Source organism: Pelophylax lessonae (genome assembly GCF_965119305.1).
Source record: "Pelophylax lessonae genome assembly, chromosome: 11".
Taxonomy (NCBI): domain Eukaryota; kingdom Metazoa; phylum Chordata; class Amphibia; order Anura; family Ranidae; genus Pelophylax; species Pelophylax lessonae.
The window spans coordinates 120,891,396-120,963,484 of record NC_138778.1 but is presented as its reverse complement, the minus strand read 5'-3'; the positions used below and the strand labels follow the sequence as shown (position 1 = coordinate 120,963,484).

General features: G+C 44.2%; 1 protein-coding gene across 2 annotated transcripts; it reads left to right on the top strand.

Moving 5' to 3' along the window:
* Positions 1–24,563: 24,563 nt before the first annotated feature.
* Positions 24,564–67,101, top strand: CNP (2'',3''-cyclic nucleotide 3'' phosphodiesterase). 2 transcript variants are annotated; one of them, XM_082272612.1, is made up of 4 exons: positions 24,564–24,679; positions 33,606–34,281; positions 54,302–54,432; positions 66,334–67,101. In XM_082272612.1, exons 1-4 carry the CDS (start codon positions 24,575–24,577, stop codon positions 66,793–66,795), a joined length of 1,374 nt encoding a protein of 457 aa, XP_082128738.1. In that variant the 5' UTR covers positions 24,564–24,574; the 3' UTR covers positions 66,796–67,101. The 2 variants fall into 2 exon arrangements, with proteins under 2 accessions (XP_082128738.1, XP_082128739.1); XM_082272613.1 differs by lacking the exon at positions 24,564–24,679 and adding an exon at positions 33,345–33,445.
* The last annotated feature ends 4,988 nt before the right edge of the window (positions 67,102–72,089 follow it).

Below are 72,089 nucleotides of genomic sequence, written 5' to 3'. Positions count from 1 at the left end.
TAAAAAACGCATCAAAGTGGCGAAGGTTTTTCCATTGCCCAAATGTTTTGGCAATCCAATCGAAGAAGAATGGCGTCTGCCAAAACGCACTTTTTCTATTTCTAAACGCATTAACAGGCGTTATCCGTTTGAGGAAACCCTCATTAAGAAATGGACAGAACCACCTGTGGTGGATTCACCAATTGCTAGATTGAATAAAGCCACGGTTATTCCTCTGGAAGACGCTCCGTCTTTTAAAGATCCAGTGGATCGCAAGATAGAAGCTATGTCTCGCACCATGTTTTCCTTGATTGGATCAGCTTTCAGACCTATAATAGCTATTGGTCTGGTTTCGCAGGCTGTAACTGAATGGACCAAGTGGTTACGCCGGGACTTAGAAGAGGTCCCTCAGGCGGTATCAGATTTGTTGGAACAAATGATACAGGGGTTACAGTTTGTGTGTGATGCGGCGTTAGACGCCACTCCATTATTGGCGCGAGCATCAGTCTCAGCAGTGGTTCTCAGGCGTACACTGTGGCTAAAAGGTTGGTTAGCCGACCAAGGTTCCAAAAAAGCATTGGCTAATATCCCCTTTTTAGGAGAGCGTCTATTTGGAGCCAACTTAGATGAGATCATTAAGGATCTCACGGGTGGAAAGAGCACCTTTTTACCGCAAAATTTTAAAGGTAAAGGAACTCGTCAAAGACGAGGGCCTTCTTTTTCTGCTCACAAGAGGTTTTTTCGTCCCGCGGGTGAAAAAATTAAGTCCTCCAAAGCTCCTGCAGGAGGTGTCAGGGGTCGTTGGTCGGGCAAGCAAAAGCCCGCCCCCTCCAGACCTGAAGATAAACCGTCCAAAGCCTGAAGGTGCGCCCCCACCCATAACTGGGGTGGGGGGACGTCTTCGCCGGTTCCCGGATCCATGGCTTTCCAGAATCCCGGACAAATGGGTTTGCGAAGTCATAAGGTCAGGGTACAAGATCGAGTTTCGATCTCTCCCACCGGCGCGATTCTTCCCTTCCAATATCCGACTATCCCCGGATCGTTTAGAAGATCTGCGGAGAGCAGTCACAGATTTACTACAACAAGGAGTGGTAGTCCACGTTCCTTGGACAGAACGGTTTCAAGGGTTTTATTCAAACCTATTTACAATACCCAGGAAAGAGGGCAAAGTGCGTCCAATTCTGGACTTAAGGGCACTCAATTCTTTTGTCAACATAAGAAGATTCAGAATGGAGTCCATTCGCACAGTAGCAGCCTTCCTGCATCCAGGGGATGTCCTAGCGTCCATAGACATCAAGGACGCATATCTTCACATTCCCATTTTCGCAGGACATCAGCGGTTTCTACGCTTTTCCGTAGAAGAGAACCACTATCAGTTTGTGGCGTTACCTTTCGGTCTCGCCACGGCTCCGCGGGTCTTCACGAAGGTGTTGGCCCCAATGTTGGCACTTCTGCGCCAAAGAGGCATATCGATCCTTGGTTACCTAGACGATCTTCTGCTTCATGCAGAGTCTCCTCAGACCTTGCTACAAAACATAGAAATTACTATGATTTCTTTACAGGAATTCGGGTGGCTGGTGAACCAGCAAAAGTCATTTCTGGTTCCCACCCAGAGGCTCGAATATCTGGGTCTAATTCTAGACACAGTCAGGACAAGAGTTTTTCTTCCGGTAGGGAAACTCCGAAAGATTCAATCAGCAGTCCAGTTGTTACTGTCCAACAGCTGGTCTTCCCTTCGGACTTGCATGAGGGTTCTGGGGTTGATGGTGGCTTCGTTCGAAGCAGTCCCATTTGTCCAGTCCCATACCCGAATTCTTCAGCAAGAGATTCTTCTCAGATGGAATCGGAATCCGGAATCCCTGGACAATCAGATCCGATTGAGCAAACAGACCAGAGAGTCTCTGGTCTGGTGGCTTCGGTCTCCGATGCTCAGCCAGGGAAAGTCATTTCTGCCAATATATTGGACGACAGTGACCACGGATGCCAGTCTATCCGGATGGGGAGGAATTCTCGGTCAGTTATCTGTCCAGGGACTTTGGTCCCCGGAAGAATCCAGGTTACCGATAAATGTATTGGAACTGAGAGCGATCAGACTTTGTCTGATTCACTGGACCGAGCAGCTCCAGGGCAGCCCGGTTCGGATCCAGTCGGACAATGCCACGGCCGTGGCTTATGTCAATCACCAGGGGGGCACCAAGAGTGTCCGAGCGGCCAAAGAAGTGGCTTGCATTCTTCGCTGGGCGGAACGATTTGTTCCAGCAATCTCTGCGGTGTTCATTCCGGGGGTAGAGAATTGGCAGGCAGATTATCTCAGCCGTCAGACTCTGGATCAGGGGGAATGGTCCCTCCATCCAGACGTTTTCCACCAGTTGTGCCTACGGTGGGGCACCCCGGATGTGGATCTGTTGGCATCACGATTCAACAGGAAAGTTCAGAGATTCGTGGCTCGCTCCCGCGATCCTCTAGCAGAAACCGCAGACGCACTGATCGCCCCGTGGGGGCAATACCAGCTAATGTATGCCTTCCCTCCTCTCGCGTTACTGCCAAGACTTCTTCGCAGGATAGAGGAGGAAGGAATTCCAGTAATTCTGGTAGCTCCGGACTGGCCTCGTCGAGCTTGGTACGCCGACGTGGTCAGACTGGTGGCGGACGTCCCGTGGAGACTTCCTCTCAGGGAGGACCTACTGTCTCAGGGACCGATCTTCCATCCTGCTTTACGATCGCTGGCTTTAACGGCCTGGCTATTGAGACCCAGGTGCTGAAGGACAAGGGATTGTCAGCTTCAGTTATTCCTACTCTAGTTGAAGCAAGGAAAGCGACTTCCAGAAAGATTTATCATCGCACATGGAAGTCCTACATTGCATGGTGTGAACCTTTGGGGTTCCGTCCTCGGTCTTATTCGATTAGTCGAATATTAGCTTTTCTGCAACAAGGGGTTGAGCAGAAACTGGCCTTGAGTACTATCAAGGGTCAGGTCTCAGCATTAGCTATCTTCTTTCAGAAGCCTTTGGCTACTCATTCCTTGGTGCGGAATTTCATCCAGGGGGTGCGACATCTGGCTCCGCCAGTGCACACGCCGTTACCCCCCTGGGATCTTAATTTAGTGTTGTCGGTTCTTCAGAAACCTCCCTTTGAAGATATTAGGGAGATTCCTCTACCTACGTTGTCCCAGAAGGTGGCCTTCTTGGTGGCTATTACTTCTGCACGCAGGGTGTCAGAACTGGCCGCATTATCTTGTCGTTCACCATATCTGGTGGTTCATAGAGATAAGGTGGTTCTTCGTCCGAATCCATCCTTCCTACCAAAAGTGGTTTCAGAATTTCATCTGAATGAAGAAATTGTGTTACCTTCCCTGTGTCCTAAGCCCAGTCATCCTCGGGAGTTTGCTTTACACTCCTTGGATGTGGTCCGGGCGATCAGGGTATACTTGAAAACGACAGACTCGTTTCGCAAGACGGATTCACTTTTTGTGATCCCGGATGGACCCAAAAAGGGGTTGCCTGCATCTGCCGCGACCATTTCCAGATGGATCAGACAGACGGTAGTACAGGCTTATTCTATTAAGGGTCGGGAGCCCCCGTTCCCTGTTAAGGCGCACTCCACTCGGGCGCTTAGTGCGTCATGGGCCTTTCGCCATCAGGCGTCAGTGGTCCAGGTGTGCAAGGCGGCTACCTGGTCGTCGGTGCATACCTTTACAAAACATTATAAAGTTGATGTAATGGCATCGTCTGATGCCTCGTTTGGCCGCAAGGTTTTGCAGGCCGCAATTTGAGTAGACCAGTGGTCTACCTCGAGGGTTTTTTCCGTTGGAAATTTTTCTTTTAGTCTCATTCTTTGTTTATAATGAGCCTTTAAAACTTCTAGTTTGGCACCGGTTGGGCCTTCTAGATTGGATTTGATTTTGTCAATCCCACCCCTCATTTGTGGCACTGCTTCTGGATGTCCCAGCTCTTGAGAATCAAGAAGACTACGTCTGTCAATGAGCGATAGAGAAAAATGGATTTTTGTAAGATCTTACCGTAAAATCCTTTTCTCTTAAGCTCATTGACAGACGTAGTACCCGCCCCTCTATCATTGAGTTGGGTTGGGTTAAATTCTCTGTTACTGCTTTAGAACAGAACTGATTCCCTGTAGCAGAGAGAGGGAGGATATACCCTCAGGGACTGCCCCTAAGGTGGAGCCAGAACGTTTTGTCTTTCTGCCTAGTCCTACTCCTGCGGAGACAACATAACCCAGCTCTTGAGAATCAAGAAGACTACGTCTGTCAATGAGCTTAAGAGAAAAGGATTTTACGGTAAGATCTTACAAAAATCCATTTTTTCAAGGGGAAATTACTGAGTAATTGGCGGAGCTTCCTCGCGCCTTGTCTTTTGCAATAGATGCTCTCAAGGATTCCATTTAACAGGTGTCTCGCTTTGCACTTCTCTCAGTAAACATGTGCAGAGTCTTGTGGCTGAAGAATCGGTCGGTGGAATTGCCATGTAAGAAGTTACTGACGGGATTCCCATTCCATGGGGAATGTCTATTTGGTGAGGATCTGGATAAATATATCCAAAAGAATTCAGGAGGAAAGAGTGCGCTGTTGCCTGTTAAAAGAAGGCATAAGCATCCATCTTTTAAGGTCCCTAGTGTTCCTGTGCCTCCTAATACGTCATCTTCCAAACAGTTTTGATGGCCTCGGCCATCGGGGTTTAGGAGACCTCGGTGTCAGAAAAAAACCTTGGGCCCAGAGGCCTGCCAAGGCAGGCTCCAAGTCTGCTTTATGAAGGGGCACCCCCACTCACAAGGGTGGGGGAAAGGCATTTACAATTATCAGAGGTTTAGGAAAAGGTAGTACAGGACAGGCGGGTCTTGTCCACAGTGAGATAGAGTTCTGGGAGTATTATCCCCCTCTCGGTTTCTAGGTTCAAATGTTTCCACAAGTCCAGTGAAAAGGAAATCTTTGTTCCAGGCCCTAGAACGCTTGAGGGTACAGGGCGTGATTGTGGAGATTACGACCAGCGAAATGTTCACAGGTTTTTTACTCAAATCTATTTACGGCGCCAAAACCAAACGGCGAGGTGAGACCCATTCTGGATCTCAAATCTCTGAAGCATTTCTTGATTGTTCGGTCCCTCCGCAGGGAGTCCGTTCGTTCAGTGGTAGCTTCTGAAGGAGGGAGAATTTTTGGCATCCATAGATATCAAAGATGCATACCTGCATGTGGCAATTTTCAGGCCACCATCAAAAGTTTCAGCGTTTCGTAGTGAAGCAGTGTCATTTTCAGTTTGTGGCCTTGCCATTCGGCCTAGCCACAGCTCCCCAGGTGTTTATAAAGGTCTTAGCCCCGGTATTGGCATTCTTAAGGTCTCAAGGGATCTCAATAGTGGGATATCCAGGTGATCTATTACTCAATCGATCAGGCCCAGGGCTAACACGGAATGTGACCCTGATAGTCCAGTTCTTGCATGACCTGGGTTGAATTCTAAACATAGAAAAATCAGCATTGCGGCCAGTTCAGGTTCTAGAATATCTGGGCCTGATTCTGAACACAGTTCAGGCAAGAGTTTTTTGCCTCCAGCAAAAGTCCTGGCCATAAGAGGTCTGGTCTAGTTCATTAGAAGGAAGAAATATCCCTCTATATGGATAGATCAGATTCTTTTTGTATGATTCTTGCGCTGTCGTGGGAAGTTGTTTATTAATATAAATTTAAATATAAATTCTTATCCTTGATGCTGCTTGTATAGTGACTGGTACCTCAGACAGTTTAGTTAATTATTAATGTAGGGAATACTGCACTTCAAGGATAATATGGAAATATGTATTTTAATTCTAATTATAGTATTAAAATATGTGGAAATAAAGGGGGTGAGTAAATAAATTAATAAACAATAAATAATTAATAAACCATTAATTTCCCGTGCTTCTCTGTGCAATATTTAGACCGACAGTATATGCATAAATCATATGAATACAAATAAACATACAAGCTCAATATATCCGCAAAGAAGTGCTTGGTGACTTCAGTGCAATAACAGAAAATAAATATATAAATATAAGGTGCATATATTGTTTAAAGTAGTGGTACTGTGCAATCTTCAATAAACATAAAGTGCATATATTATGATACTGTGTAACAATATCTATCTTACCAAAAATAAACAAATTCAAACGAACATACAGACTCAATGTATCCACAATGAAGTGCTTGGTGACTTTAGTGCAATAACGGATAATTAATATATAACTATAAGGTGCATATATTGTTAAAAGTAGTGGTGCTGTGCAATCTTAAATGAATATAAAGTGCATATATTATGATGCTATGTGCCATTATTAATCTCACCCAAATACTAGTGCTTATAATCACTTAAAGTGCTTAGTGCCAATAAGTAAACAGGGTAAAATCTATTTCAAATGTTTTTTTTCAATACAAGTCCACTAGACAAGGTGCTTCAGTGTCAAAAGACGGGTGCCAGTGTCCCAATCTCAGATCCAATATCCTTAAATACACCTCTTCCAACTCTATAATGTGTAAGTGCTGGTGATCTTCAGTGTCAATCACTTCTAGGTGTGCAAACCGCTCACCTTACTGCTGTATATAATACGCCTTGGTTATTATTGCCAGTATGGGAGCTCCACTCCTATCTCCTTATGGTTATCCTTCCATCTCTTTGCGGGACTGTGGGTACACTTTCCAAACCACTGGGATATTGTGGGGTATTACGTAACGCGTAGGGCGTACTAGGAAGCATACACCGGAAGTGACGCTACAGGATATTCAAACGAGCCCAGATTGGAGTATTTTTAACTGTAAGTTACTACCTTTTTTATAAATAAAGCCTGACAATACTACACTATGATGGCCTAAAATTCTTTCTGAGAACATAGTATAATTGCGAGGCAGATGTGAGGAGAGTGTGATACAAGAGAACCCGTTAATACCCCACAATATCCCAGTGGTTTGGAAAGTGTACCCACAGTCCCGCTCTCATCCGATCCCCTGGACGGATAGAAAATAGGGTTTCCATCTGTCCGGATTTCACGGACAGGGTCGGATGCAGATGGCAGCGGGTGTCAGCGGACATGTCTCCGCTGACATCCGCTGCCCCATAGGGATGCATGAAGGATCCGATCAGATCCGCCTAAAAAACTGACAGGCGAATCTGATTGCATCGTTCGTGTGAAAGGACCCTAAGCATCTATATCATTCAACTGTCTCCCAACCTCCTTTTCATAGTCCTCACTTCTCATGATGACAATATTTCCTCCCTTGTCACTATTTTTGATCACAATACTAGGGATTTTCTGCAGCTGTTCTAGTTCTAAGGCGTGCCGTTCCTCCAGGCTAAGGTTATCATTCCTGTTATCTCACCATTTCAGACTTTGAAGGTCCAATTGTACCAGGTCAAGAAAGACACCAATCTGATTATTATCACTCAAATTTGGCATCCTTCTAGATCGATTTCTTATTCTGCTTACTCTCCTCCAGGGGTCACTGTTGGGAGGCATTTTCTTCAGCAGAATCATCACTATCACTGCCAAGATTTTCATCAAGCAGTTCAACGAGTTCACGAAGAGCCTGTGACTCCCTATCAGTAGGCTTTTGAGAAGTCGCACTGTATTTTTCATAGTCAAGTCTAAGTAGGATTTTCCTCAAGAAGAGGTTAACATCCTTAAACACTTCAAACTCGTCCATGTCAATGCTGGGTGAGAATGATAAACCCTTTTGGAGGAGTCTGACATGATCATCAGTTAGTGGAAAGTCTGATAAGTTGATGACCTTGAGGTCACCATCCCCATCAGATTCCACATTTCGTTCCCTGTTAGTGACATCTAATCCCTTTGGCTCTGAGTACATCTGACTGACTTTCCGGAGGCCTTGTAAAAGTTTTGAGAGTTTGTTGGATTCGGTTGGTTCCCTTTGAGTTTGATTTTGGGAGATGATCTTCCTCTTGTATACAATCCTCCCCTAAAAATCTCACTGACTTTTTGGACATACCATTCTCACTATCAGAGGAAACATTTCCCCAAAGATCTCATCTTTAGTCCTTTCGTCGAGGTCTCGCCTAAATTTCTGCTGTTTAGTCGTAGATTTTCGCGAGTTTTTCTTTTTTCAATAGGTCATTACATTTCATGAAATGCGGATTATCTTTGAAGGGGTCTAATTCCTTGTGGCTCACCTCAGTCAGCTCAGATAGTTCCTCCAGCTGCAATTTTTCTTCCTCCGCAATTAGGCGCATAATCAATAAGATTAATTGGATCAGCTCATGCTGCCTTATCAGAAATATAGCACTTTGAAGAGTGATCCACACCTGCAACATCAGAATCTAACTTTTTGAAATGTGATAAGCTTATTACAGTTGTTCTCAACTCGCGTTTCAAGTTGACTTCAAGTCATGCAATTCTTGTCAACTACTATATTGCAATTGTGATTTTTACAGCATAGTGGGAGTTCTGATATTTGTTTATTTCACAGCTGTGAGTGACATATCCCCTGCATTTAATCACCTGCACTGTCATCGGGATGCTCTTTTAATTATGTTTATGTCATGTCTTGTGATTGTGTTTGCAGATACGTGTGACTGTGTTATTAATCTTCAATTTTTGAATAAAGTTTTTATTTTTTTTACCTTCCACACTGTGTGGATATCACCTTATCTTGTGAATGGTTACTCCCATTCCATTTGGTTTCTGATGGTTCTACCACCATAGGTTCCCCGCACCCCCTCTGGGGTGAGTCGGTGAAGGATTACCCCCACCAACCAGCTTTGTGACTGTGACCTTTTTACATATGGTCACTTCCATGTCATCCAGACCTACTTTCCCAAGGCCCCATATGCCATCCTGCTTTACGGTCGCTGAGTATGACAGTCTGGCTATTGAGACCAGAATCTCGAAGAATCGAGGGATTTCGGGTGCGGCTCTAGCTACATTGATAAACACTAGGAGGCCAGTCTCTAGAAAAATCTACTATAGAGTCTGGAAATCTTCCTTCACTTGGAGTCCAAATGTTGGCATCCTCGCAGGTATGTTCTTGGAAGAATTCTTGCCTTTCTCTAATTAGGAGTGGAATTGAAGCAGGCATTAGGAACTGCCGCCAATATGCCCCTGGGAGCTAAATCTTGTGCTCTCTGTGTTACAGAAGCAACTGTTTGAGCCTATCAGGCATATTCCCTTGATTCTCTTGGTAAGGAAATTGGCTTTTTTGGTCGCCGTAACCTCGGCTAAAAGGGTGTTCGAATTAGCGGCCCTTTCTTGCAAGGAGCCATTTTTGGTCCTGCACCAGGACAGAGTGGTCTTGTGTCCCCATCCAGCCTTTTTGCCCAAAGTAATAAAGAAATGACCAAAAAGCTTTCTTTTGGTGGTATTTGATCACCTCTCTGATTTTTTTTTTTTTTTTTTGCGCTATAAACAAAAAAAGAGCGACAATTCTGAAAAAAAAAACAACAACATTTTTCTATTTCTGCTATATAACATTCCCAATAAAAAAATAAAAATAACATGTTTTCATCCTTTTAGGCTAATTTGTATTCTGCTACATATTTTTAGTACAAAAAAATCCCTATAAGCGTATTTCTATTGGTTTGCGCAAAAGTTATCACTTCTACAAACTAGGGGAAAGATGTAATTTATATTTTTCTACTAGTAATGGCAGCGATCTGTGATTTTTAGCGGGACTGCGACATTGAGGCAGACAGCTCGGACCCCTAACTGACATTTTTGACACTTTTGGGGGGACCAGTGACATTACTACAGTAATCAGTGCTAAAAATATGCACTGTTACTGTACTGACACTGGCAGGGAAGGGGTTAATCCAGGGTTGATCAAAGGGTTAAATATATGCCTAGGGGGTGTTTTCTAACTGTGAGGGAGATGGGCTTGTGGAATGAACACAGAGACCTGTGTTCCTAAATGGAGGAAACACAGGAGCTCTGGGTTGATTGCTGAAAGAATAACGGTCTGCTGTGTTTACAACAGCAAACTGCCGTTCTCTCTCCACAGGTGGCAATCCCGGTGCTGTGCCAGAAATGCAAGTGGAGCTGCACATGCACAGCTCTGCTTACATTTATGGGGGGATTGTGAACAGGTAGGTACGTTTATTTTATTGCAGAAGAGACATTGCATGTCTTTTGTGCAATAAAGAGCTGCCTGTTCCCAGTTTTACATTTTTTTTTTTTAGGTTCATTTTTAACTTTAACCTGCAAAGGCAGCTGGATCGGGATGTACACAAGTGACTGGGTCTGTGCTGCCACCGTGTGCAATGCATGCGGTTGTGGTGAGGTGCTGTACAGGGTTAAAATAGGAGGCAACATATTGCCTCCCAGCCACCTGACAAAAGCCCTCTGAAAACGATCCACCACAAATCACTCTTTAGAGAGCAATGCAGCTTTTAAAGCTGAATTTATACAGAAGAGAACAACCTTGGGTTTTATCGCTCAAACATTAAAGAGCGAGGATCATGTGGAAAGTGTAGTTAAGCATATCAACCACATTTTCCGTTTGCTATTGATCACTGCACTTTGCTGTGTGTTGGTACATTTATATTGGCTGTTAATGTTAATCTCTGTGTCCACTAGAGTGCGCTGTAGACAAAAATAAAAACCAGTCCTCCAATGAATTTGTTCATATTCTCACTCATTGAGGCTGATTTACTAAGGTTGAGAATTTTCACACAATAAATTGTGTGAATATTGAGTTTAATTAGCCAATCGTGTGAAAAGCTAATTTCTGTTTACACGTTTAATTTCATCTGCATATGATTGGATAACTGTAGTGATCGTTAAATAGGTAGTAAACCCCAAACCCAAAAATTTTATAGATTTCAGCTTCAAATCATTGCATGTGGTGACTGAATTAGATTTCTTTTTTTCCTCCCTGTTTTCACCTGGTGATCTGGCCAGTAACACGCCAAAGTGTTAAATTGTCCCCACTCTGGATGAAGGAGCACAGGGGGCACCTTTGGACACCAGCATTGCACAGTTGCCAACATTTTAAAAAGTTTACAGAGACACCTTTTTCTTGCTGGGCGTCCAACAAGCCATTGAAGGAGGAGCATATGCTTTTAATTAGGGGTGGGGTATTCATTTAAAATGTTCTTGATTCTACAAGATGAAAATGGTTAGCCTAGTAATGTATTTGTTCAAGTTTCCATTTTCACAATGCTTTGCATACTATATTTAACAATTTTGTTTTTAAAATCCGGTATATACAGGAAGATTTATCATGTGGACAGAAACCCAGCCAATAAGGTTTTGTTGATTGGTAAAATCATTGATGTATTCATTTATCTATAACAGTACAGTCTTGTTAAAGTGTGGCAACCAAATACAGGAATTATTTCCTGTATCATTGATTTGCTTGAAGAAATATGTACAGAAAATAGGTGCTGTTATTGATTTATTAAATTGCCTGCCAGTCCTATTGAATGACATCCACCTTCTTAACATGTGTTGCAGTGCACCAGAATGCATGGGAATGCACTGCTGTGTGCAGAGAGAAAATGTTGCATGCACGATTTTTCATCTGTAGTGTGAGTGGGTGGTGAAGTTGATGTCTGGGGATGAGATGCTGAGACGGAGGAGATAGCAGACCAGACATGTGGGGGGGTTAGAGCTCACTCCTGTGATGATAAAGGTGAGCAGTGAGGGCTGGGAGTGTCTTAGCAACATCCTAGCAACAAGGCAGGTCAGGATGATGTCATCTCTGGTCTGAAATCTGCATACCTCCCAACAGTCCCGGATTCTGAGGGACAGCCCCGGATTTTCAGCTCAGCTAAGCAGTATCCCGCATCACTCCCACTGCCCTGCTCACTCTTCTCCTGCACATCGGATACAAGGCACTAGAAGTGACAGATGTTTTTTTTCTCTCTATCTTTTACCCCAATTAGGTGTTTTACAATTTTTGCCCCCAATTCTCAATCCCTGCAGCCAATTTCATGCCAATCAGAACAACCCGATCCAGTCATAAAATATTACCCCGCCTCACACATTTGTTCGTCAGTATCTCCTCCCCTCATTCATTTGAAATTTTGGGCAGCAACATCCACTGCCCAATGTGCTGATTCTCTGACATCTGACAGGTGAGTGATCACTCTGCTCCTGCTGCACCTATACACTTTCTCCCTCCCTCCTCTCCGGTCTAAAGCCCCGTACACACGATCAGATTATTGAACGATCTGTTGTCCGTTTTTTGTTGCATGCTAGTCTGATGTGGAAAGTGAAGAGGTTATTTTCATACGAAATTTCCCGTACCACAGAATTCTACTTCAGTAGTGATGTCATGTGTTGGATTGTTTTGTATGCGTTCTTTCATTTCTGAGCATGCCTAGTCTTGCTCTTACGAATTTTTTCGGATGAAAACTAAATAAATGAAAATCGGACTTTGTGTTTACGTACGATAAAAATTTTATAGCCTGCACATCCAGATTTTGTCGTACGAAAATCTGTAATCGGCTGTCGAAAGCATTACACTAACAATCCGAAAATCTGCAGATTGTTTGTTGGACCAAATTTTCCTTCTGATTTTCATATCGTGTGTAGGGGCCTTGCAGGGGAGGGCTGGCAGCCTTAGGCCTAGGGGGCAAGTCCAGTCAAGTGGCCCATTGAACCATCAAATCCGCTCACCATCCAGGCCCACCTGGTTTTATAATGGATATTGATGTTATGAAGCAAGACAAACATGATGCAATATGGTAACATAATTGAATGTTAATAGCAACAAAGGAGGTTTACCAAAAATACAAGACATTACTCCAGGCGGGGTCTAGGAAGCTCCTGTTGGGCGGAGATCACTCTGCCTGACAGGGAAGTGACTGTGCTCTATTATTGTGCCGACCGGGTGCAGGAGCGTACTCTGCGCACTCATACTGCTCCGCTGCAGCTCTGCAAATTTAACATTGTGTATCGGCGACCAGCTGTATACAGTGTCTGGCCCCTATATTAATCCAGCCCTGAGTGCAGCCTTTTTACCCAGCATCAGAGCAGCCCGGGGGGCAATTGCCACCCTGCCCCCCTTCCCAGTCCTCCCCTGGGGCCTTGACTCATCTGCTTTCCTCCTCTTCTTCCCTACCACTGACAGTTCCACTACTCCTCTCCCCACAGCTCTGCTTCCAGCTCTTCTCTCCCAACTGCAGCATCTCCAATCCTGATACACGTCACCTTCCCAGTCATCAGTCACTCCTGTCCTGACACAGCAGACCTCCATTCTTTCTCCACTGGATGCCTGCTCCCTCTGCCCACCTCTTCCATTCCCCAGATACTTCCCCCGTGCACAACCCAACTCCCTCCACTTAAAACAGAGTTCCACCCAAAAGTGGAACTTCCGCTTCAAGATCTCCTGACGTGCCACATTTGGCATGTCATTTTTTTGGGGGGGGGCGGGTACCTAGATTTGACAGGTACCCGCTCCCACTTCAGCTTGGGCCGCCTAGGGGGGCTCGAACTGAAGTTCTCCTCCCCCCCTCCCTGCAATCATCTGGGCACGTCAACAGGTCCCAGAAGTTTGCCCGTCCACTCAGGACGCGCAGCGCGACTTGCAGATGTTCAGTGTGCACCTGGCTGTGAAGACGCAAGTTGTCAAAGCCAGGTGCTCTCACTAGTGATGTTGGCCCCGCAGAGAGAAGAGGGAGAGAACCGAGGCTCCTGCCAGATGCATCACCGGATCGTGGGACAGGTGAGCGTGTTTATTAAAAGTCAGCAGATACACTTTTTTTAGCTGCTGACTTTTAATAAACACCAAAATGGGTGGAACTCCACTTTAACATTGGAATCCAGCCTGCAGTATTCTCTCTTTTAGCTGTCTACATCCTAGGCTTAGGATCCCCTGTCCCAGTCCTTATCTATTTCATTCATATCCCTGGAACACCCCTCCCAACCCCCCCCCCCCCCCCCCCCGTGCCTGATGTAAGGGGGGTTCTAATGTAAAAAAAAAAGACTGACTCCTCATGCTAAGCAGCTTCTGATTTAAAGGGGGACTTGATGTGAAGGGAAGACTCCTGATGTAATGGGGTCTCCAGTTGTAAAAGGGGATTACTAAAGTTAAAGGGGGACTGTGCAGAGACAGACCTGTCGGAGCCCCGCTCTCCTCTATGGGAGATCGGATAAAAATGGACGGCCTTTCTGTTTTCATCCGATCCTCCAGATAAGCCTTTCTCAACCTTTTCAACACAGAGGAACCCTTGAAATAACCTTCTGGTCTCCAGAGAACCCCTGCTAAAAATGACTATATTTAGAACTCATGATACATTAGTGCGATGGTCAGTGGGAAGAATGCTTCTTACACTTGTGGTCATTGGGAAGAATTACCCTCTTACAGATAGCTAAAAAGATCAATGGTGTCAGGGGAACTTATCTGAGAGACAGTATGTGCTCGTTGCTCAAGGAACCCCTAGTAACCTCTGGAGGAACCCTAGTTGAGAAACCCTGATCCAGACGGATAGAAAATAGGGTTTCCATCCGTCTGGATTTCACAGACAGGATCGGATCAGATAGCGGATCAGATAGCGGATCGGATAGCGGATCGGATAGCGGACATGTCACCGCTGACATCCGCCGCTCCATAGAGGTGAATGGAGCATCCGATCAGGTCCGCCTGAAAAACTGACAGGCAGACCTGATCAGAAAGCCCGTGTGAAAAGGGCCTAGGCCACATATGGGGAGTCTAGAGGTACCCAATTTGCTTTATGAACAATAAAGCTTGTTGATTTGAAAGAAGACGAAATGATTCAGCGGTAATGAGGTCTATTTCCATTTTCCTTCGATGTAGTGGCTGTACTTGTTTCCTTTTTCCAAGCTTCTTTTCTTACTTTATTTTTACCTGTTGATTCTTCCAGTAACACACTTCTTGTCCTAGGGCGACGGCATTCATTTACCACACTGTAGAAGGTCAATGAAAACAAAATAGGACTACAGAACCCTGCCCTCTCCTATTTCACATAATATAGAGGGGTGTGCTTTATTAGTCCTTAGAGATACCTTAAGGCCCGTACACACGTACCGATCGTCGGCAGACAAGCGTCGGCCGACGAACGATCTGCCGATTGTACGCTTGTTAGTATGATGCCTCCGACAGCCGTCAGCGCACATTCTGCCGACAAGAATCTGTCATGCAAGCATTAAAATTTTTGTATGCCGACACCAGAGCGGCCGATTGTTTGCCAGTCAGTACAGAATTTGGCCGACAGACCGCAGATTTGCAAGACTGGGCATGCTCAGAAAAGAAAAAACACAGGGAAAGTTAACCATTACATGACATCACTTCTGCAGTCGGCTGTAGTCGGCGGTCAAAATTCTTGTGCAGTCTTTGCACTTTTCAACAGACACCGACAGCCCGGGGACAAAAGACGGCCGATCGTTTGCCGACGATCGGTACGTCTGTACAGGGCTTTAGAGTAGGAATGGGCTCGGGCGTGTTCAGAATCCCACCTGCCAGATCCCGCCAGGAAGGTGACACTGCACACGGCCAATCACAGGCAGCGAGACATTTCCCGGTCCTCAGCTGCTCAGATCAGGAAACTGCCTGTGATTAGCAGTGTTCCGTGTCAGCTTCCTGGCGGGATCAGGCAGGTGGGATCCCGAACACGCCCGGGCCCATCTCTACCTAAGAGCAATGTAATTTGATAATAGCATACCTCCCAACAGTCCTGTGGGAGGGTCCCGGAATTTTAGTAACGGCCTGGTGTTTTGCAGATTGAGGCGGTGTCTTGTGCACAATCGCATCTTTGCACACAACGTGTGTTTGTATGTGTGTGTGTGTGTGTGTGTGTGGGGATTGGGGGGTGCTTGTTACTCAGGCAGTGGCAGGGACACCTAAGGCTCACCATGGGCAGTACCAGAGGCAGCTGTTGAAGGGAGCCACAAGGACCCCTGAGAGAGGGAAAGAAAGCTGAGAGCTCCAAACCCATGGGAGACAACAGAACTCGCTGCTACATTAGCACCTGTGAAGGCTTAGGTAGGTGTGTTTGGGAGCCTATTTTGGGGGGGAAAGTTACAGTCTGTATGTGCGTTAGGCCTCTTTTACACTAGCCATCTCCATTGCCTCTTTTACACTAGCCATCTGCATTGCCTCTTTTACACTAGCCATCTGCATTGCCTCTTTTACACTAGCCATCTGCATTGCCTCTTTTACACTAGCCATCTGCATTGCCTCTTTTACACTAGCCATCTGCATTGCCTCTTTTAACCCCCTAAATGATAGACTACCATGCTAATACTGCGTGCTGTGTGCACAATTGTTGCAGCGCAGCCCTATTCACGCTGAGTGCAACACAATGTAAAATTGTGGTAAGGCTGGTCAGAGTTGATGGGAAGATGGATGGAGCCAGATACAGGGCCATCTTAGAAGAAAACCCGTTAGGGCCCTTTCACACGGGCGCTCCGTATGTCCGCAAATCATCCTATTTTTTTGCGGATGATTTGCGGACATAATGTAAGTGAATGGCATTGCGGATGTCAGCGGAATACCATCCGCTGACATCCGATTTTCTTCCTTTCAGTTCTGTTCTGTTTTTTGGAACGGAACAGAACCCTATTTTTGTTCCGTGTAAAAAACGGAAAGGAAGGAAAATCGTATGTCAGCGGTGTCATCCGCTGACATCCGCAAACCCCCATAGACTTACATTATGTCCGCATATCATCCGCAAACGGATGGGATGATATGCGGACATACGGAGCGGATGACACAAATGTCATCAGCTCCGTGAAAAAAAAAAAGTCCTGCAGCGGACAAGAACAGCGGAGCGGCCGTCTGACAGAGCCCTTAGTCTGCAAGAGACTTTAGACTGGGGTGGAGGTTCACCTTCCAACAGGACAAGGACCTTAACCCTCCTCTTATGTTAGGGTCAGAACCGACCTGTTTTCAGGTTTTGAATGTCTATAAGTATCACATAAATTTATTTATTGCATCAAGATTTTTCTACTTTGTCAGAAACCTCTATTTAAACAATGTAATAGAAAAATAATCCTTTTCACTAAATTATAAAATACTGTGGTGAAAATGAAGACGTTTATGGTGTTAGGGTCAATTCTGACCCAGTTATAATATAGGATTTTAGGACACTAATAAGTTCCAAAACTGAAATCATAAACACTCTCTCTGCTTAGTAACACTGACAGCCAATCACCTCTCAACCCTGTGAGCTGTAGTTAGGGAGGGGCCTATCTCTTTTCCTGCTTGTCTGCTTCTCTAAATAAAGTAAAGAAACATAGGACAAATTCATTTCAGAGTTGCTGACTTTATTTTACCATTTTTTAAATTTGAAAATGAGAGGTATGCTATCAAAAGAAAGGTCTAAGGGGTCACACCAAATATATTAAAACCAATCTTTTCTAGGATAAGGAAGCCTGACAAGGTAACCAAGAGGTAAGAAACAAATTGGATGATAAATAATTGTTCAGAGGGTATTTTATGGCTGATTTAAGACACAGGTCAAAACCGACCCGTTAACATCATGGATAGTAACAGAAAGCTAACATAAGAGGAGGGCTAAACATACAGCCAGAGCTACAATGGAATGGTTTAGATCAGGCATGTCCAACCTGCGGCCCAGGGGCCACATGCGGCCCGGAACTCCAGGCAATGCGGCCCACTGCCCCCTGACAATTTGTTTTTTTGCTGGGGAGGAAGGAAGTCGGGTCGGAGGCATGGCCATAGCGGCTTCCAACTAACGGTAGGCAGAGGCTGCCTCGGAGGGGAGGGGGGGGGAGGCGAACATGTGCAGTGTTTCTGACTCCTACCACCATGACCACTTCTTCAAATCACTGAAGTGGTCATGGTGGTTAGAGTGTTCCTTTAATATCTCTCAGAAGAAGTAAACCTCTGTATACTGATTCCATTTAATTTGATCATCCTCTAGTTGTGTTAAATTAGTGCGGGGGGGTGCGGCGGCGCAGGAAGGGTGCGGCGGCATTTTATTACTTATATACCTTAACTATAGTATACAGTGGGTACAGAAAGTATTCAGACCCCCTTAAATTTTTCATTCTTTGTTATATTGCAGCCATTTGCTAAAATCATTTAAGTTCATTCTTCTTCCTCATGAATGTACACATAGCACCCCATACTGACAGAAAAACACAGAATTGTTGACATTGTTTCAGATTTATTAAAAAAGAAAAACTGAAATATCACATGGTCCTAAGTATTCAGACCCTTTGCTCAGTATTTAGTAGAAGTCCCCTTTTGATCTAATACAGCCAGGAGTCTTTTTGGGGAAAGATGCAACAAGTCTTTCACACCTGGATTTGGGGATCCTCTGCCATTCCTCCTTGCAGATCCTCTCCAGTTCTGTCAGGTTGGATGGTAAACGTTGGTGGACAGCCATTTTTAGGTCTCTCCAGATATGCTCAATTGGGTTTAAGTCAGGGCTCTGGCTGGGCCATTCAAGAACAGTCACGGAGTTGTTGTGAAGCCACTCCTTCATTATTTTAGCTGTGTGCTTAGGGTCATTGTCTTGTTGGAAGGTAAACCTTCGGCCCAGTCTGAGGTCCAGAGCACTCTGGAGAAGGTTTTTGTCCAGGATATCCCTGTACTTGGCCGCATTCATCTTTCCCTCGATTGCAACCAGTCGTCCTGTCCCTGCAGCTGAAAAACACCCCCACAGCATGATGCTGCCACCACCATGCTTCACTGTTGGGACTGTATTGGACAGGTGATGAGCAGTGCCTGGTTTTCTCCACACATACCGCTTAGAATTAAGGCCAAAAAGTTCTATTTTGGTATCATCAGACCAGAGAATCTTATTTCTCACCATCTTGAAGTCCTTCAGGTGTTTTTTAGCAAACTCCATGCGGGCTTTCATGTGTCTTACACTGAGGAGAGGCTTCCGTCGGGCCACTCTGCCATAAAGCCCCGACTGGTGGAGGGCTGCAGTGATGGTTGACTTTCTACAACTTTCTCCCATCTCCTGACTGCATCTCTGGAGCTCAGCCACAGTGATCTTTGGGTTCTTCTTTACCTCTCTCACCAAGGCTCTTCTCCCCCGATAGCTCAGTTTGGCCGGACGGCCAGCTCTAGGAAGGGTTCTGGTAGTCCCAAACGTCTTCCATTTGAGGATTATGGAGGCCACTGTGCTCTTAGGAACCTTAAGTGCAGCAGAAATCTTTTTGTAACCTTGGCCAGATCTGTGCCTTGCCACAATTCTGTCTCTGAGCTCTTCAGGCAGTTCCTTTGACCTCGTGATTCTCATTTGCTCTGACATGAATTGTGATCTGGAAGGTCTTATATAGACAGGTGTGTGGCTTTCCTAATCATGTCCAATCAGTATAATCAAACACAGCTGGACTCAAATGAAGGTGTAGAACCATCTCAAGGATGATCAGAAGAAATGGAAAGCACCTGAGTTAAATATATGAGTGTCACAGCAAAGGGTCTGAATACTTAGGACCATGTGATATTTCAGTTTTTCTTTTTTAATAAATCTGCAACAATGTCAACAATTCTGTGTTTTTCCGTCAATATGGGGAGCTGTGTGTACATTCATGAGGAAGAAGAATGAACTTAAAGGATTTTAGCAAATGGCTGCAATATAACAAAGAGTGAAAAATTTAAGGGGGTCTGAATACTTTCCGTACCCACTGTATATTTTATATGCGGCCCGAGAACATTTCTCTACACTCAATGTGGCCCAGAGAAGCCAAAAGGTTGGACACCCATGGTTTAGATCAAAGCATATTCATGTGTTAGAATGGCCCAGTCAAAGTCCAGACCTAAATCCCATTGAGAATCTGTGGCAAGACTTGAAAATTGCTGTTCACAGACACTCTCCATCCAATCTGACAGAGCTTGAGCTATTTTGCAAAGAATTGGCAAAAATGTCACTTTCTAGATCAGTGTTTCTCAACTCCGGTCCTCAGGGCACACTAAAGCCCCGTACACACGTACCGATGGTCGGCTTACAAATGTTCCTCTTTTCTCCCCGGGATGTCGGTGTCTGCTGAAAAGTGCAAAGACAGCACAAGGACAGCACAAGAATTTTGTCCGCCGACTGCAGAAGTGATGTCATGTAATGGTTAACTTTCCCTGTGTTTTCTATTTTCTGAGCATGCCCAGTCTTGCAAATCTGCGGTCTGTCGGCCGAATTGTGTACTGACAGGCGAACAATCGTCCGTTCTGGTGTCGGCATACAAATATTTTCATGTTTGCACGAAAGACTTTTGTCCGCGGATTGTGCGCAGACATCTGTCGGAGGCACCATACTAACACGCGTACAATCGGCAGATCCTTCGTCCACCGACGTTTGTATGCCGACGATCGGTACGTGTGTACGGGCCTTAACAGGCCAGGTTTGCAAGAAAACTGAAATACATCCCAGGTGATAGCATTTGCTGCTCAGTGATTGCAGTATTCTAGTCTGCATCTCCCCAAGGTAATACTTAAAATCTGGCCTGTTAGTGTGCCCTGAGGACCAGAGTTGAGAAACACTGCTGTAGATGTGCAAAGCTGGTAGAGACATCCCCCAAAAAGACTAGCAGCTGTAATTGCAGCGAAAGATGATTTACAAAGTATTGACTCAGGGGGGATGATTACAAATCACTCCACACTTTTCACATATTTATTTGGGAACATTTTGAAAACCATTTATCATTTTCCTTCTACTTCACAATTATGTGCCACTTTGTGTTGGTCTATCACAAAAAATTCCAATAAAATACATTTACGTTTTTTTGATTGTAACATGACAAAATGTGAAACATGTCAAGGGGTATGAATACTTTTTCAAGGTACTGTACCATTTATTATTCAGTCGCTGTTTCAACCAAAACAATCACATCAGCAAACAATTGAACAGCCGCAACTTCTCTTCTGATTGATTTAGACTGAATTTAAATGTGATGTGTGCAATCAGCGCCACCTATAAATGTATACTTTTCTATTTTTATTTTACACCAAGGCTTGGTTCACACTGGGGCGGCTTCAAAGTTGCCTGACTCTGAAGCCGCCCTGTGCAGTGCAACTTCAGTGTGGCTTGCAAACGATTTCTCTAATAGAAGTCAATGCAAGTCGCCCCCAAAGTTGTGCAAGAACCTTTTTCTAAGTCTGAGCGAGTTGCTCCGATTAGAATGGTTCCATTGCACTGAATGGAGCGCGACTTGTCAGGGGGCTAAGTCACCTGACAAGTCACCTCGGTGTGAACCGGGACTTGGTGATCAAACAAAATTCACTATATATCAAACTCTATTCAGCAGCTACTGAACACCTATTAGTGATTACACCACACTAAGGAATAATCAATATACTGTATAAACATATAGTCCCGGTTCACATATATGCGATGTCAGACATTGCATGTGATTCGGAGCGCACTGCTCTGCAAATCACATGCGATGTCTGTGCGATGCAAATTCAGCCAAACCGCCTGTATGGCTGAATCCGCCTCGCATTTGGACACGACTCGCACAGGACCCTTTTGTGGATTCGCACCAGAATCGGATCGCATGGGTGTTCACATCTATGCGATCTGATTAAGTTCCGAACTGACAATTCGCACTGCGTAATGCAAACTGATCTGGGGGTGTCATTAACTTTGTATTGACACCCCCAGCGATTCGCATATGGCAGTGTAAATTGAGTGTTAGTTGAATGCAATGCAGGAACCTGCAGTGGATTCACAGAGTTCCAGCATCGCATATGTGTGAACTGGGACAAATGCTGCACGTTGCACTAATATGTTTATATATTAGACTGAATTTAGTCAGATGTCATCAAACTTGATTGACCGGGGGTGCATCAGTCAGCAGCATTGGGATACTTTGTTTATGAATTTGATTATATTACGATTGATCAGATGATAAGATCGCATGTAATAGACAACTGACAATGTTACTTCCAACTTTTGATCACACTCTTCCCCCATCTATGCCATATCAATCAAATGGGTCATGAGACTATACATGGGCGTCCACAGAACTTTTTCCAGGGGGAGGGGGGGGGGATAATTTTAAGGTCAGCCATGCTCCGCCCCTTTTCAACAATGTCATGAAGGGGAGGGGCTTAGTCATTATCCCATAAAGCGCAGGCATTCAAAGGTTTGAGAAACCTGATGTAAAATCAAAGCTGACCCTGTCTGTTTTGGGTTTGTGCAGGTGGTGCATGCCTGCATGTGATGTTATTACATGCTGTATGCCTCTGTGCAAGGGGCCACAAATCTTAATTTCCTTGCCCCTGGCTCCCCCTCTCCTGGAATTCTAGCACCGGGTCCTGGGGCTGAGGACAGTGGTCCGCGCGGCTGTTGATGTCAGTCACCGCGCAAGCCGCGACTCGCAAGTATTTATTTTTAAAGAGGAAAACTAAGCCACTCTTTACCAGTTTTCAGAGCGCTGATTGCTGCTCACGTGACCCACTGCCTCTCTCCTCCTCTTGGCTTTTCGCCATCCCCTCCTGACTGACGTCAGCGGGGAATACTCAGCCCTGCCCGCTGCAGGCAGCTGTCAGACAGGGAGAGGAGAGAGCTGGCGGCTCACGTGAGCGGCGATCAGCGCTCTTAAAACTGGTAAAGAATGGCTTATTTTTTTTAAAACACAGACACAGGGGCCTGGGCACACAGGATTATTAACCCCCCTGGCGGTATTCACGAGTGTGGCTCGGGGTTAACTTTCAGTACCAAAAGCGGGATTACCCCGCAATGTTACTCACCTTTCCGTCCTCCCCACTGTCCTCACACTCTCTCCCCGCTCTGTGCACGGCCGATTGTCACCACTTGCCTTCCGGTTCCCTTCCCTGCGAGCATTGCGACACAGGGGGGTGGAACTGGTGGCAAATTCAAAAGTGTAAATACACAAATGACATAATACAAAGTAGGGCTGGGCGATAAAACGATAACGATATGTATCGCGATAGACACGTGATCGATATCAATAAAAAAATTGTTCGATAAAACTTTCGATATTTTTCCTTAAGCAGTCTCACTCATAGCGCTGCAAGTCGGCTTCTATTCCTCCAGCTTTTTCTCTTTTTTACAGTTGGAAGTTGCTGCCTACTTGCTCGGAGGCTATGATTGGATAGCGGTTAGGTACTGATTGATTTTTCATTGGGACTTTAAGTGCCGGTGTTGTAAAATTTTGTCGGACCCGTGAAAAAATCGGACCTCGTCACTTCCGGTTATGGGAGTCTCAAGTGCGCATGCGCACAAGACATTATCTTGGTTTGGTAAACTTATAACACAGAGCGACCAGTTGAATGAGAGGAGGCGGGGCTGAGGTGGGACGGAAGACACCGCCGCGTCATCTGCAGAGCTGAATAGAGGAGGCGGGACGGAGGTGCGACCGTGTAATAAATGTAGGACTTTAGCGACTCCTTGTTTTATTATCTTTACTAATTATCGTATTATTTACCCTTAGGATTTCATTACATTTAGTATTTCTTATTTTGCATTATAGAAATACTAAATGTCATGAAATCCGAAGGATAAATAATACGATAATTACTAAAGATAATAAAACAGGGAGTCGCTTAAGCCCTGCATATATTACACGGCCGCACCTCCGTCCCGCCTCCTCCGCCAGCTCTGCATATGTGCCTCCGTCCCGTCGAACCTCAGCCCCGCCTTCTCTCAATCAGCTGTCCGTTCTCTGTTATAATTTTGCCAAACCTCGAAAAATGTCTTCTGCGCATGCGCACGGACGACTCCTATCAACTGTTTTGTGACGCTCTGCAACCGGAAGTGACGAGGTCCGATTTTTTCACGGGTCCGACAAAATTTTAGAACACCGGTTCACACTTATGCGCTTGCGCTTGCAATGCGAATTTGCAGTGCGAGTTTACCTTATGTTTTTCAATAGTACCAGCGCGATTGTAATGAAAATTTGATTGCGTTGATTATGTTAATTAAGCTCAGGAGGGGTGGAGCTGAGGGGAAAATCAAACAAAAAATAAGAATTCGCACATAAGAATTCGCACATATCTGAACTGATAATGCGAGTCCAGACCGATTTACATTGATGTCTATGGAGACTAAATTCGCAACGCAACGCTGTAAACTCGCACAAGACCCTTTTTATCATCGCATCACATTCGCATCTGGATCGCAACGCATAGATGTGAATGACCGTCACAAATTCAATGTATTTTGTAAATGCATGCGATTGGAGACTATTTAGAACGCATCGCATTCGCAGTACAAGCGCATAAGTGTGAACCGGCACTAAAGGGGAAGTTGAGATTCCGGGGGGGAACGCCCATGGGACTATAGATGAGTTATTCTTATCAGAAGAGATTGATTGGAAGAAAGCAAGTGTTTATCACAGAGTGTATGGCCACCAGGGGGAGCTTTTTGGTGGATTGTATGAGATGAATGTAAACCGTAATGAGAAGTGCTGGGAGAAGAGAGTTAGCTGGATATGTACATCTGATGGAACTATAGACAGGGAGATTCAGGACTGTAAGGAACATTGGGGGATTCTGAACAATCTATAATCATCAGAAGATATTCCTGGGTTCTCCTAGTAATATAGTGTGCTGTGTGTATAATGGCAGGCATTGTGTGATCAGTACAATACACAATACATGGGGGAGAGGAGGGGAGGGGAGGCAGGGTGTACACACACACACACAAGTCCTGCCTAGTACAGGCCAGGGGGGAGTGTCTATAGTCAGGGCGGTGCAGTGACATGGGAAGAAATGTGTAGCAGGGTCACCAGTACTCTGCAGCTGTCAGGGCTCCCACACTGGCTCTACCCATCCCCTGTGCTGTGCAACACTCTCAGAACATTCACCTGGCATAAGGTAACTGCTACCACCTATTACTGCATGCACTGGGGGGTGTGGGGGCTTCAGGAGCACACAGAGCTAGGGGGAAGTGACAGGCACATGGACTAGCACATGGGCATTGAGGATTTGTTTTTACTATGTGTAGGAGATGAGAACTGTGCACATGTGTATAGATGGGCATTGAGGATCACTATGTGTAGGAGATGAGAACTGTGCACATGTGTATAGATGGGCATTGAGGATCACTATGTGTAGGAGATGAGAACTGTGCACATGTGTATAGATGGGCATTGAGGATCACTATGTGTAGGAGATGAGAACTGTGCACATGTGTATAGATGGGCATTGAGGATCACTATGTGTAGGAGATGAGAACTGTGCACATGTAGAAGTAGGAAGGTGCTTGTCTGGATACTGCTGTGAGATGCTTAAGGTCTCAATCAGATCGGTGCTAAGCTGCTGCCAGATCCGCGTGCATTCCGCCTCTTTGTGCTGGGATCCAGGCACCCACTCCTGCATGGATTGCATCCGTGCGCATCCACTTCTATAAATCTGCCTGCGGCTCAGCACGGAGAAAGCGACACTAATCTGCCGTGCGTATGAGCCCTTACATGGTATTCAACTCAAAAAACGCTTGCCACTCTTTTTTGATGCATTGACTGCATTTGTTTTCTTTTTGTAATCTATTCTCCATTATTTTACCAGTAAGGCCCTGTTCACACTGGCGGGGCATGGGATCTGACTTGTGGGAGTGCAAGTCGTATGGCGTGCCAAATTCAAATGTTTTCCTATGAGAGCAGTCTTAACTGATACGACACAAGTGTTGGGCCCCCTACACTCCATCCACACTAGCGCGACTTGTCAGCCTGACAAGTCGCGCTCCCTCGCGGTCCATTGACCGCTACAGGACCCGTTCTAATAGGAGCGACACAAGTCGTTTCGACTTAGACAAAGCGTCCTGTACTACTTCAGGGCGAGCTCGGAGCGACTTGCATAGACTTCCATTATGTGAAGGCCATGCAAGTCGCTCCGAAGTCGTGGTGCATGCGAATGCACAGGTCGCCCCCGAAGTAGTAAGGAGTCGTGCTGCCCCAGTGTGAACCAAGCATTATGCCTCGTACACACGTTCAGATAATCGTACGAAAATAATCACTTTCGACTTGATCACACGATAATCTGATCATTGGTACACAGCTTTCGACAGCCGATCATCCAACAAAATCCGAAGGGACAAACGCGAAAACTTCTGTCTTATGATAGCCTAGCAAACGACAATCATTTAATCAGTACAGTATGCGTCCGCTAAAAATCTATCAACAAAGACCGCGCATGATCAGAAACGGAAAAAGCCTGGCTGCCATTGTTTTTGTTTTGCATTGTATCTGATACGTAGCTACGCAACCAGGAAGCTTTTCCAGAATCATACGAAAAAATCCTACGTTTATATGCATTGTTGAATTCAATATTAATATCATGCAACAAAATGCGAACGATAAGTCGTCCAATTATCTGAACATGTGTACAAGGCATAAAGGCCACATGGTTCGAAAATCAGAAGTAAAATTTCATCCGAACGATCTGACGATTTTCTGATTGTTAGTATGGTGCTTTTGACAGCCAATTTACGAATTTTCAGACGACAAAAACTGGATGTGCAAGCTATAAAATTTTTATCGTACGTCAACACAATGTCCGATTTTCATTTAATTAGTACAGTTTTTGTCTGAAAAAAATCGTAAGAGCAAGACTAGGCATGCTAGGAAACAAAAGAATACATACAAAACAATCCAACACATGACTTCCCTTCTGAAGTTGAATTCTGTCGTACCGGAATTTTCGTATGAAAGTAACCTCTTTACTTTCCATATGAGACCAGCATGCAACAAAAATCAGACAAAACATTGTCCAATAAACTGAAGGTGTGTACGAGGCTTTAGGCTGGATACACACTATACTAACAATCAGAAAATTTGGCAGATTGTTCATCGGACTAAATTTTACTTCTGTTTTTCATATCGTGTGTACGAGGATTTAGGCTGGATACACACTATACAACTTTTGTTGTTTGACTTCCTTTAGATTTACCTTCAACTATGTAGTGCAAGGGCCGGCCTGATTGCATATGAATTGAAAGTGTTTAGGTTTGACCTCATATTATATGGTTTTGGTAAATCGAAAGACAGTTATATAGTGTGTATCCAGCTTTACTTTTTTTGAAAAAACGTTATAAATGATATAGGAGATGGGATTAAAAGTACTATTTCAGTCTTTGCAGATGACACCAAGCTATGCAGTGGAAGAACTTCCTTACAGGATATCTCCAACTTACAAGCCGACCTCAATGCACTGTTTTATTGGGCAACTATGTGGCAAATGAGGTTTAATGTTGATAAATGTAAAGTTATGCACTTGGGGGCTAAGAATATGCATGCATCATACATATTAGGTGGAGTAGAACTGGGGGAATCAATGGTGGAGAAGGATCTGGGTGTTCTGGTAGATCAGGAGCTTAATAAAAGCATGCAATGCCAAGCTGCTGTTTCCAAAGCAAGCAAAGTCCTTTCTTGTATTAACAGAGGCATGGACTCCAGAGAGAGAGATATAATTTTGCCCCTGTACAAAAAAAATAAAAAGTTCGGACTTTAGAATAGGTTCTTGCACTACTTTGGTTTGACTTTGATACAACTAAAAGTCGAACTGAAGTTGCGGGGCAAGGTCAGATCGGATGTCATGCGACTGTCAAGCAGTGTGAACGGGGCTAAGTCTGTAATTTTTCAACTTCCTTTAAAGTGGAACTAAACCCACTGATGTTACAGTTTCAAAAAACAGTTCCACTCCCAGCATGCTGGGAATGCTAACTGTCACATTTGCTTGTGCTGTCAACCAAACTGTCAAACATCAAATGCCTGGTGTCCTAACTAATCACATGTGCAGCACCATGGCAGCTACAGATCAAACAGAGGCAAAGATGGCAGCTTTTTTGGCTGAAAAGGGTAGGAGCAGTTAGAGGGTTGGGACAAACCATTTAACACTAATAGAAGTGCTTACAATGAGCAGCTTTTCATTTATGTAAAACCTTTATCCCAAAAGGAAAGAAATTGTTGTTGCTTAGAAAGGTTAGCTGGAGCTTTTTTTTGTTTTTTAATTAGGCAAGTCCATATAAATCTGCTAGTGCAGGGATCCTCAAACTACGGCCTTCGAGCTGTTGCGAAACTACACATCCCATGAGGAATTGTAAAACTCTGACATGCACAGACATGACTAGGCATCATGGGAATTGTAGTTCCTGAACAGCTGGAGGGCCATAGTTTGAAGACCCCTGTGCAAGTGCATCTAATACTACCCTCTCCCCAGATTGAACATTTTGTGAGGAGATGAACTATAATTTGGATAGAGGAAAATCTATGGACGTAGTGTAGCTGGATTTTTTTATAGTACCCCATAATCCCTTAATTTACAAATGAAGATCTTTTGGCATTGATGAGATAGCATGCACCTTGATAGAAACTGGTTGCAGGAGTGCATCCAAAGTAGAGATTAATGGCATATTTTCTCAGTCCTCTAGATTTGTGAGCAGGGTACCCCAGGGCTCTGTCCTGGGACTGATTCTGTTTAACTTGTTCCTAAACGACATTAGAATAAATCAATCCCACCATTTGCTGATGATACAAAGCTAAGCAGGGTAATAACTTCAACAAGATATTGCAACTTTACAAGAAGACCTTGATAAAAAAAATGAGTAGGCAGCTATTTGGCAGATGAGGTTGAACATGTAAATATGCATGCAGGTTACTCACTAGGGGGGGGAATCAAGGATGCAAAAGCGTTCGCCTGGGGGTTCTAGTCGATCAGATTCAGCAACAGCATGCAATGCCAAGGTGTAGCAAGCAAGGCAAGCAGACTGTTAGCTTGCATTAAAATTTATAATTCTAGCACTTTACAAAACTTTGGTTCGGTTGCATCTTGAGTGTAAAGTCCAGTTCTGGTCACCAATCTTCAGGAATATGAAGAACTAGACTTCTTCAACTGGAGAGAGTCCAGAGAAGGGCAACAAAGCTAATACGGGGGCTGGAAGACCTCCATTATGAGGAATGACTACAACCATTAAAACCCTCTCTGGAAAAGAGTAATGTGTAACAATGCTGCTGTTTAAAGGTGTCTTTGTTGCTCCTCCAGTCAAAGTGGAGACACCCTAAGGGTGTTTTCACACTAGCACTTTTGGTGCGCACCCGGGTTCGATTGACGTCAGAATTTGGTTCTTTTTGATGATGTGAACGCTGTCTTTGAACTCGGGTGCGCACCTGCGAACCGTACCGGAGTCCACTTAAAAAGGGTGGTCTGGGGTACGGTTTGTGTGAACTCCAGTACGGTTCGCTTCTGATGAGAACGCAACCGTGCCAAAGCAAGCAATTCTATCCATTTTGGCACCTTCTCGTTTACAGTGGTTGCCAAGCAACATTAGTATGCACCGGCTGCAGCTTGATGACACAAGTGTACTGCGGTTCGGATACAAAAATCAAATGTGAACACAGTCCATCGGGGGCAGGGGGAGGGGGGAGCAATCGAACTCGGGCTCGGACCAGGCAATTGCAGTGTGAAAACACCCCAAGACAGGAAGTCTGTTAGTTACAGCTGTAATAGAATACATTTTTGTTTATGTGTCTTTAAATTGGTTGTAAACCCCCCTCTCTAACTTATACCTACAGGTAAGCGCCAGTTAGTGTCCGATTGTCCCCTGTAGTGCATTAGCACATCTTTCCCAGCAAGGAGTGTTGTCTCCAAGGGTTAGAGAGGCTGGATTCACCCTTTTTTTATGGATAGTGTAGGACCCACTGACAATGGGGTACTTTGACGCAGTGGTGGGCTTGAGCACGATATGGCCATATGGTGGGACTAAATCCCCATTTTTATTTATGGATTGTCTCCATATTTGATAGTCATTTCTTTTGCATGTGTGCGTTATTCTTTTTTAATAAGCCTATAATAAGGCTTGCCTGTAGGTACTTTAAATATCTCCTAAACTTGCAGCGTTTAGGAGATGTTTACTGTATAGTGCGCCGTAGAGCTGCACGATTCTGGCCAAAATGAGAATCACGATTCTCTCACGATTCTCTGTGTAACATCTTTTACATTATAAAAAAAATTGGGATAACTTTACGGTTTTGTTTTATTTTTTTTATTCATTAAAGTGTATTAATTGCGTTTGAAAGACTGCTGCGCAAATACAGTGTGACATAAAAATTTACAACAATCACCATTTTATTCTGCAGGGTCTCTGCTAAAAAAAAAAATATATATAAATGTTTGGGGGTTCTAACTACTTTTCTAGGAAACATAAACGGATTTAACTTGCAAGCAACAAGTGTAGGAAAAAGGTTTAGTCTTTAAGAGGTTAAACTTCCTTCCTCCGGCAGAGGGAAAGAAAAGATACAATGTAATCATTTGTGTTTACAGTTGAGTGGGAGACTAATGCTGATAGGCTTTTGCGGGACGAGCAAGTGTCATGTTAAGATTGTCAGGGGGAGTGAATCGCAATCTCGATTCTGTTACGATTAATCGTGCAGCTCTAGTGCGCCTGTGCCGTGCCTGGTGGCTCCCACGCACACGTGTGGGAGTGATGTCACGCAGCACTGGCCCGTAGCACAGCCGGAGTCCGCGGACCCGGAAGGAAGATGGGGTAAGGATGGATGCGTCCCCAGCAGGGACGACGAGGGCTTCGTTTGGAGGTAGGTGTCACATAATGTGCTAAAATGCGATGCATACTATTACATTTTGTCTTTACTTTTTAGGTAACAAAAAACGAAAAAACATCACTGGCTTTACTTCCTCTTTAAGCTGGCCATACACTATTCGATATATTTCATTCAGCCTACAGTTGAACAAAAGAAAACTAGCAGATTCCTCCATCCACGCTGAACAGCGCAGATGGACAAATACCCCTGCTGGGCTATTGTATTCTGACAGCCGAGGCTATTGTATTCTGTTTGGATACAGCCACTATTTAGCCAAATATTCAAACTTTGTTGAACACAACAGGGCCACCCACTGAGCGAATTTTGGCTGAAAATTGTTCAGTGTATGCCCAGCTTTAGTTTACAGTTATTAGGAAGTGGTGGACTGGGTACTAATGAATATATGTGAAGTTTCATTTTAGTATACATTAGTCTTAGAAAAAGTCTAATGGATAAAATAATAATTTATTATACCTGCAAGGTGCAAGTTCTGTTTTAGAAGGAAGCAAAAGTGTATATTTTTTATGTCTATTTTAGAGAAAAGTAATGAAGAGTGGGGGTCAGACCAGGAAGGACCAAGAAGTAGTTAGTTTGATGGGCAAGGCTGGATTTGGCATTAGGAACGGTAGGCCTGTGCCTATATGTGGCCAAGAAGCTCCTTTTCTTTGCATAGTCACAGATTATGTTCCCAGGATCTCGAAAAATACTGGCATATTATATTAGCTTTTTACACATTCACATGATATTCTAAGCCAAGATAGGACCAGGTAAACAAAAAGTTGTATTGGGTAGAGCTGCTTTGGGTACCAAATGTGTGCTCACAGCTCCAGTAATAGAAATCTGGCCTTGTTCATGGGTATTGTGAAAGGAGGAATGAAAGGTTGCCCAGGACTGATTCATAGATATATGGAGGGGAGAAATGGAGCAATGCTGTCACTGACTTATGGATAGAGGGAGGAAAGAAATAAAGGGGTCTCTTTATTAATTCATGGGTTTTGAGAGAGGAAGGATGCTGTCACTGACTTGTGGGTATTGGGAAAGGAGGAATAGAGAGGTGCCAGCATTCACTCTTTGATATTGGGAGAGGAGAAATTGAGGGGTACCACTGACATGACTTTTGGGAGAAAACAAATGGAGGGTGCAATAACTGACTCCCCGGTATCGGGAGAGAAGAAATTAAGGGGTGTCCTCACTAATGGCACTTTTCCACTGCAAGTACCGGCTCGGCTCTACTCGGCCCTGCTTGGCCCAGTTTGCTTTTCCACTGCTGTTACCGCATGGTACGGTGTTGGAACGGTTCGGTACGGTTTGGTATGGTTTGCTTTTCCACTAAAGTAGTACTAAAGTTAAGTGGGTAGGATAACAACAATTCTCTGACCAATCAGTGGCTAGTAGTGACTGCATGCAAAGGATTGTGGGATATGGTACCGGTATGGTACCTCTTGGAACCACAATCGAGGTGGTACTGTTTTAGAGAGCCGTACCGTTCGGTTCCATGCAGTGGAAAAGAGCCGCCGTACCGTACCGTACCGAACCGTTCCTACACCGTACCATGCGGTACCAGCAGTGGAAAAACACAAAAGCGAGCCGAACCGTTCGGTTCCATGCAGTGGAAAAGCGCCTTAACTCACGAGTAGTGTGAGAGGAGAAATTGAGAGATGCCAATATGGATTCATTGATATTGGAAGAGAATTAATGGAGGATTGCCATCAGTGACTCAAGGGTATTATGAGCGAAGGAGTTGAGGGGTGGCTCCGCTGAATCATGGATATAGGGAGAGGATTTTAAGGATCTCATCATTGTCTTATGGGTTTTTTTTGACAGGAGGAAGATGCTGTCTGATTTATTAGCATTATAATTGAAGGAGATTAAAGTTGACTAGACACAATACAATCTTATTATGCAATCTCCTTTAAACCTTTTAACCAGTATGTAGTGCAAGAGCTTGCCTAATTGGTTGCAGATGATTAGATAGTTTAGGCAGGTTTAAGTGTCCATTCACACTGGTACGACTTGTCAGGCGACTTGGTCAGCCTGACAAGTCGTGCACCGTCGCTCCCATTGTTCGGTACAGGAACCATTCTAATAGGAGCGACATAAGTCGCTCCGACTTAGAAAAAGGGTCCTGTACTACTTCGGGGCGACCTGGAGGCGACTTGCATAGACATTCATGTTATGAAGTCCGTATGTTATGAAGACTTCACAGGTCACCCCCGAAGTCGAAGCGACCTAATGTGAACGGGGGCTAATAGTTGTTTGGTCAGATTGTAATGTGTGTGATGAATCGAATATGTCCTGGTTGAAACAGATTGACTTCTCATGAATGAGAACCTGCTAAACCAGCCACATTTTGATTCATGCCTGGTTTGCTAAAGTTTGCCTGTAACATACAGAGCATGAAACGTGAATGCAATTGTAATAACATTATATAATCCTATGAAAGACAGATTAATAAAAAAGGAGAAAATAGGGGAAAGATAAGAGAGCATGGTACCAGAGCCTCCATTTGTTCTACCCTTTTCCATCCTTCACATGGTAATCCTACATTTAAAGTGTGTTTTGCTAAAAACTAGTCCAAAGATGCAACAAGCAGAATTATTTTAAAATGCTGAGGTCTAAATGCAGCCCAGCAGTCATAATTCCACATTTTGAAAGGTTTCAACAGTAATCTTTTATTTTATGAGGGTACAAATGTGCACAAATAATAATCGCCCCCATTAATCAAAAATCCATTGGATTCAAAATGAGTAAAGAAAAAAACAAAACCTCCTTTTTTTTCTTTTAAATATCCCCTACACATGCCTATCCTGAAGGACAATGGCTAGCCTGTTAAGCGGAGTGGAGATGTCCGTGGGAAGCAGTGAATGGTATTGGTTATAGTGTCACAGGCTCACCAACTACTCCTTTGTTTTGTTTGTAGTAGGAGTTGGTTGTTGGGTTGTCAAAATGAACAATAGATTCATTTGCACACAGAACTGATAACATTCCTCTGCCTCCGAAAAATTCTCCAGTATTTTACAATCATAGAGGACTGCAACAATAACCACAAGTATGCAGCATCAGATTTTAAGATATATTTTTATTTAACCTTGTTCTCCACAACCAATTCTAATATGTGAAATTGCTAAATTTAGATGAAGCAAAGCAAAAAAGCAAAGGCTTCACTTGAAGTCCCTGTTTGACAATAACTTATCTCTTGTTTTTTTTAGGTTGGGGCTATTTTCAAGAGATCCAAGCCAAGTAAAGAGAAGCCTCTAAACTTCAGGATGTCTTCGCAAGCCTCGAAGGATCAGCTAGAAGGCCAGAAGCCCCCACTGTTAGTTGATGACCACACTGTAGTTACTGTCAGAGAATCAAAAATTCTAGTTCTTCTAAGGGGTCTTCCTGGGAGTGGAAAGTCAACACTGGCTAAAGATATTGAGCAAAAATATAAAGAAACATCACGTCTCATCTCTGCTGACCAATATGAAATCAAACCAATAATTAGGAGTTCTAGTGGAGGAGATTACACTAAATTGGATGACGAGTTAACAACTTGCTTTGAAAGACGTGAAGCCAATCTAGTTATCCTTGATGATACACACCACGATCATGAGCGCCTTGATGAGTTGTTTGATTTGGCCAACAAGTACCATTTCACGGTAGTTATCCTGGAACCCAAGACACCTTGGAGGCTGGACTGTGCACAGTTGAAAGATCGAAACCACTGGAAATTATCATTAGAAGAGCTTAAGAACCTAAGGCCCACACTGGAGAAAGATCTGCTTCCTCTGTACTTTGGATGGTTCCTAGCCAAGCGGGATGAGGATTCTCTGAGGAAGACCAGCCACGAGTTTCTGGAACAGCTGGGAAATTTGAAGGCCTTTAAAAAACGTTTACAAGCATGTAGGTATAAAATAATTAATTTAATATAGAAATATTTGTTTTACTTGTTGAGAGTCTTCATAACCATTGAACTAAAAATGCAATATAAGTTAGTTGCGTAGGAGACCGAGAGTTGTAGTTTTTAAAACATGTGGTTGCCCCTGTGCTTCGTATCACTTGATTTTTTATTGCTATCACCAAGAGGTTTCTTGTTGTATTTTCTAGTATCTGACGAGCATGCATGTTTATATGCACAATAGACACCTCCACTGTAACATTTAGTAAACCATAGACTATTGGCCATAAAGGTTAACCTGGTTAATGCTAATGAATATTGTTGCACTGCTGATCTTTTTACACTTTGTTAAATAAAATTAAATAGGCTTAAAGTCTAAATCCACCTCATAGACCATGTTACACCAATATTTAGGGTGTAACAGAGGCGTAACTAGAACCTTCAGGGCCCCGGTGCAAGAAACCATGAAGGGCCCACCCGGATCCCTGGCTGGGGCCTTACCTTCAAGCCTGGGGTTCTTCCCACTGATCCTGGGGCCCTTTATTCTTGTTGTGGGGTTCTTTATTATGGTCCCACAGCGGGACCCTTTCACAAGTTCTGCAGTGGGCCCCCTTCCTGCCATCTTGGGGCCTCCCCACTGTGATGGAATGCCAGGGCCTGGCCACAAGTGCGACCTTTGCGATCCTGGAAGTTTACCCACTGGTGTCAGTAGATTTTATTTTTTGGTATTTTAATTGTATTATTTTTTATCTTTTTATTTTATTTTTTTTACAATGTCACTGACTATGACTCCTGCAGCTACAGGAGGGAAAAAGGAGGACAGTGATTTCTCTACATGCTGCCCCACCGCCCCTCCTATCCAGGTGTACAGGGGAGCCGCACAGGCCCCCTGGAGCATGGGGCCCGGTTGCGAATGCAACCCCTGTAGTTACGCCCCTGGGGTGTAACATGGTTGCCAATAGACCCCCAAACAGCCCCCCTGTAAATGAATGAACTACAAGTCCAGCCTGGCACTGCAGCAGCTGCATTTGTAGTTCTCAGTAAAACACAAGTATGATGACTACCGCACTCGTACTCTATTTGCACTTCTTCAGCTCAGTAACTGAAAGTCCTTATATCTGTTTGGACATAGAGCTGGACTAAAAATTATTTGACACGAATCACCAATAACTGCAATGCTTTGCAGGCTGATCTGAAAAAATAAATAATGTATGCACTCTTCTTTTCTTGTTTTCTTTGCTGCAAAAAAGGTTACATGTATTATTTTTTTGCGAAAAGTGGACATAGCCTTTAAAGTACCAAGCACATTGTATGGTCAGAAATAATATAAAGGTTAAAACATTCCCTTTTTCAGAGCAAAAAATTGTAATATGCCATTCAAGGGTATATGTTGTAGTTGTTGCACCACTGACTGTCTTTTGTCCAAATTAACCTTTGGTATTGGGCATTCTGACTAAAAACCTTAGAGTAACTTTACAAGACTGCATTAATCAGTTCCTGACATGTTCTTTTATACAGCAGAAATAGAATTAAAGCTGAACTCCAAGAATAGTTAACAATGACCCTTGCAATGAAAAGATTAAATTCTTGTTTTGTGTAGGGGGGGAACATAAAGCAGCTATACTTGCCCTACTCCCTATTCTTCTAGTAGCTGGCACTCTCCGACATTCCTGGGATGTGGGCACCTTGCCACACTCGCATACAGTGTAGAATTGCTGGTCTTGCATTGTACATGATGACATCGAAGTGCCTGTAACCAGCAGAGCAGTGGCTTCGGGGAACCCTTTATGGAGCTGGGAAGAAGCCTACAGGAATGAGGAGTAAGGCAAGTATTTCTGCTTATTCTTCTACCCTTAGTCTTAACAAATATTTAACCCTTGCAGTACAGGGGAAAACCCCACTACGAGAGCATTTTTTTATGTGCCGATATTTGAGCTCTAAAGAAGTTGTACCTTTTTACCACAAAGCATTCCTTAAAGATAGATGGTTTGGATAGAAGTATGAATAATTCAAACTATTTTTTGGAATTGTAATTGATCAACCCTCTCTTTGCCCTGGTGACCATTGTTACCAAGAAAGTTAAAATTTACAGTTGTCACTTGACCAGTTGTAGAGGGGAAATCTTCCTATGGAGACACCTGTTTCAGTGACAGCTGTTTAAGAGGGCATGTCCCCCACACATTTGGAGATTTCTATTCCCTTTGGAAAGGTTTACAGTGGCTTCTGTGACGAGACCCTTGCTCGCTCGCTTCCGCTCTCCCGACACTCTGCTACTAGTGAGTCAGCTTGCAGATCGCAACGTCTGACAATAAAATGTCTTCCTGTTTGAACTTACATACAGCCTGCCTGGTGTTTGTTCTAATGAATTCCGAACGGCACATAGCTGTAGTTCGGATCCCGGAGCCTTGGGTGACGAACCATCAGATGTTGCAAACTGCAGGCTGACTCACTAGAAGCAGAGGAGTGTCGGGAGAGCGGAAGCGAGCGAGCAAGGGTCTCGTCACAGCTTCCATTTCTGACCAGCTAATCAAATGGTTGTTGTAGGATGGTAAGGATTGCAGTGCAAACACATGCTAATATATGAACTCCAGTATAATTATCTAATAAAATAATATTGTCCTCAGACCTTAAGGCATGACAGATATTGGTAATGGAAGATGGAAATAGATAAGTTGTCCTGTTCCCCCATTATGGGGAAATGCAAGCTGCATCAGCTGGACCTTACTGGAAGGCTCACCAGTTTTGTGAGACTTTGCAGAAGGACTAAGAGAAAAGTGTAGGCGAACGTTTGTTTAAAGGAAGGCCATTCTGAAGTACTGGCCATGTAGTATTTTATAATCCCATTAACATTGATCCCCTGCAGCACCGTTTGCTTTCAGTAGCAAAGAAAAAAACCAAATACTTCAGGTATAGTGAAGCATGTGTCTCTCTCCTTCCTTCCTCGAAACAGTGCTGGCACTTGTCAATTGGTTGATTAGGCACCTGCCAGCAAGATAACATGGGGGCCTGGAGAGTGTGCTCAGCCCTGTGTTTGTTCTGATGAGGATTGACTTGGGTTTCCATTCCTCGCTTCTGGCGGCGGGTTAGGAAACAGAAAGCAACTATGAGCTGCTTCAAAGTTAACCTGTTCATTTGCCTTTAATGGCAAAGCACAGGTGCACTTTAATGCGTAAATTGAAATATTGAAATTCGGAACTGGATGAATTTGGATCCGTGTGTACCCCTCTCTGTTCAGCAGATGCCATTAGTTAGACCGGCTTCTGTTAAAGGCCCTGCTGGAAAACCAGCATGCGATCAGCTCCTGCAGCCAATGGCTGCAGCGCTGATCACTGTATTCTGGTAGGCGTAGGGGGGATTCCCTACTGTCAGAATACAATAGCTCAGCAGGAGAGATGCATGCATCCACATAACTTGTGTGGATACAGCAACCTTTTTCGTATTCACCGGCTAGTTGAATGAAAAAACCTCTAATGGCTTGTTTCCACTGAGCTTTCTGGTACGGTTCGGTACGGTACGCTATTTATGCCGTTTCTATTGTGAATGGTACCCTAATTCCGAACCGTACCGTACCACTTTTTTGGGACCCTTTCGTTGGGGTACCAAGCACATTAGTACCAACTGGGTGGAGCTACACTCTGCAGAACTTTGATTGGTTGACAGAGAATCGTCTATCACAGCTTTCCTGCTACGCCACGCCTATCATGAAAGGGTACTATTGGCAGTGGAAACTCAAGGTGTACCGTACCGTACCGTACTGAATCGTACCACTCAGTGGAAACGAGGCATAAGTGTATACCCAGCTTAAAGAGGTTGTAAACCTCAAAAAAAAAAAAAAAAAACCTGTAGGTACAAGTTACAGAGGAAGCTTTAAATCCTCTTTAACTGTATCAGAATGTTATGCTCATAAGGCCCCGTTCACACTGGGGCGACGCTACTTCCCAGGACGACCTGTGAATTTCATTGAAGTCTATGCAGGTCGCTCCGGGTCGCCCCAAAGAAGCTCCGGACCCTTTTTCTAAGTCGGAGCGACTTGTGTCGCTCCTATTAGAACGGGTCCACAGCTTCTCTATGGAAGCCGACCTATGGCGACCTGTCAGGCGACCAGGTCGCCTGACAGGTCGCCCCAGTGTGAACGGGGTCTAACAGTTTTACTTTCTTTTACTGTTTGGTGTTTTGATTTGCAGCAGGAAAGGTCCCTTCTATTGCTTTTCCAGTCTTGTCGTTGGCAAATCCAAAGCAGATCATCGCTATGCAAATATTATCAAATTTTAATTATGTATAACTAGGCAGGGCAGATATTACAAAATGTATTTTGATTGTTTCTAAATCCTTTGTGAATTAATAGGCTAAATGTCAGACTGTATTAGATCCTTGGTGATTTTCTCTTGCAAATCGGGTTGTGCTGAGTTTCTTTAACCAGTTAGGGCAGTGGTTGTTAACCTTGTTGGAGGTACTGAACCCCACCAGTTTCATATGCGCATTCACCGAACCCTTCTTAATTGGAAAAATAAAATATGATTTTTCAACTTCAAAACATAGGTATATATTTAGGTATATATTTATTATACATAGGTGCACAAAATGAACAAAACCATTAAAGAACAAAACCATATTAAGAACAAAGAACAAAACCATTAAAACATGATTTTCACACAAAAACAAAAACATAATAATGAATATTTACTGCAAATCAGTGTGACTTGGGGGTGTCAGGAAGGCACACACTGGGGGGGGGGGTTGGGAGGGCATACCATGGGGTGTCAGGAGGGCACACACTGGGTGGGAGGTGTTGGGAGAGCATACCATGGGGTATCAGGAGGGCACACACCAGGGGGCATTCACAATGCTTTATTGAGCTAAATGAAAAGGACATGCATTTCCATTTGTCAGCTAACAGCACCTCTATGCTAAGCTGCAGTGACTCAGCAGACTTAGCATAGAGGTGCTTGTAAACGAATCCACCATGTACAGCTAGCTGACCCTTCCTCCAGGAACATTCACTCGGCTCCCTCTGCTCAGCTGCTCACACTTCCCTCTTCCAGACGGGCGTGATCTCCTTGGTCATGTACATCCCCATCCCGCCCACTCAAGCAGCAAGCAGCCTGCAGGAGATAGGCTGGAAACCTGCTTGGGAAGGTACAGGGGGCGGAGCGTCAAGTGTCTATGTGTAATGGCTGTGAAATGTCCCGACCGCAGCTCTGATTTCCCAGGGTGCGCTCGGCCTCACAATCAGTAATATTTTCTAGGGGGATGAGCCGGGCGTGTCGTAAAGAATCATAGGAGTTGGGTGTGTGTCTTGACCTCCGCCGAACCCCCGAGACTGACTCACCGAACCCCTGGGGTTCGATCGAACCCAGGTTAAGAACCACTGAGTTAGGGATCTTAGTCAGTATCGCTTGCCTTGGTGATCATTGTTAGATGTGGAACAAACAGCTATAGGTGCACTATATTTCTGACCTTGTTTTTAAGTGGTCCTTGGAGCTACACTTCTAAATGCCAATGTGTATAGTCCCCGCAGGGTAGATTGTCCTTTTTCCATATGTATTGTTTACCTCGGCAGTGACCGTTCGGACTTAAAGTGGTTGTAAACCCTCACATATACCCAATAAAGTGACTAGCTTCAGGTGATACACAGAGATAAAAGGAATCCTCCTACATAAACTGTACCTGTTTATCTACCATGTTCTCTTCTCAACATCTGTTTTGCAGTCCGGAATTTATAAAGCTTGTCTGAGTTGTCTGAAAAAAAAAAGGTGGCGAAGAGATAAAGTTACACTCTGCAGAGCTTAGTGAGGAGAATTCTGAGAGCTGATTGGAGGGAAGGGACACACCCTCTTCACACAGCACAAAGGAACAGAGCTAAGGCAGTCAATCAGCTGGAGATCCCTCCCCTGTCACTTTTTTTCTCTTGGTGTCAGGGAAACTTGTAGGACGTGACTCATGCTGATAGCAGAGGAACAAAGCATCAGACAGAAATGACATTTAGTGCTCCTAATTGAGACAAGCACATACTATAGAGGGATGTGCTTTGTTCATATTTCATGTCTGAGGTTTACAACTACTTTAAAGCGGAGTTCCACCCTCGTAAAGTTTTTTTTGTAATAAAAATACCCCCGGGACAGTCAGGGCTAGTACATTCCACAATGGATAGCCTCTGAACTGTCCCAGGTCGCACTTACCTTTTTAGAAGAAATACTTACCTTGAAAATGTCTTGTCCAGCGCTGCCATCTCAGGTGTGGGCAGCTGAAGCCAGCGCGTCCTCTTCAGCGTCCTCTTCTGTGTCCTCTTCATCCCAGAATGCCCTGCTCCTGCCCCGCTCGTCATGTCCGGTGCGGGCGCGTCATTCCTGCACAGCTTCTGGGCATGCCCAGAAGCTGTTTAGCAGTGAATGATGTGCCTGCACCGGAACGGACGAGCGGGGCCGGTGCAGGCGCACTGATTCCTGGGAGCGATGACGCTCAGCTCCCAGGAATCAATGCGAGCAGGAAGTAACGGCGCGGGCCGCGGCCGAAGAGAGAGGGAGTAAGGTGAATATATTTTCTTCTAAAACAAGGTAAGTAAAGACAAAAAAAAAATCGTGATTATCCATTTATTTTTCAGGTGAAAGAGAGCAAGCAGATGGGGAAAAATTACTTTTAAGGGTGGAACTCCACTTTAAGCTTAGGCAAATGACATTCATCCATAACAATGTTTAACATCTTAGTTCGCTGTGACCAGTAGATTGCTTTATTGATATTGAACCCAGCAGTTCTATCAGAATTTGAGGAGGAGTTAAGTAAGATCAACACCATTTGACTCTGGAACGCAATTTTCTGTGGGATTTAGGGTGTTAAACTATATTCCTATGTGACCATTCTCTGAAAACCAATCAGCCATTGCTGAAAGTCCCAATCCATTGTGTCAGCAAGTACTATTCAGCCTGTGGTCTGATTCAGACACAATATGGGGCCTACCCCAGGTTTCTCCATTGATTCCATTTCAGTAAAATTGTCATGAAAAGGAGAACCTGATTTCCTGAAGCATCTTACAACCAGATAATTGTTTTCTTCTCTGTGAGTCATTTCCATTCATTCCTGTTTATTTAAAGTCACTGTACTGCTGTTTTTAGATATATCGGGGTTTGATAAAACAAGTATTCTTTTTACAGAAGTAACTTTTCAGCATTTCTTCCTAACCTAACTTTGTAATTGTATTTACTATGGTTAAATACCTAAAGAAAAATATGCAAGCTACCATTACCAACCTTCCTTCTCAAATTGTAAGTTGTCTGCCCACCGTATCTGGCTGTAAAACAGAGTCACAGACCCAGAGTAAGCTAATTGAATTTGGCCTTCCTGATCTGCATTATTTTTCCATCTCTATTACTGAACATATTGAACCCACTGAATCAGCTTGGCAAAAGGCAATCACCATTTTCAGTAGAGGTGAGCAATGGCAGCCCATAGTACATGTTTTCTTATAATATAAGTGGGGTTCAGCAAAATCCCCTCCCGGTGGACAATACCAGAGGGGCTGCATGGGGTCAAGTGTAACCACACTGCAAATTAGGTAACAGGCTTCCGACACACTTGTAAGTTTGTCATATCTATTGGCCCAACTTTAGAATGAGTTCCGATTTATACACTGAACAAAATTATAAACGCAACACTTTTTTGTTTTTGTCGTCATTTTTCATGAGCTGAACTCAAATATCTAAGACTTTCTATGTACACAAAAGGCCTATTTCTCTCCAATATTGGTCACAAATCTGTGTTAGTGAGCACTTCTCCTTTGCCAAGATAATCCCTCCCCCTCACAGGTGTGACATATCAAGATGCTGATTAGACAGCATGATTATTGCACAGGTGTGCCTTAGGCTGCCCACAATAAAAGGCCACTCTAAAATGTGCAGTTTTATCACACAGCACAATGCCACAGATGTCGCAAGTTTTTAGTTGGCATGCTGACTGCATGAATGTCCACTAGAGGTGTTACCCGTGAATTGAATGTTCATTTCTCTACCATAACCCTTCTCCAAAGGCGTTTCAGAGAATTTGGCAGTACATCCAATCGGCCAAACAACCTCAGATCACGTCTGACCACACCAGCCCAGGACCTTCACATCCAGCATCTTCACCTCCAAGATCGTCTGAGACCAGCCACCCGGACAGCTGCTGCAGCAATCGGTTTGTAAAACCAAAGAATCTCTGCACCAACTGACAGAAACCATCTCAGGTAAGCTCATCTGCATGATCATCCCTCGTCACGGTCTCGACCAGATTGCAGTTCGTCGTCTTAACCAACTTGAGTGGGCAATTGCTCACATTCGATGGCATCTGGCATGTTGTAGAGATGTTCTCTTCTTTGAGTTCAGCTCATGAAAAATGGAGGCAAAAACAAGTGTTGCGTTTATAATTTTGTTCAGTATAGGTTACTGCACTTAGGAATTAGAACCTAAAGTAGAACTAAAGGCAAAACTTTTTTTTATTATTATTATTATTATTATTATTTTGAATAGAGTAAGGGAGGGATATAACCCATCTTTTTTTTTTTTGCCATGTCACCCCGTGTGGGAGATTTCCCTTCACTTCCTGTCCCATAGCCAAAACAGATAGTAAGAGGAAATCCCTCCGAAAGGGAATCCTGGAGTGCCACCAGGGTCACTAGTGTCCCCGTTGGAAGAGTTCCTCTCTATTACTATGCCAGTATCAACTCCAAACTTTGGGATTTCTTTTTTTTTTTACTTTCAATGATCGTAGAAACAGGACAAATAGAGAGGGTGAATCTCCTTAACGGGAATCAGACCACAATAAAATGAACAGATGTTCTAATCCCTCTCCACTCTGTCCAAAACGAAATTAAAAGATACTCCAACTGAACTAATCACAGTAGATAAGGAAAACTCTCACTTGGCCTCACCAGATTGCTTGTGGAAACAGACACACTGCTTTTACCATACTGCCAATTGTATGGAAGAATTAAGTCTTCTTGCTCTCTTTAGCAACAGACTTGATGCAACTACTTTATCTTCAGGACACTCTCTAGCATCCCCTTGATTGATACCATCCACTGACTCTTCTACTTGAAGGGATGACCCTCACAGGACAGCCCCCGTGACACAGATCTGTACTCACAGAATCCGATCCTTTGTGGTGTCTCCCTTCTAGTCAGGACCTCTGGGTTCAGCTTCTCTCTGACTTCCTGCCCCTCAGGTTTACTATCCAAGGCTGCATGGCAGCTTCCACAGAGAAGGGGCAGCCGCCCCCTTCCTCTGGGATCCCGCTCTCCAGCTGAAGACCCCGAGCACATGTGCCCTTGGCATTTATACAGTCACCCAGCATACAAGGACCCACTTTCCTCTGCCAATAGCCAGGATTGTAACAATGCCTGTGCCCCCACTTGTCAGGTTTCCTTCCACTGTCCAATATGCCTCCCTATTGGACCAGTGTGAAACATTCAGAACATTCAAGCTGAGCTGCACCTGAGCACCATGAGCAGACCCTATCAATAGATCCTGCTCCCTGGTAGGTAGAGAGCACTATAAATTTACCTGGCAATCTTCCTGGTAAGCAGAAAGATCCAGAAACTATACTCTCTTCTAGCACCTACCTTGGAGGTTGCTACAGCCACCCCCCCACCAAACCGAGCCATGTCCTCATTGGCTCTGGGCATCCACCCCTACCAAAATACCTATACAAAAATGTATAACGAGCATCGCACTAACTTGGAAAAGGGGGGGGGAATAACATATGTACATGGCCATGGGGCACACCCCATATGTGGTCAGTAAGCACAACAATTTAAGGGAAAAATATAGACATCTGCTGTACGTTGTATGCTAGTGCATCCCCTGCCAAGCAAAGACTGCTAGACAGGGAAAATGGTTAAACACCCTGACGAACTAATACTACAAATATATTTCTACTCATACAGTATCTCACAAAAGTGAGTACACCCCTCACATTTATGTAAATATTTTATTATATCTTTTCATGTGACAACACTGAAGAAATGACACTTTGCTACAGTAGTAAAGTAGTGAGTGTACAGCTTGTATAACAGTGTACATTTGCTGTCCCCTCAAAATAACTCAACACACAGCCATTCATGTCTAAACTGCTGGCAACAAAAGTGAGTACACCCCTAAGGCAAAATGTCCAAACTGTCAATATTTTGTGTGGCAGCCATTGTTTTCCAGCACTGCCTTAACCCTCCTGGGCATGGAGTTCACCAGAGCTTCACAGGTTGCCACTGGAGTCCTCTTCTACTCCTCCATGATGACATCATGGATCTGGTGGATGTTAGAGACCTTGCACTCCTCCACCTTTCATTTGAGGATGCCCCACAGATTCTCAATAGAGTTTAGGTCTGGAGACATGCTTGGCCAGTCCTTTACCTTTACCCTTAGCTTCTTTAGCAAGGCAGTGGTCATCTTGGAGGTGTGTTTGGGGTCGTTATCATGTTGGAATACTGCCCTGCAGCCCAGTTCCTGAAGGGAGGGGATCATGCTCTGCTTCAGTATGTCACAGTACATGTTAACATTCATGGTTCCCTCAATGAACTGTAGCTCTCCAGTGTTGGCAGCACTTATGCAGCCCCAGACCATGACACTCCCACCACCATGCTTGACTGTAGGCAAGACACATTTGTCTTTGTACTCCTCACCTGATTGCCACCACACAGGCTTGACACCATCTGCTGAACCAAATATGTTTATCTTGGTTTCATCAGACCACAGTACATGGTTCCAGAAATCCTTTGTCAGGTCGGCTCCAGGAAGAAGGGGGGCCGTAACTCAGGAAAGGTTAGAAAGGTTGTGGTAGTGGGGGACTCAATTATCAAGAGGACAGAGAGGGCAATCTGTAAAAAAGATCTCGAGAACCGAACAGTTTGTTGTTTACCGGGCGCCCGCGTTCGGCATATCGCAGATCTGGCAGACAGATTGTTGTGTGGGGCTGGGGATGACCCAGCGGTCATGGTGCATGTGGGCACTAATGACAAAGTTAAAGGTAGGTGGAGGATCCTTAAGAACGATTTCAGGGACTTAGGTAATAGATTGAGGAAAAGGACCTCCAAGGTGGTTTTCTCTGAAATACTGCCTGTACCTCGAGCCACACAGGAGAGGCAGAAGGAGATTAGGGAACTTAACAAGTGGCTGAGGAACTGGTGTAGGAAGGAGGGGTTTGGGTTCCTGGAGAACTGGGCTGACTTCTCAGTCGGCTACCGGCTCTTTAGTAAGGATGGGCTGCACCTTAATGGGGGCGGTACAGCTCTTTTGGGGAGAAAGATGGCCACCAAGTTGGAGGAGCTTTTAAACTAGGAGACGGGGGGGAGGGCTCAGAAGTAGAGTCAGTTAGGAGGGAGCAAAGGACTGAAGGCAGTTGTAGGGTCAGCAGCGACAGAAGGTCCACAACGTCTATTGGTAGGTCTGTGCGGGAGAACCGCAGACCAAACAGGAATAAACATAACCAATCACGTTTAACTTCCGTAAAACTAAGAGGGGTATATGCTAATGCCAGGAGCCTAGCTAATAAAATGGATGAGTTGGAAATGTTAGTACATGAGGAGGACATAGACCTAGTGGGAATAACGGAGACTTGGTTCGACCCCTCACATGACTGGCTGGCAAATATCCAAGGGTATTCAGTGTACCGGAAGGACAGGGTAGGAAAAAGAGGGGGAGGGGTATGTCTCTACGTCAAGAATAATGTAAGGGTGATAGAGAGGAGTGACATTACGGAAGGGATGAGTATGGAGTTAGAATACGTGTGGGTAGAACTCCATAGGGAAGGAGAAAAGGGAAAAGTAATTGTGGGGGTTTGCTATAGGCCACCTAAACAAGGGGAGGAGGTAGAGCTGGAATTTTTAGCACTTTTGGGTAAAGTGGCAAAGCTAGGATCAGTCATCATATTGGGGGACTTCAATTATCCCGACATTGACTGGGGAGAGGGGATTACACACTCACATAAGGCCCGGCTATTCACGGAAACCTTACAGGATAATTACATGTCACAGTTGGTGGATTCCCCTACCAGAGAAAACACAATCCTGGATCTATTGATCACTAATGACCCAGACCTAATCTCGGAGGTAGGAGTCCAGGACAACCTGGGCTCTAGCGATCACAGGATGATCACATTTAGCGTAAATAACAATATAGCAAGGCAAGTGGGGAACATAAGAACCCTTAACTTCAGAAGGGCAAACTTTCCAAAATTGTACTTGTTGATGGAAAGGGTAAACTGGGACCGAACCCTGGGATCCCTGACCACAGAGGAAAAATGGGAATGCTTTAGGAACATATTAAGCAAAGGCATCTTGCAGTGCATTCCTATGGGAAATAAATTTAGAAGGGACAAAGCCAAACCTGGCTGGCTAAACCGGAGCGTTAAAAAACTTATTAGGGGAAAAAAATTGGCCTTCAGGAAATATAAATCAGAGGGCACAGTATTGGCTTTCGACCAATACAAGGAGGCAAATAGGAAGTGTAAACACAAAATCAAGATGGCTAAAATAGACTTTGAGAGGCAAATAGCGGAGGATAGCAAAAAAAACCCAAAGAAATTCTTTAAGTATATCAACAGCAAAAAAACTAGGGCAGAGCATATTGCACACATAATTAACAATGATGGGAGGATGGTTACAGAGGACACTGAAAAAGCAACCGTGCTGAATGCTTTTTTCTCATCAGTCTTTACACAGGAATCGGAGGGGTACACTGACCATGACTGTATAGTTAGTAGTAATACACAGGACTTGCCACTATGGCTAACAGATGGGGAAATCAGGGAAAGGCTGGATAAACTCAACACAAACAAATCACCAGGCCCGGATGGCGTACATCCAAGAGTACTCAAGGAACTCAGTAAGGTTATATCCAGACCACTGTTCCTGATCTTTGCGGACAGTATTAGGACAGGAGATGTACCAGGAGAGTGGAGGAAAGCTAACGTGATTCCGATATTCAAAAAGGGTCAGAGGCATATACCGGGAAATTATAGGCCTGTCAGTCTGACATCAGTAGTATGTAAACTTCTGGAGGGGATGATAAGGGACTATATCGTAGGGTTTGCTAAGGACAACAGCATCATCAGTAGTAACCAGCACGGGTTTACAAATGGGCGTTCTTGTCAAACCAATCTCTTAACATTCTACGAGGAGGTGAGCTGTGAGCTAGATAGGGGCAGACCAGTGGATGTGGTGTACCTAGATTTTGCTAAGGCGTTTGATACAGTTCCCCATAAGCGCTTAATTTATAAAATAAGGGTCTGCAGGTATCGACAGCAGGGTTTGCTCTTGGATACGGAACTGGCTAAAAGGGCGTGTCCAAAGGGTGGTAATAAACAGCGGGTACTCAGACTGGTCTGAGGTAGTAAGCGGGGTCCCCCAAGGCTCAGTTCTAGGACCAACCTTGTTCAATTTATTCATAAACAGCATTGAGGACGGCATCAGTAGTTCAATATCAGTTTTTGCAGATGACACAAAATTAGGCAGGACAATAACAGCACAGCATGAAGCAGATATCCTACAGAATGACCTGGACAAAATAACGGAGTGGGCAAAGACATGGCAAATGAGGTTTAACGTGGAGAAATGTAAGGTTTTACACTTGGGGACTAGAAACATAAAAGCACAATACACGTTAGGAGGGGAACCCTTGGGAGAATCAAAAATGGAGAAGGATCTGGGAGTCTTGGTTGATGATAGACTAGGCAACAGCATGCAATGTCAAGCGGCAGCTGCTAAGGCTAGCAGAATATTAGCATGCATAAAGAAAGGGATGTATTCCAGAGATAAGACTATAATCCTTCCACTTTATAAAACTCTGGTCCGACCTCATCTGGAGTATTCGGTCCAGTTCTGGTCACCAGTCCTCAGAAGGGATGTGTTGGAGCTGGAGAGAGTCCAGAGAAGGGCAACTAAACTAATTGGGGGATTGGAGGACCTTGATTATGAGGAGCGTCTGCAATCGCTTGATTTATTCTCCCTGGAGAAGAGACGCCTGAGGGGGGACATGATAGCAATTTTTAAATATCTAAATGGGGATCTAGGCTTAGAAAAAAAGCTGTTCAGTCGAAGGGATTGCATGAGAACTCGGGGGCATACAATGCGATTAGAGGAGAAGCGTTTTAACCTCAGGCAACGTGGGGGGTTCTTTACTGTTAGGGCTACAAGATTGTGGAATTCTCTACCACATGAGGTGGTTTCTGCGGGTAGTATGGTGGCTTTCAAAAGACTCTTAGACTTACATCTCAAGGATCAGAACATTCAGGGGTATGCAAGATGATTACAGAAACACACATCTACACAGGTTGAACTGGATGGACTTTTGTCTTTATTCAACCTCACCAACTATGTAACTATGTAACTATGTCCTTAGTCTGCTTGTCTTCAGCAAACTGTGGGCTTTCTTGTGCATCATTGTTAGAAGAGGCTTCCTTCTGGGATAACAGCCATGCAGACCAATTTGGTGCAGTGTTTGGTCTGAGCACTGACAGGTTGACCCCCCAGCCCCCCCCCCCCCCCCCACACACACACACACCTTTTCAACCTCCGGAGCAATGCTCGCAGCACATATACATCTATTTCCCAAAGACAACCTCTGCAACCCCTGGATAGGATGCTGAGCACGTGCACTCAACTTCTTTAGTCAACCATGGCGAGGCCTGTTCTGAGTGGAACCTGTCCTGGTAAAGCACTGTATGGTCTTGGCCAACGTGCTGCAGGTTAGTTTCAAGGTCTTGGCAATCTTCCTATAGCCTATGCCATCTTTATGTAGAGCAACAATTCTTTTTTTTCAGATCCTCAGAGAGTTTCTTGCCATGAGGTGCCTTGTTGAACTTGCAATGACCAGTATGAGAGAGTGAGAGCGATAACACCAAATTTAACACACCTGCTCCCCATTCACACCTGAAACCTTGTAACACTAACGTGCCACATGACACCGGGGAGGGAAAATGGCTAATTGGGCCCAATTTGAAAATTTTCATTTAGGAGTGTACTCACTTTTGTTGCCAGCAGTTTAGTGGCTGTTTGTTGAGTTATTTTGAGGGGACAGCACATTTACACTGTTATACAAGCTGTACACTCACTATTTTACATTGTAGCAAAGTGTCATTTCTTCAGTGTTGTCACATGAAAAGATAGAATAAAATATTTACAAAAATATGAAGGATGTACTCATTTTTGTGAGATATTGTATACAGAAATGGGCCATGGACAACGTTTACAGAGGCATAAAATTTCCTTGCAGGCCTGCAAAGAAAATACAAGCATTTTGCACATTTACATTCCGTATACTTACAGCGAGACTGTCCTCTCCGCAGATGCGACCTTCTCACCTCAACAATCCCTATCACTAGCATTCATGTAGAGATAGCTGATGCATCCAACCCCTTAAGGGCAAGTCTTGACTCGTTCTGTTGTATTCCTGTTATAGACAAACAGAACAACCTACCATTCTAACTGACTAAGCATACTGTGTACTTGTTCCATACGAGAACCACATGACTAGCAATAGGCAAAGTCTCTTTCAATTACCAGAGTACTGACTCTTTCCTATTCCAGCCAGACCCACAAGTTAGAATGAAGAGGTGCGAAGTCCATCTGACTAATGCTCGCAGTGTCTTTTCCTCTGCAGCACTGAGGCAACACATCTTCTCCTGGCAGCATGCTGTTGTTTCTGGAGCCTTAGCAATAGCTGGCCTACTTGTGAGTGTCTGCAAGAACTCTTCAAGGGGGCCCAAAAGAAATCTTCGCAAAGTGTCTTTAAATAAATTCCCTCTTACTTTCAGTCTCCTCCATTATCTTCCATGGAGCATATGGGTAATCGTATCCGTATTCCATGACCACTTTCCTCTGATTGAGTCTTTGAAAACGAGAGAACCTGGGCTGTATCTCCTCTCCCAGGTGGGGCATATAGGGTCTCCAATTTGGTTGATCAGTTCGGCATATAAGTCATTCTGTGCTTGGGCCCGAGCATAGGTGCGGGTTGGGCATAAGTCTGGGACCCTTGTGGCATAGGCCTCACAGACCCCGATATTCTTTGCACACCTCATGCGAACGACCACTGCCTCTTCACTAAGTGAACTTGAACTTGGAGGACTTCTTCTTCCCTCAGTTCCCCAATCCCACTCAGTCTCCACATCTGATCCCCCATCCTGGCTTGCACTACACTTTTAGTATAGTGCCAGTCTTATGGGGCGAATTGGGCAGGAGGGCAGGTTCCAAGAGACAAGTCTGGCACCCCCATAAAGCAGTCACACTGCTACCTGCCGATATGATAATACCGGCCGGTGAGGACATTCGGATAGACCGCAGGCCGCCAACGACACTTAATACAACTGGCCCGAGGGCCGCCAATGCTAATAAGTGTGGCACTGCAGCCTAATGCTCTGCCTACCCTCCTCCACTCCCAGGTATGGCAGGAATCATGTCAATAATATAATTTAATGTCTTTAAACATCCTTTTCCTTGAGCGATGATATTGAATTGCATCATATAAAATTAAGACTTTTAATTGTATATGATGGCAATAATATTTTGGACCTGCTCACCTCATATGTACTATCGCAATATGTCACTGGGTTAGTAAGATTACTCCTTTCTTTTAGGATATTTTGACTTGTGTTTCCTGCCACTGATAATTTCCCTTATTTATATAATAACTATGGACTTCCTAGTCATTATTCAAATAAGTGAAATAATCCTATGATTACAATCAGTGGCAGCAAACACAAGTCCAAATTTCTTAAAAGAAAGGAGTACTCTTACTAATCCCGTGACATGAGGCTGTACTAATGGGCACTGATAAGGCTGCACTGATGGCCACTGATGAGGTGGCACTAATAAGCTGCACTCATGGGGCTGCATTGATAAGGCAGCACTGATATGTTGCACAGATGGGCACTGATATGCTGCACCAATGGGCACTGACATGCTGCACTGATGTGCGCTAATAGGCTGCACTGATGGGCACTAATATGCTGCTCTGATGGCCACTGATGAGGTGGCAGTGGTGAGCACTGATGGGCACTAGTGAGGCAGCAATGATAAGGCAGCACTGATATGCTGCACTGAAAAGCTTCACTGATGGGGCTGCACTAATATCCTGCCCTTGCCCCTGATGGGCACTGATATGTTTCACTGATGGGCACACTGATGGCCTCTGATGAGATGGCACTGATAAGCTGCACTAATAAGGCAGCACTGATGGGCACTGATATGATGCACTGGTGGCCACTGATGGGGCTGTACTGATGGCCTCTGATGAGGCCGCACTGATGGGCAGTAATGAGGCTGCACTGATGGGCGCTGATGAGGCTGAACTTATGGACATTGATAGACTGTGGTTGTGGTCTGTGGTTTACAGATGACTGGGTGGGTCATAAACAGGAAGGGGTGGGTCATAGTTAAATAAGGGGGTGCCCAAGTTTAGTCAAGCCTAGGGCAGCACAAAACCTAAATACACTACTGCATATAGCCTTCTGGGCTGGCAATCACTCTGCTCCAACTTCAGCAACCTGTCATCGCAGTGCCCACACTGGCCCCACACTCGCAGCCGCACAGATACATTCAGGCATCTGCCACATACCAGTCCAAGATGCATACCTGTCCAAGATGCTCCGTGTCCCTTCCGCTGCACAACTCCAGACTACCTTTGGGTATCATTCAGACTCCTGTGTTCAGTAGGGTCAGATACTGTCTGTCTGTCCGCTCTGCAGGCTCTCCACCAACACGTAATAGCCTCCGCACTCCGGCTCACTCCGGTATCCGCCATCTTGCTACTCCACACACGTGTCTCCTCTTCAGCTACACCCAAAGGCAGAAGTGACATTTCAGCTCCTTTCCTTTGTTCAGATTGGCGGCCAGTTGCTGGGGATTTTTCACACATCCCTCTTTACTCCCGTTTTGCTCGTTACTCAGTAAACAGTCCAGGGTATTTGGTTTTTCTATTTTTTTTTGTGGAACTTGGAAGGGAATATTGAGATACCTCAACTGAACTATTCACAGTAGATAAGGACAACTCTCACTTCGCCTCACCAGATTACTTGTGAAAGCAGACACACTGCTTTTACCATACTGACACTTGTATGGAAGAATTAAGTCTTTTTGCTCTCTCTAGCAACCGACTTGATGCAACTTCTTTATCTTCAGGACACTCTCTAGGATACCCTTGACCAACACCCATCCATGGACTCTTCTACTTGAAGGGCTGACTCTCGCAGGACAGGCCCCATGGCACAGGTCTGTACTCATTAGGCACAATCAGATCCTTCCTGGTGTCTCCCTACTAGTCAGCTCTGCAGGACCTCTGGGTTCAGCTTCTCTCTGACTTTCTGGCCCTCAGGTCGACTACCCAAGGCCACATGGCAGCTTCTTCAGAGGAGGGGCAGTCACCCCCTCCCTCTGGGACACCGCTCTCCAGCCGAAGACCCCAAGCACATGTGATCCTGGCATTTATACAGTCACCCAGCATGCTAGGAGGCACTTTTCCTCTGCCAATAGCCAGGATTGTAATAATGCCTGTGCCCTCACTTGTGAGGTTTCCATCCACTGTCCAATATGCCTCCCTATTGTACCAGTGTGAAACATTCAAACAAGCTGGGCTGCACCTGAGCACCATGAGCAGACCCTATCAATAGATCCTACTCCCTGGTAGGCAGAAAGCACTATAAATTTACCTGGCAATCTTCCTGGTAAGCAAATACATCCAAAAATGATACTCTTCTAGCACCTACCTAGGAGGGTGCTACATATGGACAAAATTAAAAATCGTATATGTATTTCCACATTTCTAGCCTAATCCTAATAATCCTGAATGATCTTGATGTTTGTATACGTGCTTTGTGAAGATCCCCCACACATATTTTTTCCTTGAATTCCATGACATGTATTCTTTATGCCCTGTGAGTTGGCACTGCTGTGTCGCGCATTTCATAGAGCCTGCCTTCTAAACTACAGAGGAGTTTTTTAGGAGGGGTTTCAGGAGGCGAAGTCAGTACAGGAATTAATGCCTGCATGTAGCAAGGTACCATGGGATATATAGTCCCAGGAAGTTGTGGAAAAAGATGGCCAGCAGACAGTCAGAACAAAAATAACAAACGTTTGTATTGCTATTACAATGGTAATGTTCTAAAATGAAAAGTGTGTGTGCTGTGACAATCTATTTTCTTTAAGAATCATCACTTAGGGTATTGGTTCACAAATGTTTCCCAGGACCCCACACTAATATAATGAATAAAAAAATGGTCTCCTCTACTATTCAGCTTAAACATGTTAGAGGAGACTTTTTCTGATCGGTGGAGAGCCAGCTAAAGCCATTTTGTGATCATTTTGTTTTGTGATTCACTATATTGGTGTGCGGTCCTGAGAGACATTTGTGGCTTTATGGTTGGGATGGCTGTGCTCTTATCTGTGGCCCAGCAGCTGTGTTTGATTTGTTCCGGTATATCTGACAGGATCATGTGAGTGGTGTTGTTTATCATTCAGGTTCATAAGGTTTTTGGTTACTGTACTCAAACATTGGCACTTCAGGTCACTGATTGGGATTCTTTAGATTCATCTTAATTGGCTACGTGGTATTAAAATTATTATAGCTGAAGATGCAGGGCTTTTTTTCTCAGACAATAGGTGCAGGAACTCCCCTCTTTCCGGGGTACTCGTTTTCTCTGGCCCTACCCACCTCTGAGCACCATTCCTTGGTTCCACCCCCTACCCACCTCCGAGCACCATTCCTTGGTTCCACCCCCTACCCACCTCTGAGCACCATTCCTTGGTTCCACCCCCTACCCACCTCCGAGCACCATTCCTTGGTTCCATCCCCTACCCACCTCTGAGCACCATTCCTTGGTTCCACCCCCTATCCACCTCCCAATACTGCCCTTTTAGACAATACAGAACCAAATATCCTTTTGTGGTGCTAAGTAATTTTGTATATAATTTGGGAGTGTAACAATGTATATTACTTCTCAGCAGATCCATTTTTAAAGCGGTAAATTCCTCTCTAATATATAAATATTTCTTTCTTTTTTTTGCGGTACCAGATGGTTATGAAGATAAACACAAGTTGGATCTTTTAAAACATTTTGCCAAATCTCCCAATATACTGCACTGTACATCCAAATTCTGTGACTATGGGAAGGCTGCAGGTTCAGAAGAGTATTCCCGTCAAGAGGTGAGTGGTCCTTGTGAGCTGATGGAAAACAAAAATCTCCACTATGGAGCTTTCAAATGTGTTATCTGCAACCTTCTGCTGAGTGTATAGGGAGATATTTTGTAGGCTGAAAAAGTCTTTCTCAAAATTTTAAGATGGTAGAACCCTTTACACAACTTTTCAGGTGTCATGGAACATTAAGTGGGGTGATTAGTTGGGAGGAATGCTCCTTACATTGGTGGTCAGTGGAAAGAATCCCCCCTCCACTACAGATAGCTAAAATGATATATAATTTGTGGCAGTGGCTACTTATCTAAGAGGCAGAAATCGCTCGAGGAACCCTCAGCAACCTCTGGAGAAACCCCTAGTTGATGGAGGCTGGTTTTCAGTAATTCTCATGTAAAAGTAATGCTTATACTGTAATGTAAAAAATGGCATCCATTTTCAAACTTTGCATTTGAATGTTCAACTGTCTTACCCCTCAACTACTTAAAATTACACTAAAAATGCCCAAAATGTTTCAGTGGTCTTAATTAGGGATGCACCGATCCGATATTCGGATCGGATATCGGCGCCGATATGGCCATTTTTGATGGATCGGGGGATCGGTAACATTGACCGATCCACTGGCCGATCCGGTTTTTGCTGAGTAACGGCTCAGCCATCCCTTACTAGGTGCAGTAATAGTATGGGATGGGAGCCACTACTTCCTGTATAGGTCCGGCTCACAGGCGGAGTGATATCAGATGCACTCCGCCTGTGAATGGAGGAGCCGTGCACATGAAGCAGCGGCTTTGCTCTGTACTGCAGCCGCTTGCTTTGTGTGTATCTCCGGATCGGTTCCGGTATTATCGGCAATTTCACAACGCCAGATATCGGTATCGGGTCCAAAAAAGTCGGATCGGTGCATCCCTAGTCCTAATGATTCCCAAAGAGGAGGCTGCGGATGTTTGAATATGCTCAGAAAGTTGCCATTTGGCATAGGTGCTGCAGTAAATTCACAAATTTCACAAAAAAACAAAGCCTCAACGACACCTCGAAACAGAACCCAGACTTAAAAAAAGCAATGGAATAAAAAATGTCCAAAAACGCCAGTTAGCAGCGTTTTTGGCGTTTATCGGCGTTTGTTGATGTTAGAGCATTTTTACAGCTGAAAAACGCCACTCAAAACCCACTCGTTTTCAGGGGGGGTTACAGCCAGAAACTGCCCCAGCCAAAAACTGCTGATAACAGCCTATGTGTGCATGGACACATAGGATAACATGCTGGGGAGCTTACTGGCTGCAGAAAAAAACGTCTGAAGCCAAAAACAGCCGCTGTAAAAACGTCCAGTGTGCATGAAGCCTTAAGGCTTAGTTCACCTTTACCTAAAAACTGCCTATGCAGATAAGGGGCATCTGTAAATTAAGACAAATGGTGCAGCTATGAGTAAACTGGAATACTGGAATACTCTTAGGACATTAAGTGATGCCTTATTACTGCTCACCCCCACAATCACAGGAGTGAGCTTTCAAACACTAAGCTCAGAGCTACTGCATCAGGGGAGCATGTGAGGGGTTTGAATCTGAGAAAAGAGCTGTCTGTGGCGTTCTCATCTCCTCCCTACATGCAGTTCTCCTCCCCCCTACATCTCCCAGTGCAGCCGGAGCTGGTGGGCGGGGGATGTGGCCACCTCCTTCCCTTCTCACACAGGTGGCTGATCCAGCAGCTGAAGATGGAGGGGCAGAGAGAGCAGCCCAGCTAGTCTTCCTTTATCTCCAATGGTTCGGTATGTAGCTGATGTAGAGCGGCTCCTCCAGCAGGCATTCTATGCTTTTGTTCACTGGCTGCCTCCACCCTGCTGATTGCCACTACATACTGCTCTCTGACTGCCGCCACCATACCGCATTGACTGCCACTACATACTGCTCTCTGACTGCCGCCACCATACCGCATTGACTGCCACTACATACTGCTCTCTGACTGCCGCCACCATACCGCATTGCCTGCCACTACATACTGCTCACTGACTGCCGCCACCATACCGCATTGCCTGCCACTACATACTGCTCACTGACTGCCGCCACCATACCGCATTGACTGCCACTACATACTGCTCACTGACTGCCGCCACCATACCGCATTGACTGCCACTACATACTGCTCACTGACTGCCGCCACCATACCGCATTGCCTGCCACTACATACTGCTCACTGACTGCCGCCACCATACCGCATTGACTGCCACTACATACTGCTCACTGGCTGCCACCACCGTACCGCTCGCTGGCTGCCGCCAACTCTGCTTCACACCCTACTGACCACTGAACTCTGCTAAACAAACTACTTTTTAACCAGATGTGGTGCAGGAACATGCTACCTTTTGCATATGTGCATACATGCGTCTAGCAAATGCATTTTGATGCACCGCTATTTTAAAAACGCAACACGTGGGATACTTTTTTGCTCCTTTCAGGTCGCATAGAGCAGCCCATTAAAAAACCTAGGAAGGTGCCAAAAAGCGTGTGCCTGTTCGGACGTATCTCCTGGTGTGCCCCAAGACTTTGTAGAATTCTAAAGAGTGCCTTGACCAAAAAAAGGTTGAGAAACACTGCTCTATTTACTGTGAGTTTGTGTCTGGTCAGCCCTGATTGGTGCTGTGCCCATCACATGACTAAAAAAAAAAGTTTTAGAAGAGCAATTCAAATTTAATTTATAAATGTTAAAAAAAACTTTTTATAGCTCCCTAAAAATCTTTATTGAACATCAAATGTGTACTCTTTTATCCATTAACATGGTGTAAGTGGAGTCATGAAGCCTGTATCCAAAGCTCTTTTTTTACTTTAAAGGTATTTCCAATTACATTTGAAATTTTTAACCCCTCCAGACCCTTTAAGAGTTCTGAAAGCCCGGAGAAGGGCATCCGAGTCATGTGACTGATGTGATTGGCTGTCACAGCGGACACATGATCGGAAAGCTCATAATCGCAAGTATGCATCGGGAGCTTACCAATCCCCACCAGCTACCATGCTGAGTGCACTCTCTCCGCACGGTAACTAGTTTACAGAGAGTCGCATTTACGCAGTAGCTTGGCATTAAGGCCATTAAGACTGTATTCAGAGAGTAGTGGTTTATGTTTCATACTCTGAATGTTCAAAGGTTATTAGTGGTGTACCCCAAGGTTCAGTGTTGCGGTCCTTTTACTTTTAATCCCAGATCCTATATCATTTATATAGGTATTAAAAAGTATCATTTCATTCTCTGCAGATGACACCAACCTATGCAGTGGAATAACGTCCTTACAGGATGTCTCCAACTTATAAGCCAACCTCAATGCGCTGTTTAACTTAGCAACTATGTGGCAAATGGGGTTTAATGTTGATAAATGTAAAGTTATGCACCTGGGGGTTAAGAATATGCATGCATCATACAAAATAGGGGGAGTAGAACTGGGGGAGTCATTGGTGGAGAAGGATCTGGGTGTTCTGGTAGATAAAAAGCTTGATAATGGCATGCAATGCCAAGCTGTGGTTTCCAAAGCAAGCAAAGTCCCTTCTTGTATTAAAAGAGGTATGGACTGCAGAGAGAGAGAAAGAGATCTTTTTGCCCCTGTACAAATCATTAGTAAGACCTCATCTGGAGAAAGTGCAGAAAATGGCAACCAAACTGATAAGAGGCATGGAGGAACTGAATTCTCTCTTGAGAAGAGATTAAGGGGGGATATGATCAACATGTATAAATAGATGAGTGGTCCATATAGTAAACTTGGTGTTGAGTTATTCACTTTAAGGTCATCACAGGGGACAAGGAGGGACTCTTTACGTCTGGAGGAAAAGAGTTTTAATCTCCAAGTACAGAAAGGTTTCTTCACAGTAAGAGCTGTGAAAATGTAGAATAGACTCGCTCAAGAGCTGGTTCTGGCCAGCTCAGTAGATTGTTTTAAAAAAGGCCTGGATTTTTTCCTAAATGTAATATAATATCATATTATATATATAATATAATCCATCATATAAATGGATAGTAACATTTATAGGTAAACTTGATCCAGGGAATATCTGTTTGCCTCTTGGGGGATAAGGAAGGAATTTTTTTCCCCTGCTGGATCATGCTTTTTTTTTTTTTTTTTTGCCTTCCTCTGGATCAACTGTGGGTATGGGATTGTGTATACAGTAGGATTGTATAATTATTTTTTTTCCCTTTTTATTGGGTGAACTAGATGGACTTGCATCTCTTTTTTAACCAGACTAATTATGTAACTCTATATATGCGTGCAGCCAGCGTCAATAGGTTAATACTTATTTTTTATTAAAACTAAGCTTTTTTGTGAGTTTTTCATAGTGAATGTAATCAATTGGCATACTATATCCCACCCCCATAGTGTTTATGTATTAGGAAGACCTGAATCTGATGATCTAGGATTAGCTTTTTAGGAGTGCCTAAGAAAACAACACCTTCAATTTACCCCAAAAACCTCCCTCTTCTGCTCTACAGCAGCTATTACCAAGAATAAGTACTATACCTTGCACCTAGAACGAAAAAAATATTTCTCATCGACGGACACAGCGCTCCATAAATCATAACTAATGGGTTACATTGCCTCCTGGAGTAGGACTAGGCAGAACAAAAAACACCTGGCTACCCCCATGGCCATCCTTACCTGGTATATAATCCCCTATCTGCTCTAGGTAATCAGTTTTATTCTGTCTAGTCAGGAGTAAGGACCTAGGCTCCCGGCTGGGATCTCTGGTCCTAGCAACTTTCTCCTTCCTTACATTTTCTTTTTTTTTGTTTTTTTTCCCTCTGGCTGGGCTGGGCGATGGGCTGGATAATCTAGTTGTCCCCCCTGCCCAGCCAGCGAGCACAAGCAGACCGCAGCTATGCGCTAGGTCAGCCGCAACATAGCCTCATGGACAGAGGCTGGCCCGTGAGTTAAACGTCTAGCAGGGTCACATACAACTGGGCTTGGGTCCGAGTTGCAGCGGCCCCTTGGCCAAAAGCTCCCCTACTTTGGCCATAGGTCCGCACACAACATCTTAGGCCTGCATATTTGAGAAAAAAAGGAATGTCAACGTCCACACAAGAAATAGATTTTCCACACTTTACTGTAACTTTACAGAGATGGCCGTGACGTCTAACATCACACTGACATACTGACAAAACTTTTCGGCACAGAGCGCTATACACAAGTCCAGACGTTTTGTAGCAATCATTTGAGCTTGGAACGCCAGCACGTAATTAGTAAGCAGTCTTCTCTTTTATACCTCTTCTCTTCTTCGAAGCACTACAGGGTTGGGACCTTGATTCCCCATGTACCTGTATAATAAGTCCACAGCATTTAGCTTCCATCACAGAGTAAAGTCAAGGTGCCTTCTTTAGTATACTAATCTCTCTCGCTCTCCATGTCCCTTTCCATAGCTTTGCCCAGCTGTGCATGCTTCAAGACAACACACTTATTCCCAAATGTACTAGTACTAATTTCAGTGGGCTCTTAGCCTGGCCTAAAAGGCTTTTTGATTCCCACTCACAGCCTGGAGAATACTGTAAAAGAGTCAGGGTGACTACAGCTGGTCCTTCTGGGTGTTGAGCTACCTCACCTGGAGTTTTAGCCCTGACCAGGGCCTTGGCAGTAGCTGAATATATCTGAATTGCTCTGGGGCATCTGGTCCCCTTCACACGTCTCTCTAAGGCCATTCCATCTTGGCACTTATATGGGCACTAACTCCAGCCAATTACATAGTTCTCCTTTACCACACTTTTTTGGGTCAGAGCCACCAAGTGGCAGACTAGCTAACTGCACCTGCCAACAAAGATCAAATTCAATGCCTCATAATTCACAAAAGTCCATTATCTCAAATCTTAATAGTAAAGTAAAGTTCCATCGTGCTAATGTGCCAAGTGCTGTAAACTCAAATGCAGTGCAAATCGTGCTCCCCTCCTGTGTGCCCGCTCACTCACCAACTGCTATGGACTCCCAATGACAGGAGTCCTATGCGCTTGTGCAAATATCCTGGGTCTGCTGGGCTTTGTAGTACTTCGTTTGTCACTCCTTAATTATTGGACAATGGGATGCTCGCACATGGTGTAAATAAATGGCAGAGAAAGATCCATATAGCGTAATTCTGTTTTATTATAAAACCAAATAGCTTAAAACATATCCACTCACATGGTATAGAAAAAGAATAGGCATAAACCAGAACCAGTAGTCCACAACGACCTGCGTCTGACCGGCCGGAAATTACGTCACCACCTCCCTCCACACCTAATTCTAATCAAGGGATTGATTAGTAATTAGGTGTGGAAGGAGTATCACACTGTAAATACACACAACACATCACCCGAGGTTATCTTTTAAGAAGGCCCTGTGGGAGGGGAGAAACATAATTTCTGGCTGGTGAGACGCAGGTCGTTGTTGACTTCCGATTCCGGTGTAACGTTAGAAAACCATACCTCGTTAGAATTCCATACCCACGTCACTTCCTGTCAGAAACAGCTGAGCAGCGTAGGAGTGCGCATGCTCAGAGCCCCGGAAACATCATTGAACAGCAGAGAAGTTGACAAGTGCGCATGCTCGGAGGGTATGAAATTATCACGGTAGTGTAAGTAATGTTACACTTGCGGCGGTCACATAAAACAGCTCGGCTGCAAAATGAGTCATCTCCGCTCCTATCCCTGTCACTTCCCTGATGTCGGCTAATAAATATAAAAGCGGCGGCGGGTGTATGAAATGTAAATGACGGAGATGTCTGCTCCGTGATCCGCTTTTATATTTATTAGCCGAGATGAGGGAAGTGACAGGGATAGGAGCGGAGATGAGTCATATTGCAGCACAGCTGTTTTAATGTAACCGCGGCAAGTGTAACGTTAAACACACTACCGTGATAAATCCATACCCTCCGTAGGTGCACCGGAAGTGACGAGGGTATGGTTTTCTCACGGGTATGGTTTTTTCACGGAACACCGGTTTATGCTTATTTTTTCCTATACCAGGTCAGTGCATATGTTTTAACCACTTCCCGCCCGTGGGACACGGCGCGACCCCAATCTCGTAAAAGAACCATGGCTCTTTACCCATGTGATTGGCTGTGACCAATCACAGCCGATCACAAGTAAACAAGGAAGTGCCCTTTATATGTTTTTTTTTTTTTTTTCTCTCACACTGACAGAATGTTAGGTGAGGAGAGTGGATAAGCAGCATCTTCTCACAGGAAAGACTTGTAAAGGTAATCAGGGCACTAATCATCAGTGCCCAGATTAAAATGCAGCTCCATCAGTGATGCCACTCTGTGCCCATCAGTGCCCATAAGTTATGCAAATCAATGCTCCCTATCAATGCCGCCCATTAGTGCCAACTATCATTGCCTATTAGTGCCTTCTCATCAGTGCCACCTATCGGTGCCTATCAGCGCACATCAGTCTAGGAGAAAAATTACTTATTTAAAAAATTTGCTGACAGAAACTAAGAAACTTTTTTTTTTTCTTCAAAATTTTGGTCTTTTCATTTTTTTGTTCCAAAAAATAAAATACCCAGTGATGATTAAAACCACTAAAAGAAAGCTATATTTGTGTGTAGATAATGATAAAAAAAAAAATGTGGGTACAGTGTTGTATGACCGCGCAATTGTTATTCAATGCGACAGCACTGAAAGCTGAAAATTGGCCTGGGCAGGAAGGGGGGTGAAAGTGCCCTGTATTGAAGTAGTTAAATTATTTGAGTTTATAATAAAACAGTATTACGCTATGTGGCCATTTCTTTACACCATGTACAAGCATCCTGTTGCCCAATATGTAAGGAGTAATGGAGGACTACAAAACTCAGCAGACCCAGGATATTTGCACAAGCGCATATGGCTCCTGTCATTGGGAGTCCATAGCAGCTGGTGAGTGAGTGGGCACACAGGAGGGGAGTACGATTTGCACTGCATTTGAATTTACAGCACTTGGCACTTTAGTACGATTGAACCTTACATCACTATTAACAAGATTTGAAATAATGGACTTTGTGAATTATGATGCATTGAATTAGATTTTTTTTGTATTAATCATTCATGGTTGATTGATATTTCTTTTGTTTATATTTAAACACGTGGGACCATACACTTTATCACTGATTTTAACCATTTTCTACTCTATTGAAAACTTAAAACAAAAAAAGTTTGGGCTACTTATACATTTTGACATATATGTATTAAGGTTTTAGCACAAGATGTATGCACTTTGTGCCCAGGATAAATGTGTAAAACTGAACTAACTGAATACTAATATGTATAGGTAAAGTTCATCTAGGAAATATCCAATTGGCTCTTGGGGGATCAGGAAGGAATTTTTTTTCCCATGCTGGAGCAAATTGTATCATGCATTCTTGGGGGGGGGGGGGCTTGCCTTCCTCTGTGGGTAAAAGATTGTGTATACTGTATAGAATTGTATCATTTTTTCCCCCTTCTGTTGGATGAACTGGATGGATTTGTGTCTTTTTCAACCAGACTAACTATGTAACATTCATAAACCGACTTGTTTAAGTCTAATGTTCATGGCTGTACTCGTAATTGAGTAATTAGTGGCGATCATCGTGGGCACCAAGTGTTGTGAGACACAATGGAGGAATTTAGATCTAAAATTAATCTTTCTCTTTCGTTCATTGATGGACACAGCTCCTGTTATTCATACCATTTGTTATACTGCCCCCTACAGGAGTGTGACACTAGGCAGAAAAGAATTCTGGCTACACCCATGGGCAGTCCCAGGGGGTATACTCACTTTCTCTTCTATAGCAACTCAGACCTAGGTCCTTTCTAGGATCTTTGGTCCTGGCAACATTTTTTCTTTTTAGATTTAATTTTTTTTTTCTCCTGGATTTTTCCTGTGACATACAATTAACTGCTGGACTGGGCGATGAGTTGGATAATCTAGATCCAGTGGTCACCCCAGTCTGACCAGTGAGCACACGCAGACCTTAGCTCTGCGCTAGGTCAGCTGCGACTCAGCCCCACTGGACGGGGGCTGCCCTGCGAGTTAAACACCTCGCGATGTTGCATACGACCGGGTCTCTGCCCAAGCCGCAGTGTTCCTACTGGCTGACAGCCCCCCATTTTGATGGAGATGGGTTCTGTTCCTCTTTGGGATGGTCAGACCCCCTGTGTTCTCTCCTTCCCGCAGGCACCCCCTCCCTTGCTAAGTCCCTCACCCTGCCCCCCCTTCCATGCTGGGGCTATTTAGGTGGTCTGGCCACTTTCCTGGGGTGGGGGCAGGGCGATAACTGGCAATGGAGGCCGGGGGGTTTGCCGCTGGCGACAGGACGATCGATTGTGCGGAGTGGGGGTTGCACCTGGTGGGGTCTTCTGTCAGGGCCCCCGTCCTGCCTGGATCTGTCCTTGAGGCCTGGTCTCCCTCCTGGGTCCCTGTAAGCCTTGTGGTGCTGCGCAGGGCCACCATTTGCTTGTAGCCTGTCTTTTTCTATACACGGCAGCCATTTTCTTGTTGTCTGCCATTGGAAATAGCAGTGGCCATGACAGTGGAGCCCTGTGGGTGGCGATTTTGGCGTTGGGAGCCCCTCCTCATCCCCTGGTGTTGACTCCTGGACCATTTTACTTCCTGATCACCGCACGTGTAGTGCAGATTCTCCTAGTGGCTGCAAGTGCCTGTTTCTGTGAGGGGGGTGAGTCTGGTGCTTTGTGCCTGGCGACCAGGTGGTGTTGCGAGCGCGGTGGGTGTTGTCCCTTAGCAATATTTTACACCTTGTGGGGTCCCCCCTGGTGACTCATGGAGTCTTTGGAGCAGATTTCCCCAGCTGATCCCCTCTCTGAGGCTATGGGTCCCTCCGGGTCCCAACCATCCATCCATACACTGATGGCGGTCCTGGAGTCCCTTGTGTCCCAGGTGGAGGTGACTTTCGGGTGACGGGCTAGCAAAAAGCTTGCATGCGGGTGCTGGGATTAATGCCTTTTTTGAGGAGGTTCTGTTTGCACAGTTCCATATGAAGTCCCTGGAGGTAGCCGGCATTCTACGGTGGGCAGAACGTTTTTTTTTCCAGCCCTCTGCACCGTACACATTTCTGTGGAAAATTTTCAGGCGGATTACCTCAGTCGGCAGCCATTGGACCAAGGTGAGTGGTCCCTTCATCCGGAGGTGTTTCATCAGCTGTGTCTCCACTGGGGCTTCCCTCCTCTTAAGCTTCTGCCCAGACTTCTACACAGGATCGAGGCAGAAGGGATTCCGGTCATCTTAATGGCTCCAGACTGGCCTCCTCAGGCTTGGTACACCCATCTGGTGCGGCTGGTCACCAACGTTCCTTGGAAGCTTCCTCTCAGGGAGGATCTGCTGTCCCAAGGACCGATCTTCCATCCTGCTTTTCAGTGGCTGGTTTTGACGGCTTGGCTGTTGAACACCAGGTGCTGAAGTATAGGGGTTCATCTGAATTGGTGATTCCTGCACTGTTAAAAGCTAAGAAATGTACTTCTAGGAAGATCTATTATCGTACATGCAAGACGTACATGGTGTGATGTGAGTCGCTTGGGGTTCATCCTCGCTCCTTCTCGGTGAACAGAAGTTGGCCTTAAGTACCATCAAGGGCCAGGTGTCGGCCTTGGCGGTCTTCTTCCAACGATCTTTGGCCACACACTGCCTGGTGCATACCTTTCTTCAGGGTGTCCGACATTTGGTCCCTCCAGTGCGGGCTCCGTTGCCACCTTGGGACCTCAATTTGGTGCTTTCAGCTCTATAAAAGCCTCCCTTTTAAAATATTTGGGAGATTCCCCTGCTTACGCTGAGCCAGAAGGTGGCCTTTTTTGATGGCTATCACCTCTTTGTGCAGGGTGCCAGAACCTATCTGGTGACTCACAGGGACAAGGTGGTTCTTTGCCCCTGTCTATCTTTCCTTCCAAAGGTTGTCTCTGATTTTCATTTAAATGAAGACATTGTGTTGCCTTCCCGATGTCCCAGGCCTAAACATGCAAAGGAAATTGTCTTGCATGCCTTGGATGTGGTCTAGGCAATTTGGGGTTACCTGGCAGCTACGGAGTCTTTCAGGAAGCCAGACTTTTTGTGCCCACGGACAAACCTTAAAAAGGGTTGTCCGCTTCCTCTGCGACCATTTCCAAATGGATCAGACAGATTGTAGTTCAAGCATATTCCATCAGTGGTCAAGTTCCTCTTTTCCCTGTCAAAACTCACTCTACTAGGGCACTTAGTGCCTCCTGGGCCTTCGGTCATCAGGCATCAGTTACGCAGGGTTGCAAGGCGGCCACCTGGTCATCAATGCACACTTTTACAAAATTTTGTAAGTGGATATTTTGCTTAATTTGGCCGCAAGGTTTTGCAGACTGCTGTTTGACAGGACCTGATCTTCTTTGAGGGTGTATTGTTTTTTTTCAGGTGGGCTCCAGTTGTTTAGTTGAGCTCCTGTTGCCTGGTTGGCTAATGTTTAGCCTTGGGAATTTTTTGGTTGTTCCCACCCCTCATGTTTTAAGCCTGCTTTGGGACATCCCAATGGCTATGAATACCAGGAGCTGTGTCCGTCAACGAACGAAAGAGAAAATGTGATTTTTTTTTTTTTACTTCCCTTAAAATCCAATTCTCTGATGTTCATTGATGGACACAGCACCCACCTCTCCGTTTTGTTACAAGCAGTGTCAGGAGAATAATCACTCCACAGAGTGGCTATAGCAGAGAGAGGGATTATTCCCACTGGGACTACCCATGGATGTAGCCAGAATTATTTTCTGCCTAGTGTCCTACTCCTGTAGGGGTAGTTTAACCAATGGTTATGAATACCAGGAGCTGTCCTTCAATGAACATCAGAGAAACGGATTTTACGGTAAGTCAAAAATTCCATATTTTTTTTTTACTAATCCTAAATCCTACTGTATATATGAAATGATTGACAAACCTAGTGGCAAGCCTAGCCTTGTTTAATTGCTAAGCATCTGTTTTTTTCCTCCTTTCCTTAAGGTTGTAAAGAAGAGCTACTCCAAAGGTTACACCCTGCATATCACAGCTCTGTTTGCTACTCCCAGGACAGTGGGAGCACGAGTAGAACTCACAGAAGAGCAGCTCTTACTCTGGCCTCTAGATGCTGAGAGAGAAGTGATGCCCAAGGATACATTCCCCCGTGGAAGCCGTGCCCACCTCACCCTGGGCACTGCAGCTGAGGTCCAAGATGTTCAAACTGGTATTGACCTTCTGGAGTTTGTAAAGCTTCAGCAAGCTGGCAGGGAGGGGGAGAGTTTGGGTGAGCTGACCGGGTCAGTTGCTGGTAAAGTCTCCTACTTTGATAATGGCATGTGGATGGTAAACCTGTCCAGAAAGGTTGAAGTGAAGTCCATCTTTTCTGGTTACTATGGCAAACCAGGTGTCAATGTTCCCCTGCGTGGTAGCAAAAAAGGTTTATTACATCAGTGTCACATTATGTAACTGGAGGTAACCAAACACTTTGGTCCACATAAATTTCATTTTTTCTTTTAAGTTGCACTTAACATTTAGTATTTAATAATAAAAGGCTGGTGTATATGAAGGCACATCACTGTACACTAATAGAAACCCAAATACTGATTTTCACAGTATGTTTTTGGTTTAAATATAAAATGTCTGTGTAAAGACGTTGGAGGCTTTAAAGTAGAAGGAAAGGCAATAAACCACCTTTTGTAAATGTGGCCTTCCCATTGCTCTTATATTCCTGCATGCAGTTACTAAAAAATATCATGGTAACTGCTTTTTTTCATTTAAACTTTCCAAGTGATCACATGACTAAAGAGCTCTGGCCTGTGTCCATGCCTTAGAGTTATGGACGCTGTTGGGGCAATGTTGCTGCTTTAAGGATTCTATGGTGGTGTTGGCCCTGCATAAACACACACTTGCTGGAGCTTTGCAGTCACGTAAATGACTGCTTAGAAAAAGTTTTAAACAATTTGAATTGAGATTTATTAGAAATTGTGTGCAGGAAATTAAAGTAGGGAGAGAACGTTTAGAAGATCGGTGACTGTATCGCCTTTCCTTCTACTTTAGGTAAATCCTGTAATATACATGTATATTAGACTGTAGTGTCATACATGCAGCAACTTGGGTCTGAAAGGGGTGATAGTGAGTGTAGTTGTTACCTCCATGTTCTCAGTCCATCCCAGTCCCAGCAGCCTGCACCTTGATTTCTCTCTCCACTACGTGTCTGCCTATAGGCATTTGCAGGCAAATTTGACATGAAGACTAAGAAATTGAGAGAAAGTCCAGTACATCCCCAGGACATTTAGGAGGCAAAATGTAGTACTGGAGATTCTCATTTATTTGCTTTTCCCTGCTGAATCAATACCCACTAGATAGTCAGGCTTTAAGCTTCTAATAAGTATCACGGTATGTGTTGGCTAAACTATCTAAGAATATTTTTTTTTTTTTTTTTTTTATTACCATATCTGTATCTTATCGTATCTTGTATTTTATCCACATAATTAAAAAAAAAATAATAGACAATTGTTTGGTTTAAAATGTTTTTAGTAAATCTTATTTAAACCTGAAAACTAGGCATTTTTCTCAAAAACCTTGATTTATGCAATTAATCAAAATATTCTAGTTAGCAAATCATCTCTCTGGGGAACAAGGCCTTTATATTCTGGGGATGCCATTACTAGGGTCTCATTCCTTCCTACTGATGATGATGATGATGCTTGAAAGGAATTCTTATGGAGAGATCCAGTTGAGAAGTTCCCATGAGAAGCCAGTAAGCGATTATTCCACTAGCATCCAATGATACTTTAACTATCTCATCCAGGATATAGGACAGACATGCTCTCCATTCGCCTCCGCTTTGAGTGGATGCGGACATCCTATTCCCAGTCAAGATTGTCATTCTATAATTTGGGAATAATTATTAAGGATACCACTTTAAAACCACCTCAACAGCAGTACAATTTATTTATCCCACCCTTGATGGGAGATCAAAAGAAGTGTAGACTCCTATATAAACTGCATGTTTTGGATATTCAGTTAAAGACCCAAGGTGTCTGATATATATAACTAATACAACTAACCTCCAAATCATTGGTGGATGAAGGTAGGGTAGCCATTTTCAACCCTGGGGGTGCTTTCTGGGTTCTTCAGGGGTGCCTTGTCAAAATGCCTAAAAATTGCTCAAAAATTCGACAAGATGGGTCAAGCCTGCCTTTTTTGTTGCACAAAACCACAGGTTTTTATTGTACACCATTATAACGTTGAGTACTGCACAGGCCAGCTGCTAGTTTCCTAACAATGGATGATGTGATAGGTTGATATGGGTGACATCAGGCAGCTAAGGGTCTCTGTTTGGCTCCCCCTTTGCCACTTCCATCAGTACTGGGGTCATGTTAACTGAATGAGGGAGAGAAACTGAGGCAGAAGAGAAACACTGGAATGCTAGTCTGTACCAGTGTGCAACAATTGCTTTGTAAGAATAAATCACCTCCTAAGGTTGGATATTCCACGTGTGCGGATGTTGCTGCAATATTTAAAACTGTAAGTTTAGCTTTTTACATTATAGAATGGGGGCCTTGAGATTGTCCATGATATTTAAAGGGTTCCTTGACTGAAGAAAGGATGAGAAACACTGAGGTAGGATCACATAAGATGTATTAAGATGATTGGGATTGTGTAATGGAGGTAGGAAAAATATCCCCTGTGGCCTGTGTAGGGTCGCATAGGGTTGGCACCTGTGGATCAACACACTTAAGCCTCGTACACACGCAACAAATTTCCGCCGACCAGTCGTCCGTCTTTTGTCCAGAGTGGTGTCTGTTGGTTGGAATGTGCTCTAGACTGCACACAAATTTTCCCGCACGACAGAATTCTACTTCAGAAGTGATGTCATATGTTGGATTGCTTTCTTTGTGTTCTTTCATCTCTGAGCATGCCTAGTCTTGCTCATAAGATTTTTCCCTATCGAAATCTGTACTAATGAGACGAAAATCGGACGTGTTTTGATGGTCGACAAAAATTATATAGCCTGCACACCAGGATTTTTTCGGCCGAAAAGTCGGAGTCGGTTGTCGGAAGCACCATACTAACAAGCCGAAAATCGGCAGATTGGTCGTCGGACGAAATTTCCAGGCTGAATTTCTACTCGTGTGTATGGGGCTTTAGTGTTTATTGATGGGGCTTGCTGTCTATATATCCACTATGAAAGTGTATTTTATTGAAATTGTGAATTTTGTTCATGAAACACGCAGAGTTGCTACACTTCTGTTTAAAGGCATGCAAGTTTATACAATTTGGTGATGTTATCAATTGGAGATGAGATCAATGTATGGTAGAGTACTCATGACAATTACCACCATCACAATAGGTTATTTTATTTGATTATCCTATGGTGGATCTTTTATTCAATGTAAACATATTTTTCATTCTAAGAAAATCATTATTGCTGTACCCTTTTAAAAGTGCCATTAATCATAATACAAAAATGTTTAGATAGTTGGGATGTAGTAAAGCCCCAGCAGAGGAAATAAAGTATAGACATCACTGATGAACAGAGTTGACCAGAAAAGTATACGTACATGGTTCAAATTCCGGCCTTGCCAATTGTTTTAAGACAACCATGTTTGTGGTGTAGATGACAGAACTCCATCCTTGGAGGAAAACTTACATTTTCTTGTGAAAGTGCTTAGTTGGAAACTGATAAATTTTAGCTTCGAGAGAATTTAAACTTTGATGATTTCCTTTCATGAACAAATTCCAGTTTCACCCAGATGTGATCATATATACTGAACACACTAATCCTTCTCCGCACCTATCATTTAGAAGCAAGTGAGTTTATTGGTGTGAAGGCCAAATGGCCTTTTCTATCCAAACCAAATTCCTTCCACAAGCGTACCCATTTGGGACCAATGTGCACATAAAATTTTCTTTGTATTTGACTAGCCAGTTATGTTGCTTACCTGAATTTTTGATTTGGTTTTTAACTTTGGTTTGTGAATGATACAAAGGGATTTGTGTAATGTGGAGATTCAAAATAAATGTTATTTCCCTTTTGCAGTGAAAAAATTGTGTAGTTTGCATAGAAGAATGAAAAGACTTTGAGAACACAATTTTGACTTCCTATGCATGAAACGAGACATTATTAGAGTATTCTGTAGGAGGGTATTTTCCTGTATATCGTAAACATCTGTCAAATTCTTTCTGCAGCAATAAGCACAGTACTGTATTTCTTATTATGTAAAGTAAGGGAAATGTTATATATAAACCGCAGATTTCCTGTGTAAAATATACTAAAACGAATTTACTTTGTGACCTGCATGAGACAAATTGACTTCCTTCTATAGTACAGACCTGTAATCTCCAGTTTTATTTGTAAGAACTCTGGATTGTCTTAAAGGGCAAATTCATACAGACATCGGAATACACAACTGTAGTAATTCCAATAATTTCACCCCAGTGCCTTTCCCTTTGTCCATCAGAGCATGCATTTTCACTGAAGGCATAATATAGTTTAAAAAAAAAAAAAAAAATGCTAAGGCCTGTTTCCTGCAATAGAAGAGGGGTTATTGACCTTGGCTGCGTCTCATACATTCCTTCCCCCATTTTAGTTTTGTAGCTGCCTCTAGTCTCTTTGGCATTCAATTCCTCTATGAGGGTTGCATGTTACATACTGTGGCTCCGTCCTCCAACCCCTATGTCACTACAGGAAACAGCAGTGATGTGGATGGTCAGAGAATAAAGAAATAGTTCACAGTGGAGGACACAGGCATCTGACACTCCAGGAAGTGTCAAATGCCAAGGAGTCTAGTGGAGGCTGCAGCACCGGAATCGGCGAAAGGTAACATAGGGGTCGGAGGATCTAACCACAGAAATTCAGCACTTCTGAAAGTTATGAATTGTGCACTGTTGGAGAGAAGGAAAGGTTGTTGGCGTGTTCAACCATAAAGTTAAGTATGTTACTACTTCTATTGCAAGAAAATGACTTAACTTTTCTATAAACTTGGCGGGGTGATTTTTATCTCTTCCATAGTAGTTTGGTACAAAACAGATGTCGGGTCAGTAGAAAATGCAGTATTTACCTAGAGTTTTTCTTTTGTATTGTTGGTACTGAATAAAATATTTGTTTTTGGGTTTCGATACACTTTTTTTATATTCCTTATTGGAACTAAAGGGTGCCAAAGCGTGCTGAAATCTGTGAAAATGCTTCGTAAATCCCTGCTCTTGTATAGGCTTGAGCCTGTGTAAACAAGGTTTGGGCAGGTGTCAAGTTTGCTAGTGCCTGCCAAAAGCCTGTTTTAAAGTGTATGTCAATCCAAAAACAGTTTTTCTAGTTTTGGATAGAGAGGGGAAGGATTAGAACTCCTGTAGGATCTGCATTATGTGGTGTTCCATTAAAGCGATTTACCCTCGCTTCCTATCCTGTGGTCAACAGTTTTGTATGGACATACACTTTGAGGATCATTGTGCTGCATGAATGCACACGTGTTATGCTATACATTCACATACTATGTTAAAGCAGTCCATTCATTTGAATGTGCTGCGATATACACACCAATTGTACCATTTTTGGCAGCGTAACGAATGTCCATTGAAAAGGTACACTGGCTTGCCATTTAGAATGATTTGCACCAGGGCACATTACGGCAGCAAAATAGAGTAATTACCCTAAAAATTAAAGCCAGTATTACTATTTTATTTTTATTACAGCTATTATATTGCTTTACACTTATTTCAGCCCCTGCCCTCAAGGGGCATACAATCTAAGGTCTCTA

Coding starts and splice junctions, on each gene's coding strand:
- CNP (XM_082272612.1), top strand. CDS start 24,575: ATGTGTAGCAGGGTCACCAGTACTCTGCAGCTGTCAGGGCTCCCACAC. Junction 24,680..33,605: donor GAACATTCACCTGGCATAAG/GTAACTGCTACC, acceptor TGTTTTTTTTAG/GTTGGGGCTATTTTCAAGAG. Junction 54,433..66,333: donor AAGAGTATTCCCGTCAAGAG/GTGAGTGGTCCT, acceptor CCTTTCCTTAAG/GTTGTAAAGAAGAGCTACTC.